This window comes from Bombina bombina, chromosome 2 (assembly GCF_027579735.1).
Source record: "Bombina bombina isolate aBomBom1 chromosome 2, aBomBom1.pri, whole genome shotgun sequence".
NCBI lineage: Eukaryota > Metazoa > Chordata > Amphibia > Anura > Bombinatoridae > Bombina > Bombina bombina.
Genome location: NC_069500.1, coordinates 971,105,771 through 971,177,859, shown reverse-complemented (window position 1 = coordinate 971,177,859; position 72,089 = coordinate 971,105,771). Strand labels below are relative to the sequence as shown.

Here is a 72,089-nt window from a genome sequence, read left to right as displayed (position 1 = left end):
TTTTTTATTTTGTCCCTTTTTCCTCTTATTTCATTCTGAAATTGTGATCCAGTTAGAAATGGAAGTGCAGAACACTGTTATATAGACACGTAGTGGCTGAATTATCATGCACCGTATGATGCTAATTCAGCTTTCAGGCTCGCCGGAATCAGGAGTTAAGAAGCAGCGGGTCATAAGACCGCTGCTCCTTAACTCGTTGACAGCATAAGCCTGATCGGGTATGATCGGGTTGATTGACACTCCCTGCTATGCTTGTGCAGGGGGCAGTATTGCACAAGCATTTCATGAGAAATGCTTGTGCAATGATAAATGTCGACAGCGTATGCTGTCAGCATTTATTGATGTGTGGCAGAAATTATCTGCTACAGCGGATCATGTCCACACGCACAATAATAAATCGGCCCCTAAGGGCTAGATTACAAGTGGAGCGCTAAATTATTGCGCTCATGCAAACAGGCAAATTTGCCCGTTTGCGGAAGTGCAATAAATAACCACCCTTTACAAGTGGCTAGTTATTGGTACTGCAACTTTGCGGTAGCAATTAGAACTCTCTGGTTAATTTTCTAAAAGTTCACCAAATGGCCTCAAGATTTTAAAAAATTTAGTATTTATTTTGAATAAAAAAAAACTGCACTAGGCAGTTTTTGGGGGCTAAAGTTGGTGGGAGTGGGGTGTTAGAAAAAAAATGGCACTGAATAGTTCCTTTTAATTGTGGTCTATAGGAACTATGTGTTCCCATAGACCACAATGTATAATATAAATGTATATGATTATATACATATACAGTATATATGTATGTGTTAATATATGTATATGCACATATTAAGACATAAATATATATGTATATGTTCATATACATATATATTTAAAAATGCTGCCCATCGCTGAGCTGCTTAACTCCTTCGCTGTGCGAGGTTCTGATGCCGGGAGCCCAATGCTTCCTAGCAATGCAAACACATGCATTTGCAATGCGATTAACTTGCAATACCAGCACACATTGGGCTCCATGTATGAAGCAGCGAAAGCTGCTCTGGAGCCTTTGCGGGGCAGGTTCGCATATACGAGCCTGCTTCCCGCAATGTAAGAAGCAGCGGTCATTGGACCGCTGCTTCCTACACCCTACGCCACCTCTTAGGTGGCGAGGCAAAATCACAGAGAGCACGCTCGCTCTCGGTAATTGACATCCCCTTCAGTCGCGTGATTGGTCGCGCGATTGAAGGGGCGGGCATTACACACTCCCACGAGTGTGTAATGATACATACGGGCAAGCGGATCAACAGAACCGCTGCCCGTGTGTAGCGAAGGTGGGCGGACAGCTTCGCGAGTTGAGAAGCTGTCCGCCCGCCATTTAGTACATGGAGCCCATTATCGTGACAGCACACATTATCGGGACAGCTTCTAGTCAATATATTTGATAATAATTGCAAAAAAAATGTATTCAAATATATATTTAATTACTGCTATCGTCACCAGAAACTTTTCTGTTCCCTTTAGCTATTTTTTAGATACTTGAAATGTTCTATTTAAATAATTAAATTGTAGAAATGAGTATACGTGCCCAGAATTTTGTGTTTTTGTTGTTTGTATCTCAAATACTGAACTGTTTGAAGTGATACATTAATGGAATCTTTTAAACTATGCAAGAATACATTATTCTCATAACCATTTATTTATGAAAGTACATTTCCTGGGGTTCAAGACCTTGCTTAGTAGTATTTACTGAATTGTGTAATCTGATAAACAATTAATAAGAAAACGTTATTGTTTGTGACATGTTAGTATAAAAGGGACACAAAGTAATTTTTATATAATACCTCTATAGTATATATGAAGTTATTTTATCACTACATTGCAAAATATCTGCATAAAAATAAATGTTTTAAAAGCAATTAAAACTGTAAATTTGTTAGCAAAAATTTTATTATTTTTCAGCCCAGGAACATACACTTAGAAACGACTCTTGAGTATGCTTACCTTATTTCTGATGCTTTAACCAATACAGATCATATGTAAATGAGCTCTGCATTTGCCTAGCAATCGCTTTGTACAATGTTGCAGTGTCAAATTCTGGATTATGCAGGGTACACTCCAGCCTCTCTGGGGACAGAGGGTAAAAACATTTTCAATACATATAATTAAACATTTTTAAGGAAATTAAATGTTGAGCTTAATGTCCCTTTAATGAACTGTGTACTTCTTTACAGGCTTCTACCACATGAACTACTTTGCAATTGAGTCTAATGTCAGCGATGCTTTGTCAGCGGTGAGAGCCTGCCACTTGGTGACAATGTTGGAAGACTGCCTATACAAAGCAAAACACAGCAAACTTTATTGCTCAAAACTTCTCTTGCCTCCAGAACTAACCAGCAAAGTCGCCCAAGAGGCTTCGAGACTGTCTCTAACAGAACCCTGTGGCCTAAGAGGTTGCATTATACATGTAAAGCTGGAAAATGAAAATACACATATAAAATTAGGTACACTGGTTTTTGACTCTTCTGTTATTCCAACTTTTGAGTTGCAGCTGCTTCTAAAACAGGACAGTCAGAGATGGGACTATTTCAGAAATGTTTTCACAAGAACCTGCTTTCCAGTTATGTTCAGAAGTGTATTAAAACTAAGTCCCAAGTTTCTGCTAAGCAAGAGGAAATTATATTTTTCATTAATTGCAACAGAAAATGAAGACTGTTAAGTTATATTAAAGAGGTTAGCTCTGTATAAAGTTTATAAACCACATGCTGTATACTTAAATGGACATTCATCCCTAAGTTTTTCTTTCATGATTCAGATAGAGCATACATGTTTAAAAAAACTTTCCAATTTACTTCTATTAGCATATTTGCTTCATTCTCAGCTGGGATCTAGCTGAATACATTGGTAAGCCAATGACAAGAGGCATATATGTGCAGCTACTAATCATCAGCTAGCTCCAAGCTCCTAAGCCTACCTTTTCAACAAAGGATATCAAGAAAATGAAGCAAATTAGATAACAAAAGTCAATTGGAAAGTTGTTAAAAATTGTATGTTCTATCTGAATCATGAAAGAAAGATTTTGAGTTTCATAACCTTTTAATATATGACCATTATATCATTCTCTCTGGTGCTACAAACTACTGCTTGATTTCTTAGCAAATTCCATGGTTTGTTGCAGAAGCAATAAAATGTTTTGAAAGTAATTAGCTATTTTGCATCTTTTTATTCTCTTTTACATTAATAAATGCTTTCTTAACTGAATTTCATTGCACACTAATTCATTTGATCTGAGTTTAAGCATTCTGGATACCTGACAAAGCCAACTGGGGAGGGAGCACAACCTCCCCACAGCATTCACAGCAGCTTGATCCAGGGGAATGAGCAGTTTAAGAGCTCAATTCTTAGCTCACTTGCTCCCGAGAGGGGCAAACAATGTAAGCTTAATAAAAGGACAATCTCCTGTTTCCAACTATATATCACACAACCCTATAGATATCATAAAGTCAGTGTGAATACTGTTCTTTCTTAAATGGACATTTTAATGTAAAATTGGTTTCCGTAATCTGTTTCAGCTGACTTGTTATACCAGCTGCAGAGTATAAAGCATATAGTACATTTCTCCTTTAGGTTTTTTTGTATATATGAAATATTTGGGGGGTTTCTTTTTCAAAAAACAACTCATTAAAATGGACTGAGTTTCAAGGAAGAGCAGACTTCCTTATTTTATCATTCACTATATACACATAGGTTTCCTTATCTTATCTCATAGCCCAACACATAGGGTCTGATGATCTAAACGTCACCAGATCACATGTGGTTCTTCACTCCAACCCCCCAACCCTCACAGGGGCTGCCCTCATGGAATTATTTTTTAAAAAGTGTCAGTTCCTGCAAGTGCCGAGATGTCTCCTATAGAAAGTAATGGAGCTTACTGGAAAGGGAAACTTCTCTGGGTAGAGCAAAGTTAGCAGTGAGCAGAGGGCACATTTTAAAAATTAAATCCTGCATCAAAAACAAATCACATTAAGCTGCTTTTTGCATATAGCATCTTAAAATCGCCTCTATTTTCCTATGCATGTGTTTTTCTTCTTAGGGTATTAGGTATTTTGCGGATTTTATGTATTTTGTTACAACCTCGCCACCTTTCAGTTTGCAAGAAAAAACAGTGAGAGGGCAGAAATGTTTGGCTACTTACGCTTGGATTTGAGAGACAATTTCATACACGCCCACTGAATGCCCATGTTCAGTCCATTTTATGATAATACAACAATTACGCTTTGTATTTTGTACTTATAAGTGCGAATTTCGATGCCTTTTTTTTTTACATCCAATGTACTTAAATTACAATTTACGATGTGCCTATTTAATATGATTTTTGGTGAACAATTTTATTAAAATTTTTGATGCACTTTGAAAAGTACAATTTTTATTTTTGTGTGAAAGGTTCAATTATTTTTGTATGATTTTTAAAATTACGATTTTCATTGTGCACCTTTTGTAATGTATGCATCTCCTTCCCATACGAAAATGCAGAATGCGTCCTTTGCCGAGACACCATGGGGCTGATTTATCAAGCTCCGTAAACAGAGGCTCGCCAGAAACAGAAGTTATGAAGCAGCGGTCTAAAGACCACTGCTCCATACCTTTTCCGCCTGCTCTGAAGCGGCAGACAGAAATCCCTGCTAGCAGCCGATTGGAAGGGGGCGTATGCTATTGGCATTTATCGATGTGTGGTGGACATTATACGCTACATTGTATCGTGTCCGCTCACACATAAGTAAATATAACCCCATGTTTTCAGGTTAAAAAGTGGCTTCAGATCATAGCAACAGGGAAATAGTACTGGTGAGTATTGTTAAATAATATTACCAGCCCAGGGACCTTTAGATCATTGGGCCATTAGAAAGAACAACTGAAAACTAATATTTCACTGTCTATCTCTCCCAACCCTACTGGGAGTGTAATTTCTTCTGCTGGTTCTTGTTTACATAGCTTTTCTTTAACCATTACTGTAGTATGGACATTTTCAGTATAGGTGGTGTATTCAACCTGCCAAAGCAGGAAAGGGTAAAGGGGCTATTTGTAAACAATGTAATACACTCCAGTAGGTTAAATGGAAAATTTGGAACACATTAAAAGGGATGCATTTAACAGTACACTGTCCCTTTAACAATATAGTCACCATGTTCTGTACCCATTTCATATTTCTTTTTCTCAATCCAAAAAAAATCCTTCACCTATGGACTCACTGATTTAAAAGTAGGAATATTTAAAAGAGTACAATATTACCGTTTAGATTTCATGTGGTTGTGGTAAAAATGATGAATATCTAAACTACTAGATACCAAGTCTAGAGTTATAAAAATGAGTGGTAATGAAGAAAAGGTCACCCTCTTTCAAAACAAAAAAATTAACCAGTACACAATGAAGGTGTCTTGTTATACAATAGGATTTCTTCAAATTAAGGGTCACATGATCTCCAATATATCATCATGTGCCTTATGAACTTTTGTTTTAGAGCTGGGAGTGGAGTTGGTGTCTGTGTGTATAGTTTTGCCCTTTATTGTAATTCATATTCTTAAGGTCATTGATGGTTATTTACTGTCCTTGTAACATTTAAAAATACATTTATAAAATAAAGAGATGTGAGAGGAAAATCTTAGCTGAATGAACTGGCCCTTTATCTAATAACATTTCTAGAGCTGTTTTACAAATGTAACATCATTGTTCAAAAGTTTTTCTGTGTCTCTTTAATGAAAATGTACATTTTTGTATTTAAAAAAAAATAATCCACAACTTTATTGTCTCCATTCTTATTTCACTTCTGTGACTACACAAAGTCCTTTGCAGTACATTTACAACGTTTTATCTCTTTTCTGCTTAGGTTTCTAAAGGAAAGAGAGGATAATGTCTGGATAAATCATCTTTGAATTTTACAGGTGGAACATTTAATCAAACAGGCAAGATGTTATGTGGGTGTTGTACAGATACCAGTGGATTTGTTAAATTCTTTAGACTCCTGAGAAACTTCTGAACATACTCTATATGGGGTATCAATGGAGACATTACTGACAGATATTTAAGGCTGGATTACAAGTGGAGCAGTATTTAACACTCCCGCTCACGTGCTACCTCCGCTAGATGTAGGCTTTTTGCTTGCGTGCTAACCCAATGGGTGTAAAAAGCCGAACTTGGAATATTGCGTGTGCTTTAACATATTCCACCATAGAAGTCAATGGAGCAAAACAATGGATGCAACCCTGATCGCATATTCTCATGTGCGCTAACCTGACATATTAATAATTCACATTCCAATGTTCTTCACATATATTTACTGTATATATACTAGTTGATAAGCCTGCCCAGAGGGCAGTCTATGTGTTAAAAATGTAAACTCCCAAGCTGCAAAAAATAAAAAAGTAAAAATACAGAAAAAAATAAACAAAGCTATCCAAAATAATAAAATTAAACCTAAACTAATACCCCTATAAAAATAAAAAATCCCCCCCAAAATAAAAACCCTAATCTAATACTAAACTAACAATAGCCCTTAAAAGGGCATTTTGTAGGGCCTTGCCCTAAAGAAATCAGCTCTTTTACATTAAAAATAAACAAAGTCCCCCCTAAGAGTAAAACCCCCCCACCCACCAAACCCTCCAAAATAAAAATAACCTAATAAACATAAACTACCGATTGCCCCTAAAGGGGCATTTGTATGGGCATTGCCCTTAAAAGGGCATTCAGCTCTTTTTGAAATTGCCCAATGAAACCTAATCTAAAAAAAAAAAAAAAGTTTAAAAAAGTATCACTAAAGCCCCAAATAGGTACTCATGGTTTCAGAAGTCCGGCAGAGAAGGTCTTCTTCCAGACGGGTCCATCATCTTCATCCACAGCGAAGGCGTCACTGAGCGGAGGTCCGGAGTGGTCTTCCTAGATATGAAGATCCTCGGCGGTGGTCATCTGTGGCGGCTTTGGCGGTCCTTGTGGCGGCAGTGGTCCTTAGCAGCATGGAGGCTCCTCTTCATCCGATGCCTGACGTATACTGAATATTGAATGCAAGGTACCGCACTCAATTTGGGGTACCTTGCATTCCTATTGGCTGAATTTTTAAAAACAGCCAATAGGATTAGAGCTACTGAAATCCTATTGGCTATTCAAATCATCCAATAAGATTTTAGTAGTTCTCATCCTATTGGCTGATTTTGAAAATTTCAGCCAATAGGAATTCAAGGTACCACAATAAATATGGGGTACCTTAAATTCAATCTTCAGTATGCGGCGGACGATCGCATGAAGAGGAACCTCCACGCCTTCACCGTGGACCGCCGTTGCCAAGGACCACCACATCTGGGAAGACCGCTCCGGACCTCCGTTTCATGCAGCCTTCGCTGTGGATAAGGATGATGGTCCCGCCTGGAAGACCTTCTCTGTCAGACTTCTGAAACCATGAGTACCTATTTGGGGCTTTAGTGCTAGTTTTTTTTTTTTTTAATTTTTTTTTTTTTTTTTTTTAGATTAGGGTTTATTGGGCAATGTAGTATTTTTTTAATGTAATTAAGGGGTTAAGGTTAGGGGGCTTAGTCATTAAATTAGTTTTTTGCGTTGTGGAGCTTGGCGGTTTAGAAATTAATAGGTAAATTAGGTTTAATGCGTTGTGGGAGGTTGGCGGATTAGGGGTTAATAGATGTATTAGGTATTTTGTGATGATGTGGTTGGCGGATGTCGATGGTTAGTTTATTTTTTTCTTAATAGTTCGTACTGTGAATTAATTTGGCTGCACGCGCAGCCAACATTCTGTTGGGTGCCTCACACTGCCAACATTCCTTTGAGGATGCGCGCACAACTGCCGACGGCGACGGACGCATTACAAACGCAATTATATTATAGATATAAAAATATCTATTTATAATTACTTAGAACATATTCTGCTATGTGTAGAACATTGGAATGTGAAATATTTACAGTAAATACACAGTATAAGAATTTATTAAATATTAATAATGTATAAATATGCTTTTACATATTTTCATCTACTTGACTGCAAAGGGCACCAATGCCCTTATATATATGTCTATATATGTAAACATTTGTATTTATAAGTGTATATATGTATGTAAATACACACATATATATATATATATATATATATATATATATATATATATATATATATATATATATATATAAAAAATACATATGTACACACATCTAAACATACAAATCCATCTTTAGACCTGTATATTTATGTACAGTATATCTATGTTAAAGCCATTTGCCTGCCTTTTTTTCTAACACCTGAGAACCCATATCTTTGAGCCCTTATAATTTTTTTGTGCAATTTTTTTTAATAATTTTTGTTAGATAGTTATTATGAGAGTAACTGTACTTTGTAATGTATTTTTGAAGTGTTTTGTGACACTTTTTTGTTTTGCAAAATAGTAAACCAGAGCTCTGAGGATGCCGTAATCATTCTAGAGTAAATCGCGATTTTAACTCAAGCAATCGCGTTTACTTTCAACTTGCAATATGAGAAGTGCAAACACCCACAATAAATCCCTGCATAACTGTTAACGCACAACTAGTAATCTGGCCCTTTATGTCCGGAATTTAAAGAAACGCTCGGGTGCCCTAGAGCACTGTTGGTCCCGGAGTGGAAACTGGCACTGACCCAATCACCAGTGATAGCCACATGACCAAGCTGTAATTTCTGTATGAGAACAGCAGAGCTCTGCAGCTCCAGAATGATACCCTATGTGTTTTACTCTTTTGCAGGACTTAAACACATAGGGCTAAATTACAAGTGGCAGGCTAACGTTAGCGTGCGCACAATATGGAAATATTGCACCTTTGCTAACTTTTGCTCATAATACAAATTGAAAGTAACCATGAGCATTTTACCCTCGTAAGGTTAGAGCGACTGAAGATCTTGAGTAAAGGATAAGGAGTTAAATAACGCTGCACCAAACACAACATAAATACATATGTATGATAAAAATTATTCACATAAATATAAAAAAAGTTATAAGGGTTCAAGTGTATATGGTCAAGATATTTGAACAGAAAGGGCTATTATATATATATATATATATATATATATATATATATACATACATATACATGTCTAAATATGTGTATGCATGTATAAAATATGTGTATACATATGTATTTACATGTGTATATATATATATACATATTAACAAATGTATACACACACACATATATATATATATATATATATATATATGAGTATATATATATATATATATATATATATATATATATATAGTCATGGGCCAAAATATTAACACCCCTGCATTCCTGTCAGATAATGCACCACTTTGCACAGAAAATTGTTGCAATTACAAGTGTTTAGGAATTCTCATGTTTATTTATATTGTTTGTATTGGTATGACACAAAAAAATTGAGAAAAAAAGTAAAACCTGACACATTCCACGCAAAACTCCAAAAATAGTCTGGACAAAATTATTTGCACCCTCAAATTAATATTTGGTAGCACACCCCTTGGAAAAAAAACCTGAAATCAATCGCTTCCTGTAACCATCAATGAGTTTCTTACACCTCTCTACTGGAATTTTGGACTACTCTTCTTTCGCCAACTGCTCCAGGTCTCTCAGATTGGAATGGTTCCTTTTCCCAACTGCTGTTTTGAAATCTCATCACAGATGCTCTATGGGATTGAGATCTGGACTCATTGCTGGCCAGTTCAGTACTCTCCAGCGCTTTGTCTTAAACCATTTCTGTGTGCTTTTTGACGTGTGCTTTGGGTCATTGTCCTGCTGTAAGACCCATGACCTGTGAAGGAGACCCATCTTTCTGACACTGGGCCCTGCATTGCACCACAGAATTCTTTTGTAGTCTTTAGATTTGATAATACCATGCACACAGTCAAGGCATCCAGTGCCTGGAGCAGCAAAGCAACCCCAAAACATCAGTGAACCTCCACCAAGTTTGACTGTAGGGACGCTATTCTTTTCTTTAAAACCCTAATTTTTTTTTCTGAAAACAGTAGAATGATGGGCTTTACCAAAAAGCTGTAATTTTGTTTAGTCTGTTCACAGCACATTCTCCAAAAAGGATTTTAGCTTCCTCAGGTAAGGTTTGGCAAACTCCAATCGGGCTTTTTATGTTTCTGTGTCAGCAGTGGGGTCCTCCTGGGTCTTCTACCATAGCATCCCTTTTCATTCAGATGGCAACGTATAGTGTAAGTTGACACAATTGTACTGTGTGCCTGAAGGTCAGCTTGAATTTATCTGGAAGTTGATCGAGGTTCTTTATCGACCATTCGAACTATCCTTTGTTGCAATCTTTGATACATTTTCTCTTTCGTCCATGTCCAGGGAGATTAGCTACTGTGCCATGGGCTGTAAGCATCTTGACAATGTTGTGCACAGTGGACACAAGAACATTAAGATCTCTGGAGATGGACTTGTAACCTTGAGATTGTCCATGCTTTTCCACAATTTCTTTCTCAAATCCTCAGACAATTCTTTGCTGCTCTTTCTATTCTCCATGAACAGAGACACACAACAGAAAGGTTGAGTTAATGTTTCACCATTTTAACTGGTTGCCAGTGTGATTTCTATATTGTCAACAAATGTTAATTGATACAGGTGAGTTTAATTAAAAATTACAGGAGCATCACAAACTTGGAATGCAATTATTTCTTACAATTTTGAGAAGGTATAGCAAGCTGGTGTAGAATACTGGCACTGTGATAAAGTGTCACTTAGGAAATAAAAAGGATATAATAATCCTTGGTGCTGCCCCTTTAAGATATATTGTACAATACAAGGATAGTATGGGGGAGAGAGAGGGGACAAGAAGGGGTTAAATAGCAGTATTTCCTATTCTAAATAGTAATGATACTGAGAAAAACTCAGCTAAGATGTGTACAAGTTAATTAGATAAAAACTAATTTATTATCAATTATTTAAAATAAAGGATGTAATAAACATTACATAATATAATGAAGGATAAACCTAATCATCTCCTCTAATTCCAAACTATATATATGAAAAAGGGGACACACAGTCCAGCCACCCCCCTGTATTCCTTGCTGATAACAGGATACTTTGTATTCAGGTGACAGGGATGGTTAGAGCTGCGCTCCCCACAAACCAGAGACTAATAGACATGGAAAAAGGTTTTTAAAAACACACAATAACACAAACGCGTTTTGACCATGACAATGCGGCCTTTCTCAATGTGAAACTAAACTGACAAGCCGAGTGCCGCTCTTAGCACCCCTTAAATACCCTATACTGCTGCGCACCAACCAATCCTTCTGTGAGAGAGCTACACGCCCCCTTCGAGATGAATCTCAATGCAGTGATGTCACGGAGGACAACACTCAAAGGATATCCTGATTGGTTGCGAGCTAAACCCCTTTAGACTAATCACCAGGCAGTTATATCATGCCTGCATTTAATACGGCCCAATGTGTTGACTATACATGCTGGGATTCAATTTGGGTAAAATTATAGTAGTATTGTATTGGTACAGGCGTAATATATATTGCGGCATATCACTAATTAAACATGCACTCATATTAAACAAACCACTGCCACTTCCGAAAGCGATTTATATCATGGGTAATTTGCTTGCAGTTATAAACATGACACTGTTTAATAACCATTTCCCAAGTAAGGTGGCCAATATGTGGGTACAACTATTGAACAATGTAGTCATTGTTAAATGTATTAAATTGTGATGGTTCAAAATACTGCCGTCTCCATAGAAATGATGTGACTTTACCCCAAACAGAAATTGTGACAAAGTATCCAAGCCACACTCATTTCCAACACTGTGGCAATCTGGCCACACGAAGCAGACCAGTATGCCCACACACAGTAACGTGTCCGTTAACTAAACGTGTTTATTAGATTTTTTAACATACCAGTAAGTTACTTAGTAGCAATTTTTTTTTTATTTATGAATGTTGTGACATATACTCAACATCATTCAGCACTTTATATAAACTTCCAACATGTGGTGTTGTGTTCCATTATTATCTCTTACAATAGATAACAAACCATATTATTTATTGGAGTACTAAAAATTACTGTATATGATGTGAAAAATTCAATTTAAGGATTTACTGGATCCTGAGTTTATCAGTGATATATATTTATAAACACATAAAATAATAATACATCTAACTGTATCTGGGTTCATATTTAAGTAGGAAAGTGATGAGACTATTTACTAAAAGATTACTTATGCAGGATAACAATTCCGCATCTAACCTTCAGTGATCTTATAGGAACACCCAAACATTGTTATTCTCATTCATGCCATTCGGCATAACAGAGTTCAAATTAAAAATCCAACTTGCTTCTTTTTTTAATAAAGCTTGTTCTATATCACCTCCTCTAATGCCTGTTCGTAGTGTTTCCAAGCCCCAACATTTAAAGGCACTAGTTTTGCCGCTATGGTACTGTAGGAAATGTCGTCCAACGCTTGTAATTTGTTTGCCTTTCTCTACATCCCTAGCAGCATTTCTAATATTACTCAAATGTTCAGTCATTCTTTTACCCATATTTCTGGTCGTCATTCCTACATAAATTAGGTCACAACTACAAGATACACAATATATTACATTAGAGGTTTTACATGTGATGTGATTAGGTATGGTCCATTTATTATGGAATCTGTCCATCATAGTTTTCTTTTTTACCAAATGTGTACACACCTTGCAGTTGCAACAGGCTATTGAGCCTTTATACAATGGTGGCTTCTTAGCACCTCTATCGAAATTACTGATCGTCAAACGATCACTAAGGTTACTAGCTCTCCTATATGTAAATAGTGGTTTTGTAGGGATGATAGACTGAAGATGTTCATCAGTTTGTAAAATGTGCCAATCCTTTTGTAAAATATTGGATACTTGGATACTCTGGTTGGTAAATGTAGAGATAAACCTAAGGGGATAAGAATATTCAACAATTTTGGGTGTCAAAAGCTCCTGTCTATTTCTGTTTAAGGTTTTTTGATAAGCTCTCTTAAGAGACTTTTTAGAATAGCCCTGCAGAAGGAATCTATCTCTCAATTCCCTTGCTGCTCTGTTAAATGACTCTAATGATGAACTGTTTCTACAAATCCTTAGGTACTCGCCTATTGGTAGGCTTTTAATTGTATTAGGATGATGGTGGCTATCTGCACTTAAAATATTGTTGGTAGCTGTAGGTTTCCTATAAGTGTCAATCATTGACTTTTTTGATAGTGAAGTCAAGAAATTCCACCTGTGAATCATCATACGCCATTGTCAAATAAAGGCCAAAAGGATTAGTATTTAGCTGAGAAATAAATTCGTTCCACAGTTTTTTAGGGCCCTCCCACACAAATAAAATATTGTCTATATACCTGGACCAGTGGGCAATATGTTGTGTATACTGTTTGAGGGTTTCATGAAACACTACAGTTTCCTCCCACCAGTCCAGGTATATGTTAGCGCACGTTGGGGCACAAGATGTCTCCATAGCTGTTCCACATGTTTGCAAGTAGAATTTACCGTCAAATACAAGGTAGTTATGTCCAAGCACAAATTCTAGTATGTTAATAATAAATTGTTTGGATTAATTGGACATAGATTCATTTTTCTGGAGAAAATGAGAAACTGCTTTGCACCCCCACTGTCTCTCTATGCTGGTGTATAGTGATTCAACATCACAGGTGACTAAAGTTGAATTTGGGGTTACGGTAAGTGTATCTATCTTGTTAAGAACATGCATAATACCTATTGTGTGTGAGGGTAAAGAGTCTACAATGTAGTGAAGTCTAGCATTTGCTCGCCTTTTCAGTCAGGGACCCAATGCCTGATACAATAGGCCTCCCCGGTGGACATACTTGGTTTTTATGAACTTTTGGTAACAAATACAAAGTTGCCAATTTAGGTTGCTTGACTTCTAGGAATTTGAGTTCCTTCTTATCAATTGTGCCTTCAGAAGCTGCAGAATTAATTAAGGAATTGTACTGCTTAAGAAAATCATCAGTGGGATTACCAAAGAGACTTTTGTAATTCCTCTGATTACTGAGTTGTTTTCTGGCTTCATCCACATACATATGTGTAGGCCACAATACAATGTTTCCCCCTTTGTCACTCTGTTTTATCTGAACATCTGTCCATTGAGTAATGATATTTAATACAAGTTTTTCCTCTCTGGACAGATTTACATGTGTATTGTCATATTCTTCAGATAATGCCAGTATATCTTTGCATACAAGATCTAAAAAGGTCAAAGTGTTGTGAGAAGTACTAGGTGGAGGTATAAAATGTGATTTAGTTTTTAACACATTATGCCAGTTAATATCTAAGGTCAAAGGCCTCTAGTTAGTACTTACCTGCATTCGCCGGCCCCAATACGCCCGCCTAAGTTCGCCTAACCTCGCTGCCGCGGACCTGAATACGCTCGCCAAATTTATCAATAAACCTGTCAAAAAACTGTGTACCTAGTACGGAGCGATGAGCAGCGGACTGTGATATTTATCAGTCATCGATCCCGCTGCTCTTCGGCTTTTTCCCAGCTTTATTGATACCCCTGTCACTAAGCACCCACACTATACTATACTGTTATACCCCCTATACTGCCACCCCTGGAGCCCCCCGTAACTAAATAAAGATTTTACCCCCTATACCACCGCCCCTGGAGCCCCCCGCAACTAAATAAAGATTTTACCCCCTATACCGCCGCTCCCGGACCCCGCCGCAACTATAATAAATATGTTAACCCCTAAACCGCCGCTCCCGGACCTGCCGCAACTATAATAAATATATTAACCCCTAAACCGCCGCCCCCGGACCCCGCCGCAACTATAATAAATATATTAACCCCTAAACCGATGCTCCCGGACCCCGCCGCCACCTACATAATACCTATTAACCCCTAATCTGCCGTCCCCTATACCGCCGCCACCTATATTAAATTTATTAACCCCTATCCTGCCCCCCCTATACCGCCACCACCTATATTAAATGTATTAACCCCTATCCTGCCCCCCTACACCGCCGCCACTATATTAAACTTATTAACCCCTAAACCTAAGTCTAACCCTAACCCTAACACCCCCCTAACTTAAATATTATTTAAATAAATCCTGCCCCCCCATACCTCCGCCACCTATATTAAATTTATTAACCCCTATCCTGCCTCCCCTACACCGCCGCCACTATATTAAACTTATTAACCCCTAAACCTAAGTCTAACCCTAACACCCCCCTAACTTAAATATTATTTAAATAAATCTAAATAAAAATTACTATTATTAACTAAATTATTCCTATTTAAAAATAAATACTTACCTATAAAATAAACCCTAATATAGCTACAATATAACTAATAGTTATATTGTAGCTATTTTAGGATTTAATTTTATTTTACAGGCAACTTTGTATTTATTTTAACCAGGTACCATAGTTATTAAATAGTTATTAACTATTTAATAACTACCTAGCTAAAATACTGACAAAATTAACTGTAAAATAAATCCTAACCTAAGTTACAATTAAACCTAACACTACACTATCATTAAATTAATTAAATAAATTAACTACAATTACCTAAAATCAAATTCAATTAAATAAACTAAACTATAGTACAAAAAAACCACACTAAATTACAGAAAATAAAAAAAGAATTACAAGAAAAAAATGCCCTACCCTATTCTAAATTACAAAGTAATCAGCTCTTTTACCAGCCCTTAAAAGGGCTTTTTGCGGGGCATTGCCCCAAAGTAATCAGCTCTTTTACCTGTAAAAAAAAATACAAACCCCCCCAACATTAAAACCCACCACCCACATGCCCCTACTCTAACCCACCCAAACCCCCCTTAAAAAAACCTAACACTAACCCCCTGAAGATCACCCTACCTTGAGCCGTGTTCACCCAGCCGGGCCGAATTCTTCATCCAAGCGGGGCAAGAAGAGGTCCTCCATCCGGTCGAAGTCTTCATCCAAGCGGGGCTAAGTCCACTTTTTACCCCATACAAGAAAAAAGTGAACATATAAAATTATTTGAACAAAATATCAAAAGAGACCTAGATTCACTAGACCAGAATAAGACAATAAAGAAGAATCTAAGTAGGAAAGAAGTAGAGACACTGAAGGAATTACAGAATAACACAGAGATAATAGTGAAACCGGCTGACAAGGGTGGGGGGATTGTCATCATGGATCAAATTTATTATGTAACTGAAGCTAACAGGATATTACAGGATAAAACAACCTACAGCAAACTTAAACTAAACCCTTTAAGGAAACAACAAAATAAATTAGAGGGGATACTTCTAAAAGCGAAAGAAGTGGGAATTATGAACGAGTCTGAATTTAATTTTCTAAATATATTATATCCTAAAACCCCAACTTTCTATTTCCTCCCAAAAATCCATAAGGATTTAAGAAACCCACCCGGTCGTCCCATTATCTCTGGGATAGGGTCCCTAACATCGGGCCTATCTCAATATATAGATTTTTTTCTTACAGAAATAATTGCTCAACCCCAGAAAGCTATCAGGCCCAATCTAAAGTACTAACAGAGAGATTCATAGAAAAAGGCTATGATAATAAACATTTGACTAATACACAACAAGAAGTGGTTAAAATGGACAGGGAAGCTCTACTATTAAATAAACGTAAGAAAAATACAGATAATATTTCTAACTATAATGAGATCTTTGTGCCCTTTATAACCAAATTTAGCTCACAACATCACGAAGTGAAAAAAATCTTAAGGAGACATTGGCACTTGATTAAACAGGACCATGTATTCGGTAACAAAGTGAGGAATCATCCTGATATCATCTTCAAGAAAGCTAGAAATTTAAAATGCTTATTATCCAAAAGTGAATATAAAGAACCTAAACGCAGTGCAACTGATAGAGATTTAAGAGGGGTGGAGCTTAATGGATTCTTTCCATGCAACACTTGCAAATCCTGTAAATATAGCCATAAGAGTAAGGAAATAACGTCACAAAATACTGGTTTTAAATTTAAGATCAATCAATTGATCAGATGCTCTAGTATGAATACAATTTACTGCATCAAATGTTCTTGTGGGCTGCTCTATTTTGGTCAGACAGGTAGAATTTTGAGGGATAGGATCCGAGAACACATTTTGAAAATTGAACATGGATCCACAGAAACAAAATTATACACCAATTTTAAAGACATACATGGTGGCAACCTCAAAGATTTTAAATATTGGGGTATCAAACAAATTATTTTGGGAATTAGAGGAGGTAACATTAACAATATTTTACTTAAGAAAGAGGCAGAATGTATATTTAATTTTAAGACCCTACATCCCCATGGCCTAAATTCAGAATTGGATTTGAATATATTATTTTAAGATTAGAGCCTTCAACTACATTTTATCAATTTTACTAAGTTGCTAATAAAGTTGAGACTTTTAATCCTAACTTATATTCTAAACACAAAAGCTTTATCACATATGATAACATCAGGAAAGACTTTTTGGAGATAATATTAAAGGAGAATTTTCATGAAATTTTTTATTTCATTTTTTATATATATATATTTTTTTATATATATGTATTTATAAAATAATTTTTTTATATATATATATATATTTTTCTATATATTTTTATATTTTTGCATTTCTATTTACATATATATTAGTATAGAGTTCCTTTTAAACAAAACATTTTTATATTTTTTAGGTAATCTAAGACTTTGGAGATTTAAATTAATTCACAACGTTTTATAAAATATTTTGCATAAACAACTATTATTATAATAATTTGGGTCACCACATATAGGAGAGTTAGTTTATAAACAAATTTAATTGTTCTCTATTTACTTAGAATTAATTTGTTAAAAATTATGCTTGTCATGAACAATAGAATACATTTGTAATAATTAAAATCCAAAGACTATGCTAGACTTGCAATGAATAAATGCAAAAAGTAAATGAATAGAGTATTATTTCAATACACTCTCTAGGATGAAGTATTGAAAGAATCATTTTTATTTACTATGGCTTATTTTTTAGGGATTTGCATTAAGTAACAAATCTACGGTATTTACTAATTTTTTAATAAATAAACCGGTATGTTTACTTATCGAAAAATCTGAATGGCTATATAGCAATAAATTGAGTCCGACTTAAGCGGTTTTTAATGAGATCGAAAAAGGTATTGTTACATATTTCTAGCAATAATATACAAACACTGGTTTTAATTGCATGTTTTAATTGTATGAAATGTATAGACATTATCAATATACAAGCACAGACTTTGAATAGTTAAATTTAAGAAACCACACCCATTACAGCAAAAGATCTGATAGGTCCGACTTTGTCCAATGAGGATACAGCGTGGGATATCTAAAAATGGAATTGAGAGCAAACAGGCATCTTGATAAAGGCCCCTGGCGGCTGAAACGCGTAGATTTGCTGATTGCTCCTGTGTACAAGACCAATATAATTGTCAGCAACAGATTGGATACGTAAGTAGATAGGACAGGTACATCGGGCAGCTATTAAAACTTGGTTTGAGCTGGCTCCATATGTGTAATTCCTGTCCCGGGACCTACTCATACTAATCCATCTGTGTAATTAACATCCTGTTGGAACTTCGGTTCTTTACTACACCCTGTGGGATTATCAAAGAGTTACCTACACCGGAACACCCTTTGCACTACAGCCCGGAACTGTTTGTGTGCATACAGGGATCACAGTATCCTCCACCACTTGCAGAGAACGCTGTACTAATTTCAAACACCGAGGAAAGGAGGACACATATAATCCGGAGTTTCTGGTTAAAAGTTTTCACAGAATAGCTATTCTCTGGACATTGTTGCGATATTAACAGGACGATACAGGTTTTAAGAATTCTTATGTATCCCTTTTCTGTTATTATTTGTTCTAGATGAGATCATATGTTTGCATACATTTTACATTGATATTTCTCATTGCTCATATTGTGTTTGTTTTTAGATGCCGGCATCATTATTTTTATCCAATGTTACATATGTAATAAATATTATTTAATTTAAATTTTTTCTATACGTTTAACTGCTTAATACCCTTTTATACCGGAATAGTTTATTGCTATTGGCCTATATTAATTTTATTTTATATTTACTAGTGTACACACATATATATTTAACATTAGAGCCCTTGTACTAAATACATTATATTTTAATCTCTTAGCTCTCCTTTGTTGAGCGCCATCCCAGAATCACTTTTTCCAGCTGATTAAAATGCACAGAGTTTGTTTTACTCCTATCCGTATGCTGGCCACAAAGTACTACTCGCTTGTAAACCACCACAGATACATGAATTATCCTCACAGTTCACAGTTCACAGTATAAATTACTGGTATAACTCACTTACCACATCTGTCCGGTGCTCGGTCCTGGGGGAGACAATTCCAATCCGCTTTCTGCAGAGATCCGGCCGTGCCGCTCGCTCCCCTCGTCAAGTCACTCGCTGCCTGTGGCTACGTCCGTGAGCGTGTTCCTGTGTAGAGCGCATGACGTCACTATCATGTCACTGCTCCGTAATCCTTCCGTGGTGGTCCAAGGGGTACAGGCTGAGAGTTCACACCAGAGACTCCTTGCTGGTTTAGAACAGTTCAAAGGAGAAAGAGTCAGGAGTCCTGGTGTCTTGTAAATCAAATCCAAAGGATTTTTTGGTTAAAACAAATGGCAACAACACTTGGGTTACAGTCCTCAAAAGCTGCAGCACAGGGTAGTGGTCACTACTGCTGACGCGTTTCGGCTTTTCCCGCCGTAGTCTTAGCATAGTTAGTGACCGCTACTCTGTGTTTTAAAATGGCAAAGATCACCTCCTATTGGATAAAATAAAACACACCCATGTAGCTGCTTATTACATTTAAACTTAACCTTAATGGAATAGATCCTGTTCAATCTCGAACAAAGTTTAACCTAGTATGTGACAGAAATAACCAAAGCTACTTATGCCTTGAAGTGTTATATTGAAATTAAAATTCAAACTTTTGCAAAAATGTGAAAATGTGTCAAACATGGATGATATAAATATATATAGTGTTTCCAATGCCACTGTGAAATTTCAAATATTTGATTGCTATCTATAAGGCTAACACACTTTGCAATATATCAGGAATATTTAAAGAATAATTTGGTTATTATAATGATTAGACATTATTTGAGGGTACATTGTAATTAAACATGCTATTGAGTAGATGGATTGGGATAAGGAAAATAGGTTGAAGGTGTAAGATAGAAAATATGTATATAAATACATATATACACACTCAATTAGTTCCTATTCCTATACCATAAATTTGATATGTGGAAAACCTATAACTAAATTCCACATATCAAATTTATGGTATAGGAATAGGAACTAATTGAGTGTGTATATATGTATTTATATACATATTTTCTATCTTACACCTTCAACCTATTTTCCTTATCCCAATCCATCTACTCAATAGCATGTTTAATTACAATGTACCCTCAAATAATGTCTAATCATTATAATAACCAAATTATTATTTAAATATTCCTGATATATCGCAAAGTGTGTTAGCCTTATAGATAGCAATCAAATATTTGAAATTTCACAGTGGCATTGGAAACACTATATATATTTATATCATCCATGTTTGACACATTTTCACATTTTTGCAAAAGTTTTAATTTTAATTAGAAAAGGAGAGTATATCAGGAGCGCTATAGCTAAAGGTGCTAGGAGGTAAGACTATATAAATGAAATTGGCATAGACATTTAGCGTATCTTAAAAAATAGCATCACTTTAATGCACAGCAAATAATACACAATAGTAAATAAAACCGGACGTCTCCGTGATTAAAAGTCCTTAAGTTGCCGCCATATGATAATTGTAATAGCAGAGAAAGTTCGTAGTACAATAAATGACAGTCTGGTGTACACTTACAGTATCCTTAATGTATGTTGGTTTGCTAGCAAACAGGGGCTTACCCCAAACTTTCCACTCAATATCCTCCGTGAGTTGGTTACAGCCGTCAGCGTGGTGACACCGCTAATGTAGGCGCTGTCTCAGATCGGCTCTTCTGATTGGTCCAAATTGGTCCGAGTTTGGACCAATCAGAAGAGCCGATCTGAGACAGCGCCTACATTAGCGGTGTCACCACGCTAACGGCTGTAACCAACTCACGGAGGATATCGAGTGGAAAGTTTGGGGTAAGCCCCTGTTTGCTAGCAAACCAACATACATTAAGGATACTGTAAGTGTACACCAGACTGTCATTTATTGTACTACGAACTTTCTCTGCTATTACAATTATCATATGGCGGCAACTTAAGGACTTTTAATCACGGAGACGTCCGGTTTTATTTACTATTGTGTATTATTTGCTGTGCATTAAATTGATGCTATTTTTTAAGATACGCTAAATGTCTATGCCAATTTCATTTATATAGTCTTACCTCCTAGCACCTTTAGCTATAGCGCTCCTGATATACTCTCCTTTTCTGATTTTCATATTACCTATTTTTGGGAACACATAGGTATTCTCAGGAGTTTGGTGTTTCTCACCCTGCACTCATTAGTTAATTAATTAATATTTTTTTAATTTTAATTTCAATATAACACTTCAAGGCATAAGTAGCTTTGGTTATTTCTGTCACATACTAGGTTAAACTTTGTTCGAGATTGAACAGGATCTATTCCATTAAGGTTAAGTTTAAATGTAATAAGCAGCTACATGGGTGTGTTTTATTTTATCCAATAGGAGGTGATCTTTGCCTTTTTAAAACACAGAGTAGCGGTCACTAACTATGCTATGACTACGGCGGGAAAAGCCGAAACGCGTCAGCAGTAGTGACCACTACCCTGTGCTGCAGCTTTTGTGGACTGTAACCCAAGTGTTGTTGCCATTTGTTTTAACCAATAAAGCCTTTGGATTTGATTTACAAGACACCAGGACTCCTGACTCTTTCTCCTTTAAAAGAGCTGATTACTTTGGGGCAATGCCCTTCAAAAAGCCCTTTTAAGGGCTGGTAAAAGAGCTGATTAATTTGTAATTTAGAATAGGATAGGGCATTTTTTTATTTTGGGGGCTTTATTATTTTATTAGGGGGCTTAGATTAGGTGTAATTAGTTTAAACTTCTTGTAATTCTTTTTTTATTTTCTGTAATTTAGTGGGGGGGTTTTGTACTATAGTTTAGTTTATTTAATTGAATTTAATTTTAGGTAATTGTAGTTAATTTATTTAATTAATTTAATGATAGTGTAGTGTTAGGTTTAATTGTAACTTAGGTTAGGATTTATTTTACAGGTAATTTTGTAAGTATTTTAGCTAGGTAGTTATTAAATAGTTAATAACTATTTAATAACTATTGTACCTGCTTAAAATAAATACAAAGTTGCCTGTAAAATAAAATTAAATCCTAAAATAGCTACAATATAACTATTAGTTATATTGTAGCTATACTAGGGTTTATTTTATAGGTAAGTATTTATTTTTAAATAGGAATAATTTAGTTAATAATAGTAATTTTTATTTAGATTTATTTAAATAATATTTAAGTTAGGGGGGTGTTAGGGTTAGACTTAGGTTTAGGGGTTAATAAGTTTAATATAGTGGCGGCGGTGTAGGGGAGGCAGGATAGGGGTTAATAAATTTAATATAGGTGGCGGAGGTATGGGGGGGCAGGATAGGGGTTAGTAAATTTAATATAGGTGGCGGCGGTATAGGGAGGCAGGATAGGGGTTAATAAATTTAATATAGGTGGCGGCGGTATAGGGGGCGGCAGATTAGGGGTTAATAGGTATTATGTAGGCGGCGGGGTGTCCGGGAGCGGCGGTTTAGGGGTTAATAAGTATAATGTAGGTGGCGGCGGTGTAGGGGAGACAGATTAGGGGTGTTTAGACTCGGGGTACATGTTAGGGTGTTAGGTGCAGACATTCCCATAGGAATCAATGGGATATCGGGCAGCAGCGAACATGAGCTCTCGCTGCTGTCAGACTCCCATTGAGTCCTATGGGATCCGCCGCCTCCAGGGCGGCGGATTGAAAACCAGGTACGCTGGGCCGGAAAAGTGCCGAGCATACCTGCTAGTTCTTTGATAACTAGCAAAAGTAGTCAGATTGTGCCGAACTTGCGTTCGGCACATCTGGAGTGATGTAAGAATCGATCTGTGTCGGACTGAGACCGGCGGATCGTAGCTTACATCACTAGATTCTACTTTTGCCGGGCTGTAGGGCTTGATAACTACAGCGAATCAGCCTCGCCACAAATACGCTGCGGAATTCTAGCGTATTTACGGTTGACGGCTTGATAACTAGAGGCCAAAGTCTCATTAGTTTCACCAGTTGATTCCTCTAAGAGAGTGATTAAATCACCAATAGCTGCAATATCATTTTTATCTAAACCTTCAGTCTCTATATTTGAGGAAAAATATTTCTTAAGCAGTACTTTGCATGCAAATAAATGTACATCTTTTATAGTCTCAAACTTGTCAAGCATGGTGGTGGGTACAAATGACAAAACCTTTTTAAGAACTGAAATGTGTGTGTTAGTCAAGATTTTGTCAGAGAGATTAATTATATTTAAATCTTGGTGACTTGTTTCTTTTTGGTTAGGGATTTTTGATTGAATTTGACCGGTTTTCTGGTTCTGGGTCTGTTTTCCCCTACCCCTCCGGGTTCTCCGCCTAAAGGGACATTCCCATTACCACCGTGAGGTGTTATCCTATTGCATAGGATGGGTTTAAGTCTCAAATCTTCATCAGAATTGTCAGCATCTGTGGTGTCACAGTCTTTGTCTGAAAAGTCAGAATCAGTGTTTATAGTTTTGTTAACATTCCAGTATATACTGATTTATTAGCATAGTCAGTTAAATCTCTTTCTATTTTTTTTCTCTTTTTTATCCGAAATAAACTTGGCAAATCTTTCTACCTCTTCCTTATTTTTTACATAGAATTTTTGGAATTCTTCCTTTAGCTCATATTGTTTTAATTCCCCGCTGATTTTAGTAATTTCATCAGTTATCTCATTAAGCTTATCCATCTCGTGCTCTATAAGATAACCTATAAGTTTAAATAAGCACCCTGAGAGGGCCTCTTCCCACTTAATCTTCAATTCAGATTTTAAGTCTTGAAATGAAGGGAATAATTTGAGTCGTAAGCCTCTGTGTATTACCTTATTGTCAGTATAGAAATTAAACATGCCTATATTCCATTGTCTCTTAATTTGTCTTTTCCAGATTTGTTTGAGATTTTTAAGAGATTTAAGCTATTCCCCAAACTGTGCATTATCTTTGGTATTTTTATTTTTTAAGTCAACTGTTAAATTCTTTATATCCTCTGACCATTGAAGCATTTCAGCCACCAAATTGAAGGTCGCCTTTATAGAAATTGTTAATGTGGTACAATCACGTGCTCAAATATTAGAATGTGGTTTACCCACCGAGTTACTATAGCAAGCTGGTGTAGAATACTGGCACTGTGATAAAGTAGGAAATAAAAAGGATATAATAACCCTTGGTGCTGCCCCTTTAAGATATATTATACAATACAAGAATAGTATGGGGGGAGAGAGAGGGGACAAGAAGAGGTTAAATAGCAGTGTTTCCAATTCTAAATAGTAATGATGCTGAGAAAAACTCAGCTAAGATGTGTACAAGTTAATTAGATAAAAACTAATTTATTAACAATTATTTAAAATAAAGGATGTAATAAACATTACATAATATAATAAAGGATAATCCAAATCATCTCCTCTAATTCCAAACTATAGATATGGAAAAAAGGGGACACACAATCCAGCCAATAATCCTGGCCGATAACAGGATACTTCGGCTTCAGGTGCCAGGGATGGTTAGAGCTGCGCTCCCCACAAACCAGAGACTAATAGAAATGGAAAATTTTAAAAACACACAATAACACAAACGTGTTTCGGCTGTGACAATGCGGCCTTTCTCAATGTGAAACAAAACTGACAAGCCGAGTGCTGCTCTTAGCACGCCTTAAATACCCTATACTGCTGCGCACCAACCAATCATTCTGTGAGAGAGCTACACGCCCCCTTCAAGACGAATCTCAATGCAGTAATGTCACGGAGGACAACACTCAAAGGATATCCTGATTGGTTGCGAGCTAAACCCCTTTAGACTAATCACCAGGCAGTTATATCATGCCCAATGTGTTCACTATACATGCTGGGATTCGATTTGGGTAAAATTATAGTAGTATTGTATTGGTACAGGCGTAAAGTATATTGCGGCATATCACTACTTAAACATGCACTCATATTAAACAAAACATTGCCACCACCGAAGCGATTTATATCATGGGTAATTTGCTTGCAGTTATAAACATGACACTGTTTAATAACCACTTCCCAAGTAAGGTGGACAATATGTGGGTACAACTATTGAACAATATAGTCATCGTTAAATGTATTAAATTGTGATGGTTCAAAATACTGCCGTCTCCATAGAAATGATGTGACTTTACCCCCAACAGAAATCGTGACAAAGTATCCAAGCCACACTCATTTCTAACACTGTGGCAATCTGGCCACACGAAGCAGACCAGTATGCCCACATATAGTAACATGTCCATTAACTAAACGTGTTTATTAGACTTTCTAAGATACCAGTAAGTTACTTAATAACAAAAAAAAAAAAAAAAATTTAATTATGAATAATATGTTGTGATATATACTCAACATCATTCATTCAGCACTTTATATACTGTAGACCTCAAACATGTGGTGTTGTGTTCCATTATTATCTCTTACAATAGATAACCAAACCATATTGTTTATTGGAGTACTAAAAATTACTGTATATGATGTGAAAAATTCAATTTAAGGATTTACTGGATCCTGAGTTTATCAGTGATATATATTTATAAACACATAAAATAATAAATACATCTAACTGTATCTGGGTGCATATTTAAGTAGGAAAGTGATGAGACTATTTACTAAAAGATTACTTATGGAGGATAACAATTCCACATCTAACCTTCAGTGATCTTATAGGAACACCCAAAAATTGTTATTCTCATTCATGCCATTCGGCATGACAGAGTTCAAATTAAAAATCCACCTTGCTTCTTTTTTTAATAAAGCTTGTTCTATATCACCTCCTCTAATGCCTGTTCGTAGTGTTTCCAAGCCCCAACATTTAAAGGCACTAGTTTTGACACTATGGTACTGTAGGAAATGTAGTGCAACGCTTGTAATTTGTTTGCCTTTCTTTACATCCCTAGCGGCATTTCTAATATTACTCAAATGTTCAGTCATTCTTTTACCCATATTTCTGCTCGTCATTCCTTCTAAAAAGTCTCTTAAGAGAGCTTATCAAAAGCCTTAAACAGAAATAGACAGGAGCTTTTGACACCCAAAATTGTTGAATATTCTAATCCCCTTAGGTTTATCTCTACATTTACCAACCTGAGTAACTAAGTATCAAATATTTTGCAAAAACATTGGCACATTTTACAAACTGATAAACAACTTCAGTCTATCATCCCTACAAAACCACTATTTACATATAGGAGAGCTAGTAACCTTAGTGATCGTTTGACGATCAGTCATTTCGATAGAAATGCTAGGAAGCCACCATTGTATAAAGGCTCAATAGCCTGTGGCAACTGCAAGGTTTGTACACATATGGTAAAAAAGAAAACTATGATGGACAGATTCCATAATAAATGGACCATACCTAATCACATCACATGTAAAACCTCTAATGTAATATATTGTGTATCTTGTAGTTGTGACCTAATTTATGTAGAAATGACGACCAGAAATATGAGTAAAAGAATGACTGAACATTTGAGTAATATTAGAAATGCCGCTAGGGATGTAGAGAAAGGCAAACAAATTACAAGCGTTGCACAACATCTCCTACAGTACCATAGTGGCAAAACTAGTGCCTTTAAATATTGGGGCTTGGAAACACTACGAACAGGCATTAGAGGAGGTGATATAGAACAAGCTTTATTAAAAAAAGAAGCAAGATGGATTTTTAATTTGAACTCTGTCATGCCGAATGGCATGAATGAGAATAACAATTTTTGGGTGTTCCTATAAGATCACTGAAGGTTAGATGTGGAATTGTTATCCTGCAAAAGTATTTTTTTAGTAAATAGTCTCATCACTTTCCTACTTAAATATGCACCCAGATACAGTTAGATGTATTAATTATTTCATGTGTTTATAAATATATATCACTGATAAACTCAGGATCCAGTAAATCCTTAAATTGAATTTTTCACATCATATACAGTAATTTTTAGTACTCCAATAAACAATATGGTTTGGTTATCTATTGTAAGAGATAATAATGGAACACAACACCACATGTTGGAAGTCTATATAAAGTGCTGAATGAATGATGTTGAGTATATATCACAGCATATTATTCATAAATAAAAAAAAATAATTATTAAGTAACTTACTGGTATGTTAGAAAATCTAATAAACACGTTTAGTTAATGGACATGTTACTGTGTGTGGGCATACTGGTCTGCTTCGTGTGGTCAGATTGCCACAGTGTTGGAAATGAGTGTGGCTTGGATACTTTGTCATGATTTCTGTTGGGGGTAAAGTCACATCATTTCTATGGAGACGGCAGTATTTTTAACCATCCCAATTTAATACATTTAACGATGACTATATTGTTCAATAGTTGTACCCACATATTGTCCACCTTACTTGGGAAGTGGTTATTAAACAGTGTCATGTTTATAACTGCAAGCAAATTACCCATGAAATAAATCGCTTCGGTGGTGGCAGTGGTTTGTTTAATTTGAGTGCATGTTTAAGTAGTGATATGCCGCAATATACATTACGCCTGTACCAATACAATACTACTATAATTTTCCCCAAATCGAATCCCAGCATGTATAGTCAACACATTGGACCGTATTAAATGCAGGCACGATATGCCTGGTGATTAGTCTAAATGGGTTTAGCTCGCAACCAATCAGGATATCCTTTGAGTGTTGTCCTCCGTGACATTACTGCATTGAGATTCGTCTTGAAGGGGGCGTGTAGCTCTCTCACAGAAGGATTGGTTGGTGCGCAGCAGTATAGGGTATTTAAGGCGTGCTAAGAGCAGCACTCGGCTTGTCAGTTTTGTTTCACATTGAGAAAGGCTGCATTGTCACAGCTGAAACACGTTTGTGTTATTGTGTGTTTTTAAAATTTTCCATTTCTATTAGTCTCTGGTTTGTGGGGAGCGCAGCTCTAACCATCCCTGTCACCTGAATCCAAAGTATCCTGTTATCCGCAAGGAATACAGGGGGGTGGCTGGACTGTGTGTCCCCTTTTTCATATATATAGTTTGGAATTAGAGGAGATGATTAGGTTTATCCTTCATTATATTATGTAATGTTTATTACATCCTTTATTTTAAATAATTGATAATAAATTAGTTTTTATCTAATTAACTTTTACACATCTTAGCTGAGTTTTTCTCAGCATCATTACTATTTAGAATAGGAAAGACTGCTATTTAACCTCTTCTTGTCCCCTCTCTCTCTCCCCCCCCATACTATCCTTGTATTGTACAATTTTGAGAAGGTGGCAATAATTTTGTCAATATTTGAAGTTTTGTGTGGAATACACATTGTAGCCTTTTCCACTCAAATACTTGACAACATGAAATATCTTTTTTATTCAGTATTAATATTTAATAAAGTGTTTTAGTGTTTAATTATTTAAATATTTTACATTCCAATGTTTTTCACATAGAGGAAAACGTTCTTTATATTTTAAATATATATTCCTATATATATATGTATATATCTATACCTGTATATATATATATATAGATATAAATAGGTATTGGCATATATTTTACAAAACAATTATATATATATATATATATATATATATATATATATATATATATATATATATATTTAAAAATAAAAAGAATATTTTCTTAAATGTGAAGAACATTGGAATGTAAATTATTCATAACTCGCATCGGCTATAGTGCACTTGGTTAAACGTGGTGTGGAATTCCAAAATCCAAACTTATACTGAAATCCAAACTTTAAATATTGCCTAAATGACATAAAATATTGTTGTTTACACTTGGTTGCATCCCCTTTCGAAACTGTCCCATTTTACAGATGCAAATATTCCAAAATCCAAACTATTCCGAAATCCAAACCTTTTCTGCTCCGAAATTTTTTGGATAAAGGGTTTTTTACTTGTACTTTCAACTTTAATAGGCATTAAAAATGTACTTCTGGGGGTGTTTGCCTGCGAGCGAAAGTGCTAAATAGCACTCCATTTGTAATCTAGCCCATAGAGTTGGGGTGTATAAAAATGACATGCCCTAATAAATTATAGCATGTGATTTTTTTTCATTATTATGGCTCTTTAATACTTTAATATAAATGTCAGTGTCACTAAAAAACTAGATTGGATTATGGTAGATATATATAAAAAATATGCACTAAACACAAAGAGGGACCAGTAATTCAGCTCTAACTTCATTTGCTGCTGCCCGCTAACTCTGCTACATTTTTTACAAAGGGTGTGAGTCAATGTTAAGAGATATTAAAAATGAAAAATAATTGTTTGTAAATTACAATTTACATACTTATATGTTCCCAGATGCATTTTTTTATGTTTCCTCAAAAACGTGCTTTTGTTTGATCCCCATATGTGATTAATAAAGGGATATTTTACATCATTGGAGACTACTACTTTTTTTTTTCATCTTTTAATGTAGTCTGGATGCAGTTATTGTTTTTCAAATTTAGGAACATTTTAAGAAATGTCTCTTCAAGTTTACCCTCATCAGCAATAGAAATTGACTACTTAATTTTATTTAAAAATACATCAAATAAAATAGTGTAATAAGGTTTTCTTATCAAATCATTATTCTAAGACAAACCTGATTGCTGATTGGTTAATAAAAGATTTGTGATGATTACACTGGGCTTAATTAACAGGATTTAACAGTCAATAAAATATTATGTGGTCAATCACAATCCTTTAGAAAATGTTATCTAATGATATTCTACAAAATGTACTCATGTGCAAAATACACCTATTTTGTAGATAATCCATTTAATAAAGTTTTCTAAAGGATTGTAATTAATGCCTAATTATCTTAACAGCAAATGTTCTCATAATTGAATGCACACTTGTAAGGAATGCTAATTGTACATAACTAGAGCCAATCAAGGGCTAGCACAGAAGTAATTTATCGGTGCAACATTGGCTTTCATTAAATATTGAGCGGAATCTGTCCACCTGTGATCAAGCAGCCAATCACGTGAGAGCAGGCCTGTCAAGCACCCAACTGCTTCTTAAAGGGATACTAAACCCAATTTTTTTCTTTCATGATTCTGAGCATGCAATTTTTAGTAACTTTCTAATTTACTCCTATTATCAATTTTTCTTTGTTTTCTTGCTATCTTTATTTGAAAAGCAAGAATGTAAGCTTAGGAGCCGGTCCGTTTTTAGTTCAGCCCCTGGGTTGCGCTTGCTGATTAGTAGCTAAATGTAGCCACCAGTCAGCAAGCGCTATCCAGAGTGCTGATCCCTTTAAGAGCTTCAAAGCTTGGTAAATGGTGATTACAATTATGCTTTAAAAATATTTGCTGCCACATGTTTTTATTAATATTTAGACAATTGAAACAGTTGTAGAGGTTGCAGTTTTAAATACATAACTGGCTAGTGACCTCATAAAATTATAGAACTCAAACTATTCTACCACATGTAGAGGACTTTAAAACACATTTAGATACAGTATGTGTGCGGGGTTGTCAAGCAATTCAAATTCTAGATATAGATATATTCTCAATTTATACTGCCTTTTTAATCTAATGACTTTGGCCCTTTACCAAATGAGTTCATCATAAATAATAAAATGTAATAATAATTGGATACTTGTATAGCGCACAACCTCAAACTTAATCGACTAGCGGCACTGATAACAGGTATTATTATTACCCAACTTAATGGTACTCATTTTACCAACCTCGGAAGGATGAAATGCTGAGTGGATCTTGCCGGGATCTAACCTGCAACCCTTGGGTTGCTACAGATCTCTGTAAGAGTGCAATAGCACAATTAGCTATCTGCCCGGCTTTTTGTCTAAGTCAAAATTAAAGAGAATTTCTAATACATTTAAGGGTATAGTAAACACCTTGTAATTATAAGACATTACAAGACATTTCTGTAATAGAAAACATATAAACCTAGTCTAACATATTGTGTGCCACAATTGTTTTTCAGCAGCCAAACTCCACCCACCACTTGACTCATTTGGAGCAGCCAATCTGGGCTTTAGTCTGCAGCTAACAAGGCTAGCCATATTCATTAGGGAAAGGTTAGTAGCAAGGTTAGCCGCAACTTGATGCCTGGTTAATAACATCTGGTTAATAAGTCAAAATATGTGTGCTGTATGTCATACCATAAAAAAACAAAGTTTATGAAACATCTTACATTAGATTAGGAGTTAAAAATTAAACTGGAATCCGGAGTTCACATTACACTGCAACCACAAAAGTACTTCACACTACATTTATTTTAATGGCATTAGAAAATAGTTTCTCTGTATTTGAAGTTCACATTTATTTTAATGGTATTAGAAAATTATTTCTGTATATTTGAAGTTCACTGAGCTAAATACATTAAGACAGTGTTTTTCAACCAGTGTGCCGTGGCACACTAGTGTGTCGTGAGAGATCCTCAGGTGTGCCGCGGCAGACTGACAACAGTGTGGGGGTGTCCCTCTTTCAAATTTTGAAATATTGGGAGGTATGTGACAGGGTCATCAGGCATCATTTACAACCATGACATTGACATTCATTTACAGACAATCATTATGATTGTTTGTGAATGAATGTCAATATGTCATGTATAGTTTGTAGGAGGCATTGCATGACAGCACAGTACAGTGTGTGTATGTATATATATATATATATATATATATATATATATATATATATCCTGTATTAGGCTACAATGTGTGATTTTGTAAAATTTTGGGATGGTGGTGTGCCACAAGATTTCTTAATGTAAAAAAGTGTGCCACTGCAAAATAAAAGGATGCAAATCACTGCATTAAGATACAGCATTTAGGGGCATATTTATCAAGCTCCGTATGGAGCTTGAAGTCCCTTGCTTCTGGCGAGCCTTCAGGCTCACCAGAAACACAAGTTATGAAGCAGCGGTCTAAAGACCACTGCTCCATAACCTGTCCGCCTGCTCTGAAGTGGCGGACAGACATAGCTGAAAATTAACCCGATTCAAAAAGATCGGGTTAATTGACACCCCCTGCTAGCAGCCGTGAATCTGCAGGGGGCGGCTTTGCACCAGCAGTTCACCAGTCTAAAGACCACCAGTCTAAAGACCACTGCTCCATAACCTGTCTGCCTGCTCTGAAGTGGCGGACAGACATAGCTGAAAATTAACCCGATTCAAAAAGATCGGGTTGATTGACACCCCCTGCTAGCAGCCGCGAATCTGCAGGGGGCGGCTTTGCACCAGCAGTTCACCAGAACTGATGGTGCAATGATAAATGCTGAGAGCGTATGCTGTCAACATTTATCGATGTGCAGCGGACACGATCCGCAATATCGGATCATGTCCGCTCGCACAATAATAAATAGGCCTCTTAGAATCAGTGACAAATAAGGGTTCTGATACTATGTAGCTCTAAATTCAGTACTTTAACAAGTCCCATCAAACAATGTGGCCAATTGTTTACTTATTATGAAAACATGAAATTAATTAGTACCAAAATTATGCCCCACAGTCCACTTCTGGCTCTCCAAAGATTTGTTTTTTGAGCAGAACACTATCAGTAATTTTTCACTGAAAAAGCAATTCTGCACTTCTCATTAGAGGCCAAACTTACTGAATTCTCTAAGAAAAAGGGTGGTACCTGGAAGTCCCAGAAAGATGAGAGCTGACTCCCATAGAAAGAAATTAAGCTCTCTGGAATAGACAATTTCACAAGGGAGAGTGAAGGTGACAGGGAGCACCTGACTCTGATAGAAAGTCTTACACCTAGATTACGAGTTTTGTGGTAAGAGGGGTGCGTTGCTAACTTGCAGTTTATTCTCACCACTCACTTACCTGCAGCACTGGTATTACAGGTTTTTACAAACCCGGCGTTAACAGGCAAGAAGTGAGCGTAGAGCAAAATTGAGCTCCACACTGCACTCCAATAACAGCGCTGCTTACGTCAGCGGTGAGCTGTTTGTAGTGCTCGTGCACAATTTCCCCATAGACATCAATGACGCTGAGTAGGCGTTGTTCTAGAAGCCTTAAAAGAAGAAGGCTCTTCTGGAGTGACAGGCCAAGTTGAAGGGCGGAGCCCGAAATGCGCTTCGCCTGTTGTGACGTCAGACGCCAGACCGAAAGGGTGCAAGCGTGTTTGCTTGAATTTACTTGCGGGAGTTTCCTGTTTCAAGTGCTTTACCCAGGATCAGCGAGACACACTTTCAAACAACTGTGGATTTCATCAGCAGGATTGCTGTCAAGTAACTCTCGAATCCGGACGGAGTGGGTGAGATCGCTCATAGAGCGCAACTTTAAAGGCATTCCCTGTGTGTTACCGGTGGACTTCGGTCCTGGAGTGCTGGTGCTGTTTAAGTTTCTTCACATACACAGGGGTTAGCTTAACCCTTTCACCACCGGTTTACCTGGGTTTACAAGTTGATTCATAACAGGAACTGTTTATTCATAAGCTTATGTTTCTCCTGCTTATTCCTGCTGTTCAGCATGTTGCCATGGGCAAGAATCATATTGCATTAACTGCTTCATTACTTTCAAGTTGCCATTAATTGCGACATTTGCATGAACTGCTTTGCATTACTGCTTGCATCCTACTTTCTAAATCTTTTGCTTTGCTTACAAGCATATACACTGATTACAGTCTGGACTGGCTCTGAATCTTTTCTCTCTAACTGGGGACACCCAGTATGTGTTATGTTGTATGTTTGTTCTGCATGCATTTGTTCTGATTATGTCCTTTAATTTAGGGTTTTGTGATTTTTGGTATTACATGTGTATATCATGTTTGCATTAAATGTTATATTCACTTTGAAGCTACATCTTTTTGTCATTAGCTTATTTTGACCTATTATTATTCATTTGAGTGCGGAGACATCAATTTATATTTATAATAATTTTCTGACGTTCTGTGGTAGTAGTGTACCTCCGTCTCGGGCACTCCCTTGTTTTACTTTATTGTTTTCATTCCATTACATTGGTGTTTATCTCTTCGAAGTTTTTTTACACACACACACATATATATATATATATATATATATATATACAGTATATATATATATATATATATATATATATATATATATATACCTAGGTTCTTTGCTGCTCTTGAGCTTACCTAGATAAACCTCTTAGCAAAGGGTAACAAGAGAAGGAAGCAAATTTAATAATAGAAGTAAATTGGAAAGTTTAAAATCATATGCTCTGTCATGAATGTCTAATTATTAATTTACTGTCCCTTTAAAGGACAAAAGATGAAATCTAAAGTGATATGAAATACAGTGCTATATTGAGTTGTGCTTGTCTCTCCATCACATCCAGAAATGAAGGGAACACCCTTTAGAGAAGTATAGCAAAATGTACATTTCATGGGATCTTGCAGTGCTGGAGAATTATAGAGCTTTAGATTATCATGCCCTAGGTAATTAGGCATGTGAATTTGTTCCAAATTTTGTCAATTTGAGTAATAAATACACTTATGAATTTAATTCATAGTAACTTATTTTTTATGTAATTATTAACTGAAACATAAAATTATTCCTATTTTATTCTGCGGTGTTATATTTTTTTCAACAAAGTGGAAAACAGCACACTTACAATATTGGGGTACGGAATCACAGACTGTGTAAGGTTCCTGGTAGAATGTGCTAAAATCAGGATTCCCTTATATAAGTAAACTCTTTGCAGGATTTTATCACCATTAACAACAACTTCCAAGTTTGGTGTTGTCACACAAGGGGGACCGAGGTATGATTAGAGGTCACCCTTGTGAGTTTATTATGTGCCTTAGTGAGTTAACAGATATAACTCAAGTTTGATATAAGTAACTCACTAGTGGCAGGTTAAATAGGCAATTGGCAAAACAAATAGGAGCCTTGAGAAATGTGCACTGTTCAGTACAGTGGTTAGTAAATATTCAGAGTAGAATTAAGTACACGGCATTGGCACAAGTTAGTCTGTATAATGGAAAGCTCTCACCTAGACAATAAGACCTGGGGTCTGGCTGCAGAGTGATCCGTGCTGCGGCGTCTGAGAGCAGAAACGCTGTGAGTCACAGAGAGAGCGTGGAGCAGGCGGCGGTAGCTGATGACGTTTCAGCTGCAGAGATCTGTCTGATGTGCTCCGGATGTTATGAGGTAGGAATGCTTCAGATAGCTTCTTACTTAGGTGTCAGCGGATCAGGGCAAAATGGGTGGAAGCCCAAGGAGGAGCAAAAGAGGTTGCGGTAAGTCACTACAGTGACAGTTTGTAGAGCTGTTTCCTGAGACTTGGTAGTTTCTCAATAAACCAGCAATGAAAGCTTGGAGGAGACTACCTATAAAAACAAGCCAATTAAGGAGGCAGGAGGGTTATCCTATCACAGGCAGTTAACCCTTACAGACTGCCAAGTATTAACAAAGAACCATACTAAGACAGATTCCAGTCTCCAACATTTAAAAGGACCTTTATTCTCTTGTTGCAGGGTCCATAGGAAAAGTTAGTGTAGGGCCCAGCTGGGTCTAGAGCAGGCTAAGGGTTAAGGCTGTAGGAAAGTGGGATAGGAGATAGAGAGTTGGCTCTAGTGCAACAATGTTGCAGGTTAGGGAAGGCCCCTCCTTACCAGGTAAAAAGCTGATACTTCCCTTCCAACTTCCTCTTCTCCATCTGATCCAGGCTGAGTCGTGTTTTTTTCCCTCCCTCCCTCCCAACCCCTTTTGTCCATGGCGGCTCACAAGCGAATGGCAGGGCTATGGCTAATCAACCTAGGCCTGGATAAGTCCATAGCATTAAGGTTTAGTATCTCCCATCTCCGACTACTTGGTTCAAGCGGCTTGGTAGCGGAGAATCCTTATATCAGGTGGAGATCAAATTACACCCTGGCGGTGGGAGGTCTCTGCCCTGTTGCGCAGGAAAAGGTTGCTAGGGGTGAGTGATGACCAGAAAGGGGAGGGTAAGCCTCATGTGCACGTGAGGTAACCCCCCTCTCTCCCCTTTGGGGGATGGTCACATGATCTCTGCAACATCTCAGCGTCATTTTCTTTTTTGAGCAGAGACCCCTCTGCTGCTGTTTCCGTTGGGCTGTTGATCTCCTTGCTGTTCTGGGCCTTATTTATCTCTATGCCGCCATTTCGTTTCTGTTGGCTAAAAATAGTAGTTAATAAAGTTAAAAGTTTAATAAAATTTGACATGTGACGGTCAAAATTTTACCCACTACAAAGTTGTCTGTCTTTATTTATTATTGCATGGGTTTAATTTATGGTTAAGTAAGTTAAGTTAAATATGGGTCCCCTTCTCTCCTGGAAACGCCCCGATAAACATTTAATCCCTTAAAAGCTACAACATTTTGGGCCTGCTATAGGCCCTTAGTCATGTGTTATCTTTAGCATGAGTGGGACTACAATGCAATGTGGTGCCTGGCCAACCCCACAATTAGTGACCAGCCCTTCATACAAAAAAGATTGAGCTCTTCTGTCCTAAAATGACATACTGCAACATATCCAGGATGATGCATTTCATGTTGGAGGAAAAAGAGAACAAAACATTGAGCTCCATTTAATTAGCAGCTGAGATGCCTTGGAGCCCTTAAGAAGCAAGCTGCAGGTCAAGAAGCAGTGGTCATACGACTGCTGCTTCTTAACTACTCAGAGATGGTGGAGATGAATCACTCTGAGCTGCCTGCTCACTACAAAGACAGGAAAACAGGTTCCCTAGCTGGGAATCTTGTCCATTTGTCTAATTTCAAATGGGACACACTGTATCAACCATAGATCCTATTACTGTGTGTCTGCTGTAAAGAAAAAAATAGACACTAAAGCATAATTATCCAAGACCTTTTGAAAATGTCCTACAAGGACTAGAGATGCTTATTATGTTAATTCTAGGTTCATAAAATTTATTATTTAAACCCCTTTTAAAATGTATTGATTTCCTAATCTTCAGAGTAAATGTCTGGAATGATGTCATGAGCACAGCAGTCTTAAAGGGACATAAAACACACATTTTTTTTGTTTCATGATTTAGATAGAATATACAATTTTAAACAATTTTCCACTTGACTTCTATTATAAAATTTGTTTAATTCCCTTGGTATTCTTGTTCATGGAGCAGCAGTACACTATTGGCAGCTAGCTGAATACATCTGGTGAGCCAATGACAAGAGGCAAATACTGTATGTGCAGCCACTAGAGATGTGTATTTGTTTCATTACGAATGCAAATATGTAACGAAAAACAAATATTTCTTTCAATTCACAAAATAAAATGAAAAATTACTGATGAAATTCATCACAAATTTTCAGAAGCTAGCTCACAGAAGTGCATTGCTGCTCTCGAGCCTACCTAGGTATGCTATTTAACAAAGTATACCAAGTAAGTTTAATTTTGACTATACAAGTAGTGTAAATTAACAATGTTGTCAAAAGAGAAATAAAAAACAAAAGCACAAACACAGATTTGTCACCTTACATTAGACAAAACTTATTAACTTTTGACTGCTACCCCTCCTGGGGTATAGGCCATCAACCAGAACTCTCCAGCCATCTCTGTCTTGGGCTTTTTTTTTTTTATCTGACTCCAGTTGTAGTCACTCTCCTTGCAGTCAGCCTTGAGATCTCTGTGCCAGGTATTTCTTGGCCTTCCTCTCTTTCTTTTCCCTTGAGGTTTCCATGTCAGGGCTTGCCTGGTGATGTTTGACGTGGGTTTGCGGAGGGTGTAACCTATCAAGACGCAGAGCCAGCGAATATGAAGGATTTTTCTCAGACAGGTATTGATAAATGCCTGGACTATATTGGTGATGGTCGCTATTGTCCTCCATGTTTCTGATCCATACAGAAGTTCCAACTTTACATTGGTGATAAAACCTTATCTTGCAGTGTTAGGTCTTTGGAGCTCCAGATCTCCTTTATCTGGCGATTCTTGCCTTGATGTTGGCTTCTGTGCCACCCTGCTTGTCTATGACACTGCCCAGGTAGGAGAAGGCCTCCACCTCTTCCAGTGCTTCTCCTGCAAGAGTGACCGCAAATGTGCTGGCCATGTTAACCTTTAGGATCTTGGATGTTGAGGCTACGTTGTGCTGATGTGGCTGCAACTTTGTTGGTCATCTCTTTCATCTGTTTATGGGTATGGGAAGTAGGGCCAGGCCATTTGCATAGTCCAGGTCATTGAGCTATGGCCAAGGTATCCACTGGATCACATTTCTTCTACCTGCTGTATGTGTAGTCATAATTCACTCTATGGCCAGCAGGAAAAAAAACAGCAAGAGCAAGCAACCCTGTCCTCACTTGGAAAGCATCAGTGAGTTGCCGTTAATAGACTACCATGCATATGATTCCCTCATAAGAGTTTCTAATGGTTCTTACAAGTTTATCTGGCACACCGTAGTGGCAGGGGAACTTCCAAAAGGTCTTTCTGTCCACGCTATCAAATTCCTTTTCATAGTCGATGAAGTTGATATAGAGGGGGAAGTTTCATTATTTTGACTGCTCGATGATAACGAGCAGTGTTGTGATCTGGTCTTTCCAGGAGCTATCTTTGCAGAAGCCAGCTTGCTGATTTCGCAACTGAACGTTAACTTGTTCTTTACATTCTGTTCAAGATGACTCTGTTGAATATTTTTGCTGGGTTTGAAAGAAGAGTAATCCCTCTGTAGTTTGCGCAGTTACTCATATCAACTTTTTTGGGGATCTTGATGAGGTATCCCTCTCTCCAGTCTGATGGCACCTTTTCCTCTTCCCAGATATTTCTAAACATGGAGTAGAGCATGTCTACTAATGTATCAATGTCTGCCTTTAGTGCCCTTGTAAAAATGTTACCAGGTTCTGCTGCCTGCCCCTTTAATGGCTTGCCTTATTTCTTTCTTAGTTGGTCTGCTGCAGTCAATTGGCAAGTTCCTGTTGGCCAGCTGTATGTCTGGTAGGGATTGCGGCATGTGTGAGTTCAGCAGCTCTTCAAAGTGCTCCACCATCTTCTTTGTTTGCCTCTGTTACCCATGGCTGTCTTACCAGCTTTGTCTTTAACAGGTCTTTCTGGCTTGCTGTAGCTTGTTAAGTTAAGTTCTTTCAAGTTCCCATGACTTGCTGCTTTCTGGGCATCTGCGGCAAGACCATCAATGAATCTTTGCTTTTCTGCTCTTAAAGTGATGGTAAATTCACCTAAGTCACTTTTAATATTTTGAAAGCACATAAAATTTTAAGCATATTGATGTGTTTATTTCTGTCCAAATAAAATTAATCTTTTATAAAACCCTCCTTTACCTGCTTCAATGCAAACTCTGTCACACAATTTCTTATTCTCAATTTGACAGGCAGCTCTTTCAGCCAATAGGAGCTGCACCATATGCCCTATGTAAATTACTGACAGCACTCTTCCGTGCTGGTAACTTGAAGCAGATTCAGCCTTGCTGTTTTAGACAGTGAATCACTATGGTAAAGCCAATTCACTGTTTAAGCTGTGCAAATTACGTAGCGAACTGCACTTGCGTAGTTGTACTTCACGGCTGAGTCGGCTTCAAGTTACCAGCACTGGATTGTGCTGTCACAACTTACATAGGGCGTATGGTGCAGCTCCTATTGGCAGAAAGAGCTGCCTGTCAGATTGAAGAATAAGAAATTGTGTGGCAGAGGCTGCATTGAAGCAGGTAACGGAGCTTCACAAAAAGGTTATTTATAAAGATTAATTTTGTTTGGACATAAATAAGAACATTAATATGCTTATAATTATATGCGCTTTCAAAATATTAAAAGTTACTTAGGGGAATTTGACATCACTTTGATTGAGTATTCATCTTTGATAAGGGTGGTGCTATATTGCTGGCGTCCGGTGTTTCAGTTCCATCCTTGCTTTTTTCAGCTTTAGCTTCAGCCCAGCCACAATAAGGTGATGGTCTGATGCCATATCCACTCCTCTCATAACTTTGACATCCTTAAGGGACCTCCAGACTTTCTTGGCAATGCAGACATTGTCGATCTTGTTCTCAGTTGAATGGTCTGCTGACACCCACGTTACCTTTTGAATTTTTTTGTGTGTGAATACACTGCCACCTATCACCAGACTATTGAGGGAGTAGAGAAGCCTTTCACAATTCTTGCTCATGTTGCAAAGGCCATGGTTGCACATGACTTCTTCGTACCCAGTATTGTAGCTTCCAATCTTGGCATTAAGGTTCCCCCATCAGTAAATTGATGTATCTTTCAGGGCATTTCTCTAGGATGGACTGGAGTCTGTTGTAAAACTGTTCTATTTCCTCTTCTACACTGTCATTTGTAGGTGCATAGCACTATACATAGCTTTCTTGCCTGTCTCATACATGGTCCTCACATTTAATGTCCCGGTGATGATGGTCTTCATCGAAAACAAGTGAAGAAACAAGTGAAGAAATTCCTCTCTCCACAAGGCCCAGGATATCTTTTGATTGACGTTTCTGTAGTTAGGTTTGCTTTTACATGGTAGAGTTATTAGTTATAAGACCGAACAGGACAGAAAAAAGTGTTCTGATATTGAAAAAAACTTTAATAGAATAAACTAAACATATAACTCTGAAATCTGAACAAGTTTTATTTTTAGAATCATATGTTATATTTTTAATGTGTGAAGTGACTAATACACTCTATATGTTGTAATAAATATGTGTATGCTTATATGGAGATATAACATGCAATTTAGCGTTAAAGTCTCATTTCCCTATTTTTCCGCTCGTTCCTCACATGTGTGTTGGCTGTGCACATGTGAGGAGGCCTCAATAACATCGCCACTAGTTTTAAAGCTGTATCAAACTTAAGCTGGTTGTGTTAGAACAGCATTTAAACTGCATCTGAGAACAATTTGTGTTCAATTCAATTTTTTTTTTAATAAAGTTTATTGGGAATAGCAGGTAAATGCAAAAAATCAACATTCGTCAGGAAAGGATAGATACAATTAGTTACATATGGGATAATCTATACACCTAAAAAACAGGACCGCCTGCTAAGTGAATCAGAAATGAATCATGTAAACATATAGTAACAAACAAAAAATAAATTGGGAATGTGGACTAAACATTTGCTATCAAACTTAGCCAAAACTTATAAAGGACAGCAGACAAAAGACCCTCAAAAATGCGTAGAAGAGGGGAAAGAAAGAAATGCACTGAAATATAGAAAAGAAAAAGGAAAAAAAAGAAAGGGAGAGGAAGAGGCAGGAGGCACGGTAATGCTGTGCCAGGAGTATAATGGAGTCTCCCTACACCATATCCAGAGTATGAGAATGTGTAATTAATTCCCTGATGGGATTTTACTTCCACTATCTTCTATATACAGTTGTAAAGATTCCCAATAACATTTAATATCATAAAACATTTTTATTTTGTTCCTCTTAAAGAAACTATATTCCACTAAAGAGAGTAATTTGTTGACTCTGGTTAGACATGATCTTAACAACCAGGTATTTAATGGAGGTGCATTATAGCTTATATGGGCACACTTTTTCAAGCGCTTGAAACTTAATATTAGGCATGTTAACATTTAATACTTCAGATTTTTGGTTGTCAATCAGGAAGTGCAACAAACTACCAAAACTTTAAAACTCTTGAATCAATGCTGTCAAAGAAGTGTTGAGTGATGTAAGAGTCAACAACACATTGTCTGCCTAGAGACTCATTTTGTATGGATTTGGCCCAACTGTTATGCCATAAATAGTAGGGTTGTCTTGTATATGGCAAGCCAGTGTCTCTATCACCAACACAAATAGGATAAGGTAGAGTGGGCAACCTTGCCTGGTGCCATTATGGATATAAAAATTTGGTGATAAAACACCAATTAAGCCAGTCGAAGGCCTCAATTTATTATTTTATTACTTTCCTTGTCAAAAACAAACACCCAGTGGCTCTTTGCCCTGCAATGCTGCAAAAAAATAGCATTTAGTCCAAGTACCTGATGTACTTTACCCTTATATGACGCTCAAATGTATATTTGTCAGAATATACATCCCATAAACTGGGTCAGATGACCTTTGCTGTGTGTGTGTGTGTGTGTTAGTACAGGAGCGGGAGGACATCACCACAAGCAGCTAATCTGTGTTGGAGCATTACAATCTTGACTGTATATGTTTAGGGTCCACAATCTTCAGTAGCAGTGTTTGTGGGGTGGCATTGTAATATTTTAGTTGCTTAGTTGTGGGGCAGGTCTGCTCTTCCCACTTTCTCATCTTATTTCGATAGACGTCCCTGCCTCAGCTCATCAACAATACTAAATGAGTAGCTTCTAGGTACATGTTTTTCAAAGTTTTAGATTACTTTGTTTAATCAATATATGTGCATCTATTTATTTATAGTAGAGTGTATTTGATCTTGTTTTGTTAAAATCTGTGTACACTGTCCATTTCATACAAACACAGAGATTACGAATTTTACGGTAACAGGGGTGCTGTGCTAACGAGCAGTTTTCCCTCACCGCTCACTTAAGACAGCGCTAGTATTACAGGCAAAAAAAGTGAGCGGAGAGCAAAATTTAGCTTCACATCTCACCTCAATACCAGCGTTGCTTACGGTAGCAGTGAGCTGGCAAAACGTGCTCGTGCACGATTTCCCCATAGGAATCAATGGGGCAGAATCGGCTGAAAAAAAACCTAACACCTGCAAAAAAGCAGCGTTCAGCTCCTAACGCAGCCCCATTGATTCCTATGGGGAAAGTAAATTTATGTCTACACCTAACATGAACCCCGAGTCTAAACACCCCTAATCTTACACTTATTAACCCCTAATCTGCTGCCCCCAACATCGCTGAACCCTAAATTATATTTATTAACCCCTAATCTGCCGCCCACAATGTCGCCGACACTATAATAAATATATTAACCCCTAAAGCTAAGCCTAACCCTAACACCCCCCTAACTTAAATATAATTTTAAATAAATCGAAATAAAATTACTTCAATTAAATAAATTATTCCTATTTAAAACTAAATACTTACCTATAAAATAAACCCTAAGATAGCTACAATATAACTAATAGTTTATTTTTATTTTACAGGCAAGTTTGTATTTATTTTAACTAGGAACAATAGTTATTAAATAGTTATTAACTATTTAATAACTACCTAGCTAAAATGAAGAAAATTTACCTGTAAAATAAACCCTAACCTAAGTTACAATTACACCTAACACTACTATAATTAAATTAATTACCTAAACTAACTACAATTAAATACAATTAAATAAACTAAAGTACGGAAAAAGGGCCTTTTGTGGGGCATTGCCCCAAAGAAATCAGCTCTTTTACCTGTAAAAAAAAATACAATACCCCCCAACATTACAACCCACCACCCATACACCCAACCCTACTCTAAAACCCACCCAATCCCCCCTTAAAAAAACTAACACTAACCCCTTGAAGATCACCCTACCTTGAGACGTCTTCACCCAACCGGGCAGAAGTGGTCCTCCAGAGGGGCAGAAGTCTTCATCCGATCTGGGCAGAAGAGGACCTCCAGATGGGCAGAAGTCTTCATACAGACGGCATCTTCTGTCTTCATCCATTCGGAGCGGAGCGGGTCCATCTTCAAGCCAGTCGACGCGGAGCATCCTCTTCCAACGACATCCAACTGAAGAATGAAGGTTCCTTTAAATGACGCCATCTAAGATGGCGTCCCTTGAATTCCGATTCAGCCAATCGGAATTAAGGTAGGAAAAATCCTATTGGCTGATGCAATCAGCCAATAGGATTGAGCTTGCATTCTATTGGCTGATTGGAACAGCCAATAGAATGCGAGCTCAATCCTATTGGCTGATTGGATCAGCCAATAGGATTGAACTTCAATCCTTCAATCAATCGGCTGGCTTGAAGATGGATGAATATAGAAGATGCCGTCTGGATGAAGACTTCTGCCCGTCTGGAGGTTCTCTTCTGCCCGGATCGGATGAAGACTTCTGCCCCTCTGGAGGACCACTTCTGCCCGGTTGGGTGAAGACGTCTCAAGGTAGGGTGATTAGTTTAAAATTCTTGTAATTATTTTATTGTTTTTTGTAATTTAGTGGGGGGGGGGTTTGTACTTTAGTTTATTTAATTTAATTGTATTTAATTGTAGTTAGTTTAGGTAATTCATTTAATTATAGTGTAGTGTTAGGTGTAATTGTAACTTAGGTTAGGGTTTATTTTACAGGTAAATTTGTACTTATTTTAACTAGGAAGTTATTAAATAGTTAATAACTATTTAATAACTATTGTACCTAGTTAAAATAAATACAAACTTGCCTGTAAAATAAAAATAAACCCTGAGATAGCTACAATGTAATTATTAGTTATATTGTAGCTAGCTTAGGGTTTATTTTATTAGTAAGTATTTAGTTTTAAATAGGAATAATTTATTTAATTGTAGTAATTTTATTTCGATTTATTTAAAATTATATTTAAGTTAGAGAAGGGTTAGACTTAGGGTTAGACTTAGGTTTAGGGGTTAATACATTTAATATAGTGGCAGCGACGTTGTGGGTGGCAGATTAGGGGTTAACAAATGTAGGTAGGTGTTGGCGATGTTAGGGACGGCAGATTAGGGGTTAATACAATTTAACTAGTGTTTGCGAGGCGGGAGTGCGGTGGTTTAGGGGTTAATATATTTATTACAGTAGCGGTGATGTCCAGTCGGCAGATTAGGGGTTAAAAAATGTATTTAAGTGTTTGCGATGCGTGGGGGGGCCTCAGTTTAGGGGTTAATAGGTAGTTTATGGGTGTTAGTGTACTTTTTAACACTTTAGTTAAGTTTTATACTTCGGCGTTAGCCCATAAAACTCTTAACTACTGACTTTTAAATGCGGTACCAGGCTTGACAGGAGAAGGTCACTTTTTCCACTACTCGTAATACCAGCGTTATGCAAGTCCCATTGAAAAGATAGAATACGCAATTGACGTAAGTGGATTTTCGGTATGCTCGAGTCGCGGGAAAAAAGTGAGCGGTAGAACTGTACCTGCCAGACTCGTAATACCAGCGGTCGTTAAAAAGCAGCATTGGGACCTTTCAACGCTGCTTTTTAAGGCTAACGCAAGACTCGTAATCTAGCAGAAAATTTCCTATACAAGGTTAATGAATAGTTTACAATGTGCACAGTTGTATCAAACAGATGAACACATGATTGGCTTACCCAGCAACCATCTTGAGGGAAATGACCTACCTCAAACTGTATTGTGTACATATAATGGTCACAAGCTATTTGCATATAATAGAGTGAAAAAAATTACAATTTTTATAACACACCTTATTCTACTAATATGGAATGATATCCTGGACATACTTCCCTGTGAGAAAAAAAAAACACTTGACGATGCCTTCCACTGACAGGTCTCTCTGGACAAAAAAAGAAAATATGCCAAGGTCCTTACCAATTCAGGTTTATACTTCTTAGCTGAAGATATTGGTTCCAAATCATCCTAAACCCTTTCGGATTTCCGGATGTAATATTATGTCACGAAAATACCTGGTCTTAAGGACCCTAGTGATGTAATAGTATGTCTTCCCTTTTGCAACTCATTGTGACAATGTGAGGGGATAACCGACTTCTCCTTCCCACCCTCAGCCCCGGAACATGCCTCGCAACTGAAGCATGTGTCCAGGGTCAATGACAGCCGAGGCAGTCATGTGATTGCTGTGATAGCAAATCCCAGAGATCACAATGTTACTGTATACAAAACAGTAACATTAGAAGTGCAGCATTGCCTCTCTATCTCGTAATGTTCCAAAGAGAGTTGCGAAAGGCAGAGCTGTTGCTACAGTGTTTGGAAAAAGTGTCTCACACACAAAAAGAAAATTAAAAAAATGAATGAACAACTGCCAATGTGGGGCGCGATCCGATATACGCCATAGTTTTCGGCGCAAGCGAGGGAACCCGCGCTGCCCGTAATTTCACCTCACAACTCGACCTATCCAATACACTGCGGCGTCAGATGCTAAACTGGCGTAAGTATGAAAAACCGGCGATCAGCTAAAATGTGCGCAAATACACATTTTAGTCGTCGCAAGTACTTACACCAGTATTTTGTTCACGTAAAGTCTCAATAAAGTGTAGTTTTATGCAAATTAGGCAACGAATCGTAGAAACTAACCACCAGTTCTTAAAGATGCGCCACGTAATTGCATATATTTAGTTAGGTCGGATTTGGTGGATTTGTTAAGCTTGTACATTACTGTCACTTTTTTACATATTGCACACATTTTTTATACACACATATACAAAATACACAACATTTTTTTTATAACACCTTACACATTTTATTTATCTTTTACAGTGTGAAAGGCTGAGTGTTTGGTTGTGATTGTGTGTGATTGAAGTGGGAGTGAGTGTGAGTGTGTGTAGTGTGAGGATGTCAGGGAGAGCTAGGACGGGGGGGAGGAGGGAAGGGGAGTTGCAGGGAGAGGATTATGGTCAGGAAGAGCAGCAGGGTCCCCGTCAGGGAGTCAGTGGGGTGGGGAGAGGGAGACTTAGAAGGGAGGATGGGAGTGGGGTTGCCCAAGGCCAGGCACACTCAGTAGAAGAGGGATAGAGGGTGCACATGGGGATAGAAGGGGGGAGGAGGGAGAGGATAGGGAGGAACCGACACCAGGGACATCCCAGTGAGGGAATCAGGCGGCCGAAGGCCGAGGAGCGTATGAGGTGCCCCAACTTCTCTTTTGCTGAAAACCTTGCTCTAGTCCAGGCCGTCCTGGAGAACCATACTGCCCTCTTTGGCCAAGAGAAGGGCAAGGCGTAAAGATGCCTGGCTGAAGGTGGAGGAGGCAGTTAATGGTGTGTCCCAGCAGAGGAGGACTGTGGATGGCCTAAAGGAAAGGTGGAACGATTGCAAGAGGAGAGTCAAGGAGAAGATGGGCCAAGAAGCAATGTCCCAGAGGGCAACAGGAGGTGGGCCTCACCAGGAGGCAGAATATAACGAGTGGCAGGAGCTGATTCGTAGGTCCCTGAGCATCACAGCAGTCCGTGGACTTCCAGGGGCTCGTGACTCAGGGATTGCAACATCAGCGCAGCATGCTGGTGAGTAACATCCCACACACCAGTATTATATGTATTTGAGATATAACATCCTATATTGTCACACATTGAAGATCACCCTACCTTGAGACGTCTTCACCCAGCCGGGCACAAGTGGACCTCCAGAGGGGCAGAAGTCTTCATCCGATCCGGGCAGAAGAGGACCTCCAGACGGGCAGAAGGCTTCATCCAGAAGGCATCTTCTATCTTCATCCATCCGGAGCGGAGCGGGTCCATCTTCAATCCAGCCGACGTGGTGCATCCTTTTCAAACGAAGTCCAAGCGAAGAATGAAGGTTCCGTTAAATGACGTCACCAAGATGGCGTCCCTTGAATTCGGATTGGCTGATAGGATTCTATCAGCCAATCGGAATTAAGGTAGGAAAAATCCTATTGGCTGATGCAATCAGCCAATAGGATTGAGGTCGCATTCTATTGGCTGATTGGAACAGCCAATAGAATGCGAGCTCAATCCTATTGGCTGATTGGATCAGCCAATAGGATTTAACTTCAATCCTATTGGCTGATAGGATCAGCCAATAGGATTTTTCCTACCTTAATTCCAATTGGCAGATAGAATCCTATCAGCCAATCGAAATTCAAGGGACGCCATCTTGGATGACGTCATTTAAAGGAACCTTCATTCTTCGCTTGGACTTCGTTTGAAGAGGATGCTCCGCGTCGGCTGTATTGAAGATGGACTCGCTTCGCTCCGGATGGATGAAGATAGAAGATGCCGCCTGGATGAAGCCTTCTGCCCGTCTGGAGGTCCTCTTCTGCCCGGATCAGATGAAGACTTCTGCCCCTCTGGAGGTCCACTTATGCCCTCCTGGGTGAAGACGTCTCAAGGTAGGGTGATCTTCAAGGTGGTTAGTGTTAGGTTTTATTAAGGGGGGATTGGGTGGGTTTTAGAGTAGGGTTGGGTGTGTGGGTGGTGGGTTTTAATGTTGGGGGGTATTGTATTTTTTCTTACAGGTAATAGAGCTAATTACTTTGGGGCAATGCCCCGCAAAAAACCCTTTTAAGGGCTATTTGTAATTTAGTATAGGGTAGGTATTTTTATTATTTTGGGGGGCTTTTTTATTTTATTAGGGGGATTAGAGTAGGTGTAATTAGTTTAAAAAAAAATTATTATTTTTTTATTTTCTGTAATTTAGTGTTTGTTGTTTTTCGTACTTTAGTTTATTTAATTTAATTGTAATTAATTGTAGGTAGTTTAGGTAATTAATTTAATTATAGTGTAGTGTTAGGTGTAATTGTAACTTAGGTTAGGATTTATTTTACAGGTATTTAATAACTATTGTACCTAGTTAAAATAAATACAAACTTGCCTGTAAAATAGAAATAAATCCTAAAATAGCTACAATGTAACTATTAGTTATATTGTAGCTAATCTTAGGGTTTATTTTATAGGTAAGTATTTAGTTTTAAATAGGAATAATTTATTTAATTGTAGTTATTTATTTAAATTATATTTAAATTAGGGGGGTGTTAGGGTTAGACTTAGGTTTAGGGGTTAATAACTTTATTATAGAGGCGGCGACGTTGGCGGCGGCAGATTAGGGGTTAATACATTCAATATAGTTGCGGCTATGTTGGGGGCGGCAGATTAGGGGTTAATACATATAATGTAGGTGGAGGCAGTGTCCGGAGCGGCAGAGTAGGGGTTAATAATTATAATGTAGGTGGCGACGATGTCGGGGACGGCAGATTGGGGGTTAATAAGTGTAAGATTAGGGGTGTTTAGACTCGGGGTTCATGTTAGGGTGTTAGGTGTAGACATAAAATTCCTTTCCCCATAGGAATCAATGGGGCTGCGTTAGGAGCTGAACGCTGCTTTTTTTTTTTTCAGTCGGCTCAGCACCATTGTTTCCTATGGGGAAATCGTGCACGAGCACGTTTAGCCAGCTCACCGCTACCGTAAGCAGCGCTGGTATTACAGTGAGATGTGGAGCTAAATTTTGCTCTCCGCTCCCTTTTTTGAGGCTAATGCCGGGTTTAAAAAAACCTGTAATACCAGCGTTGTCTTAAGGGAGCGTTGAAAAAAAAATGCTCGTTAGCAACGCACCCGTTACCGCAAAACTCGTAATCTAGGTGTATGTGAGTTAAATCAAGATATGATCAAATGCATTTGTTTTGAGATATTTTTCCAAATCTGCACTAGTTGTCTATAAATTATTTTAGTTGAAATAGTTGTTTTATTGTGTTCCATTACATCATATTTTACAGTAACAAACAGTATAAGATCAAAAATACATTTGTGCATTCAAAAATAGTTGCTGTTACCACATAATGTCAGGATAGGGATAGGTGAGCAGTAAAAAAAAGTTTCTTTCTGCTGAGGAATAAACAAACAGAAATTCTCTGTAAACATCTCCTTGAAAAATCATTCCCCAAGGTATAACCCTTCAGTTCAACTAAAAAGTCCTCTGCGCAGTAAATAATTTCCTTGTATTTGTCAAAAGGAGAGCAAAGATACTGCAATAGCAGCTACTGTAAACCAAAGTTGGAGATTATTTCCTTGACAGAATGGTATAATTAAACATGGAACTTTTTCTTAATAACAAATAAAATACATACAAACAAACTGATTGTGGTCATTTTCTGTGTTCATTGATTCTGGTCGTCGTTAGGATGGAGACTAACTGATGTAAGCAGCGTGTATAAATTATTTAAGGCCAAACTCTGGAAAATTGTGTTGTTTTTTTGGGGGGGGTTGCCTTTACAGTTTATTCATAGTACATGTTGACATATATATATATATATATATATATATATATATATCCAAGCAGAAGATTCAACCCACCAAGTGCCAACTACCTGGGTGCAGTTATGAAATAGATATCCAATACCAATAAAGTGCACTCACAGGCTTATAGATGAAAGCCTGTACGTGCACTTTATTGGTATTGGAGATATATATATATATATATATATATATGTGTGTGTGTGTTTTATAGGATTACCCGGATAAAACGGACATTACCCAAGCGGCTTTGGATAAAGCCAGATGTATTGTAATTCCCCCAGCTACACTATTTATTTTGCCTCCACCTGGGGGGGGGTTCAAGGAAGGCGCCCCTTCCTTGGGGCATGCACCCCAAGTGAACCTTGAAGAATGAGGTTTAAAAGGGGAGGGGGGTTTTGCTCAAAGAGGAGGCAAAAAAGATAGTGAAGATGGGGAAATTACAGTGCATGCTAAATAAAATGTTTGATGCAGTGCACTCTGTGGGGATTTATGATCACACATCGGGCTTTACCCACAGCCACTTGGGTAATGTCCGTTTTCCCCAGGTAATCATAGGATTAACCAATATCTGACTTTACCCGCAACATATATATATATATATATATATATATATATATAAAATTGGTGTAAATGCACTCTCACCAACGCTTGCAACTTGTCAGGGTGGTATAAGAGTAATTGTAGAAATGTAGAAAAAGAAGCACTCACTGAACTTACTCCAACAGTGACAAAAGTTTAATAGAATATAGTGACGTTTCGGGACAGCAGCAGTCCGAGGAAGGGACTGTTGCTGTCCCGAAACGTCACTATATTATATTAAACTCTTGTCACTGTTGGAGTAAGTTCAGTGAGTGCTTCTTTTTCTACATTTATATATATATATATATATATATATATATATATATATATATATACTGTATATATATATATATATATATATATATATATACTGTATATATATAACAACTATTAAAAGAAAGCCCTATCTGTCCTTAAAAAAAAACAATATATAATATATATGTGCACTAAATATAAAAACAGAGATTCACAGTTGACTATAAGCATGTCAAAAATAGCAAAGGAGACTTGGGTGGGCCAACCTATATATTTCCATTTTTCCACAGTTTCCAGTCTCTCAAGTAGAATCCTTTGATGCAGTTTTAGTGGGGCTCTGGCCTTTACCAGCCATTCATTCTTGGTAGTGTTTTACATCACAATAGATCGCCATTCTGCAGGCATCTACCTTCCTCACACCTCTATCCACTGGATCTGCCACTTTCACAAGCCTGCCTTCTTTAACTCTAATTTGTCTCACAAATTCATTCTCTATCACTGACTGGTATTGACCACTCTCGCTGTCAAAGCCCCAGTGTGAAGCTTCACCACTGTCACTCCTATGATTCTTTAAACTGTAGCTTCTATCACAAAAGTTAATACCCAGCTAGCTTTAGTGAACCTGCTATAAAGACAGTGAACCTGCTATAAAAGTTTCCACTGCTATTACAAACCATCGCCTAGATTACGAGTTTTGCGCTAAACTTAAAAAGCAGCGTTAGCCGGTCCTAACGCTGCTTTTTAATGCCCCCTGGTATTACGAGTCTTGCAGGTACAGGTGTACCGCTCACGCTCACTTTTTTGGCCAGACTTGGAAATACCGCAAATCCACTTACATAAATTGCGTATCCTCTTTTTTCAATGGGACTTGCATAGCGCCGGTATTACGAGTCTGCCAAAAAGTGAGCGGTAGACCCTCTCCTATCAAGACTGGTACCGCATTTTAAAGTCAGTAGTTAAAGGGCCACTAAACCCAAAATCTTTCTTTCATGATTCAGATAGAACATACAAATTTAAACAACATTACAATTTACTTCTATTATTTATTTTGCTTCATTTTTTAGATATCCTTATTTGAAGAAAAAGCAATGCACATGGGTGAGCCAGTCACATGAGGCTTTTATGTGCAGCAACCAATCAGCAGCTACTGAGCATATCTAGATATGCTTTTCAGCAAAGAATATCAAGAGAATAAAACAAATTAGATAATAGAAGTAAATTAGAAAGATGTTTAAAAATGCATTCTCTTTCTAAATCATGAAAGAAAAAATGTGGGTGTCATGGCCCTTTAAGAGTTTTACACTACAAAGCCGTAGCATAAAACTCTTAACTAAAGTTCTAAAAAAGTACACTAACACCCATAAACTACATATTAAACCCTAAACCGAGGCCCTCCCGCATCACAAACACTAAAAGAATAATTTTAACCCCTAATCTGCCGAACCGGACATCGCCGCCACTATAATAAATATATTAACCCCTAAACCGCCGCACTCCCGCCTCGCAAACACTAGTTAAATATTATTAACCCCTAATCTGCCGTCCCTAACATCGCCGCCACCTACCTACATTTATTAACCCCTAATCTGCTGCCCCCAACGTCGCTGCCACTATATTAAAGTTATTAACCCCTAAATCTAAGTCTAATCCTAACCCTAACACCCCCTAACTTAAATATAATTAAATAAAATCTAAATAAAAATTTCTATCCTTAACAAAATTATTCCTATTTAAAACTAAATACTTACCTGTAAAATAAACCCTAAGATAGCTACAATATAACTAATAGTTACATTGTAGCTAGCTTAGGGTTTATTTTTATTTTACAGGCAAGTTTCTATTTATTTTAACTAGGTAATAACTATTTAATAACTACCTAGCTAAAATAAATACAAAAGTAACTGTAAAATAAAACCTAACCTAAGTTACAATTATACCTAACACTACACTACAATTAAATAAATTACCTACATTAAATACATTTAAATGAATTAACTAAATTATATACAATTACCTAAATTAAATTAAATTAGCTAAAGTACAAAAAAAACAAACACTAAATTACAGAAAATAAAAAACAAATTACAGAAATTTAAACTAATTACACCTACTCTAATAGCCCTATTAAAATAAAAAAGCCCCCACAAAATAAAAAAAAAACCCTAGCCTAAACTAAACTACTAATAGCCCTTAAAGGACCAGTAAACACAGTAGATTTGCAGAATCAACAAATGCAAGATAACAAGACAATACAATAGCATTTACTCTGAATTTCAAATGAGTAGTAGATTCTTTTCTAACACATTTCAAAGTTATGTATATTTCCACTCCCCCTGTACCATGTGATAGCAATCAGCCAATCACAAATGCATATACGTATAGTCTGAGTTCTTGCACATGCTCAGTAGGAGCTGGTGACTCAAACGAGTGTAAATATAAAAGACTGTGCACATTTTTTTTAATGGAAGTAAATTGGAAAGTTGTTTAAAATTACATGCTGTATCTGAATCATCACAATTTAATAAAACCTGAGTGTCCCTTTAAAAGGGCCTTTTGCGGGGCATTGACCCAAAGTAATCAGCACTTTTATCTGTAAAAAAAAATACAAACAACCCCCCCAACAGTAAAACCCACCACCCACACAACCAACCCCCCAAATCTAAAAAAATCTAAGCTCCCCATTGCCCTGAAAAGGGCATTTGGATGGGCGTTGCCCTTAAAAGGGCAGTTTGCTCTTTTGTCGCCCAAAGTCCCTAACCTAAAAATAAAACCCACCCAATACACCCTTAAAAAAACCTAACACTAACCCCCTGAAGATCGACTTACCAGGAGAAGTCTTCATCCAAGTCGGGCCGAAGTCCTCAATGAAGCCGGGAGAAGTCTTCATCCAAGCCGGGCGAAGTGGTCCTCCAGACGGGCAGAAGTCTTCATCCAAGCCGGGTAGAAGTGATCCTCCAGATAGGCAGAAGTCTTCATCCAGACGGCATCTTCTATCTTCATCCATCCGGCGCGGGTCCATCTTCAAGACATCCGACGCGGAGCATCCTCTTCATCCGACGACTAACACAGAATGAAGGCACCTTTAAGTGATGTCATCCAAGATGGCATCCCTTAGATTCCGATTGGCTGATAGAATCAGCCAATCGGAATTAAGGTAGAAAAAATCCTATTGGCTGATCAGCCAATCGGAATCTAAGGGACGCCATCTTGGATAACGTCACTTAAAGGTACCTTCATTCTGTGTTAGTCGTCGGATGAAGAGGATGCTCCGCGTCGGATGTCTTGAAGATGCACCCGCTCCGCGGCAGATGGATGAAGATAGAAGATGCCGTCTGGATGAAGACTTCTACCCGTCTGGAGGACCACTTCTGCCCGGCATGGATGAAGACTTCGGCCCGTCTGGAGGACCACTTCTGCCTGGCTTGGATGAAGACTTCTGCCCATCTGGAGGACCACTTCGCCGGGTTGGATGAAGACGTCTCCCGGTAAGTCGATCTTCAGGGGGTTAGTGTTAGGTTTTTTTAAGGGTGTATTGGGTGGGTTTAATTTTTAGGTTAGGGACTTTGGGTGGCAAAAGAGCTAACTGCCCTTTTAAGGGCAATGCCCATCCAAATGCCCTTTTCAGGGCAATGGAGAGCTTAGGTTTTTTTAGATAGTATTTTATTTGGGGGGTTGGTTGTGTAGCTCGTGGGTTTTACTGTTGGGGGGGTTGTTTGTATTTTTTTTTTCAGGTAAAAGAGCTGATTACTTTGGGTCAATGCCCCGCAAAAGGCCCTTTTAAGGGCTATTGGTAGTTTAGTTTAGGCTAGGGTTTTTTTTTATTTTGGGGGGGGCTTTTTTTTATTTAAATAGGGCTATTAGATTAGGTGTAATTAGTTTAAATTTGTGTAATTTGTTTTTTATTTTCTGTAATTTAGTGTTTGTTTGTTTTTGTACTTAATTTAATTTAGGTAATTGTATTTAATTTAGTTAATTTATTTAATTGTATTTAATGTAGGTAATTTATTTAATTGTAGTGTAGTGTTAGGTGTTATTGTAACATAGGTTAGGTTTTATTTTACAGGTACTTTTGTATTTATTTTAGCTAGGTAGTTATTAAATAGTTAATAATTATTTAATAATATTCTACCTAGTTAAAATAAATACAAACTTGCCTGTAAAATCAAAATAAACCCTAAGATAGCTACAATGTAGCTATTAATTATATTGTAGCTAGCTTAGGGTTTATTTTATAGGTAAGTATTTAGTTTTAAATAGGAATAATGTAGTTAATTATAGTCATTTTATTTAGATTTATTGTAATTCTATTTAAGTTAGGGGGTGTTAGGTTTAGGGTTAGACTTAGGTTTAGGGGTTAATAAATTTAGTATTGTGGCGGCAACGTTGGGAGTGGCAGATTAGGGGTTAATAAGTGTAGGTAGGTGGCGGCGACATGGGGCAGCAGATTAGGGGTTAATAAATATAATATAAGTGTCTGCGATGTTGGGGGCAGCAGACTAGGGGTTCATAACTATAATGTAGGTGGCGGCGGTGTCCAGAGCTGCAGATTAGGGGTTAATAATATAATGTAGGTGGCAGCGATGTCGCGGGCGACAGAATAGGGGTTAATAAGTGTAAGATTAGGGGTGTTTAGACTCGGGGTTCATGTTAGGGTGTTAGGTGTAGACATAAATTTTATTTCCCCATAGGAATCAATGGGGCTGTGTTAGGGAGTTTTACGCTGATTTTTGGCAGGTGTTAGACTTTTTTTCAGCCGGCTCTCCCCGTTGATTCCTATTAGGAAATCGTGCACAAGCACTTTACACCAGCTCGCCGCTGACTTAAGCAGCGCTGGTATTGGAGTGAGATTTTGAGCAAAATTTTGCTCAGCGCTCACTTCTGTTCTGAAAACTCGTAATACCAGCGCTGCAGGTAAGTGAGCGGTGAGGGACAACTGCTCGTTAGCACCGCACAGCCTCTAACGCTAAACTCGCAATCTAGGTGCATGTAAACTGGTGATAAACTAGGCCAAATTAACAAAATATCACTACTTATCCATACTTGGTAATTATATTTATTTATAGGGACAGTCTTAAACTTTCATGACACAGATAGGGCATGCAATTTTAAATCACTTTCCAATTTATTTTTATCATCAAATTTGCTTTGTTCTTTTGGTATTCTTTGTTCAAAGCTAAACCTAGGTAGGCTTGTGAGCTAATTTCTAAACCGCCTCAGCCCTTCATCCTTCCGAGGTTGATAAAATGAGTACTATTAAATTGGGAATTAATAACTATAACTATTCAGCTGCCAATTTGGTTAAATATGAGAGCGAGCGATGAAAAATCGTTTTGAGTCCCACTGGGAGAAAGACGTTTATAAATACTAGTTATTATTATTATCTCAGTGCATTTTGACAGTTTTTTACAGCTATACAGTGCTAGTTCATGTGTGTCATATATATATATATATATATATATATATATATCCTATTGTGCTCACTCCCGTGCAGTTATTTATGAGTCAGCACTGATTGGCTAAAATGCAAGTCCGTCAAAAGAACTGAAATAAGGGGGCAGTCTGCAGAGGCTTAGCTAGAAGGTAATCAAAGTGTTGGTTATGCAAAACCGGGTAATGGGTAATAAAGGGATTATCTATCTTTTTAAACAATAAACATTGTCAAGTAGACTGTCCCTTTAAGTATGTTGTAAAACCATGATTATATTATAGAGAAAAAATTAATCAAAAATATAGCATAATACTTTGCTGTAGAGAGAAAGCAGCTCTATATGCATTAATCTGTACGTTTTTCTTTGTTCTAAATGTATTACTGTGTTAATGTATGAGATGGTTCAACTGAATGTTAAAGAAATGAAATGCGTCATAAATGAACATTTTCTGTTTTTCTTTATTCTGAAGTTGGTAATGATTTTTTGTAGCAATTAGCAGGAAATCTTAAAACCTTATGAGGAAAAGCATAAAGCACAAAAAATATCTGCTTTAAAGTAATGAACATGAAAGCATTATTTAGCATTATAATAGTATAAAACAGAACAAACTAATATTTTTGTATTCTGTTATTGCATCTATCACTGGACTATAAAGGTCTTGTTGACTATAAATTGCTTCCTGCTCTAGTGCTTGCTTTTTATTAATTGCATATTTGAATTACAATGGTGTTTTTTTTGTTGATTAGTTAAACAGAAATAAGTCATGAAAAGCAGATGAGGAGATAATATTTATGTGTTTATTCATTATTAAATAAAACAGAGCTCTTCAAGTACACGTAAATGTAGCAAAATTATTTTTGCTTACTGCAGTGTAAATCCAGATTGTGCTGCATATATTTCTAAATTGGATGTGAGTCAAACAGAAACAAAACTGGCATAGAAATGACTTGGAATATACCGTCAGACCATAATACAGAGGGACTATAGTAAACAATTCTATTAATCATATAAAAAGCATAACAGCTGAGAAAAATCATTTTTAAATATTCTCATAAAAAAAAAATGTTCAGCATTTTTTTAAACATCATTTTATTTATGATGATTCTTTGTTGCACCTTAAAGGGACAGTCAACACCAGAATTGTTGTTGTTTAAAAAGAAAGATAATTCCTTTATTACCCATTCCCCAGTTTTGCATAACCAACACAGTTCTAATAATACACATTTTACCTCTGTAATTATCTTGTATCTAAGCTTGTGCTGACTGCCCCCTTATTTCAGTTCTTTTGACAGACTTGCATTTTAGCCAATCAGTGCTCACTCCTAGGTTACTTCATGTGCATGAGCTCAAAGTTATCTATATAAAACACATGAACTAATGCCCTCTAGTGGTCAAAATGCATTCAGATTAGAGGCAGTCTTCAAGGTCTAAGAAATTGGCATATGAACCTCCTAAATTTAGCTTTCAACTAAGAAAACCAAGAGAACAAAGCAAAATTGGTGATAAAAGTAAATTGGGAAGTTGTTTAAAATTACATGCCCTATTTAAATCATGAAAGTTTTTTTTGGACTTGACTGTCCCTTTAAAGAGGACATTCTAAATGTTTTGCAAATGTTTTTGTTTTATGTTAATATTTTTTGGTGTCTGTGGGGTGTGTCATCCACCAAGAAAGCAATGGGAGATTTGCTTAAAAGCTACTAAGCAAACCGTCCTTAAAGGGACGGTACAGTTCAAATTAAACTTTCGTGATTCAGAGTATTCATTCAATTTTTCACAACTTTCTAGTTTATTTCTATTAATGAAATTACTTCATGCTCGTGGTATCTCCTTGTCGAAAAATATACTGAGCTAGGCTCAGGAGCAGCAATGCACTACTGGATGCTAGCTGCTGATTGGTTGCTGCACACATTTATTTAGATTCTTGGTGTGTATTGATGCTACTTCAACAAAGAATACCAAGAGAATGAAGCAAATGTGATAATAAAAGTACATTGGGAAGTTGTTTAGTGGTACCCAAACTTTTTCCATCCAAAGGCCCCTTGGTTCTATAAATGTATTGTCATCCCCCTACCTTACCAGATAACAATATTATTCAGAATAGCCGTGCTTGCCTAAGTATATAGCACACTACAAAACCTTTTTTACCATTGTCTTGAACTAAGAGATTGTGTGCTGTTCTTTGTGTGAGGTCACACTAAGGATAATGCAACTTGCGCTATCAGTTGCATTCCACTTGTAATCTAGCCCAAAAGCGCCAATATTTTTGTGCTCCGCTTGTAATCTCGGTCTTGCCATCATCTTATTGTTCAAAACAGTGTTGATGCAATGGGTATGCTTGATGATGTTTACCAATATCTTATTTCATGTAATTTAGCAGGAGTCTTAAATTGTCATGTTCAGAGATGTTGGGTCAATTTTTTTTAACAGACCACTTTACAAAGCTACTCAGACAATTACTTTAGGCCTTAGCTGTGTTTCTTGCAATGCGGTATTTCTTAAGTGTGCCGTAAATATTAACAATACATTCTAGTCAGAGAGAATGTAAATTGAAGATTAACCTGAACTATCATAAAAAACAAAAGTCATGAAATCAGAAAGTAGTAAAATGTAAAATACAAAGGGGTAGATTTACCAAGCAGCGGATGCTGCAATCTACCCCGTAGTTTCCGGCTCGCTGGAAACTTAAGTTGAGAAGCAACGGTCAAAAACCGCTGCTCCTTAACTTGTCCGCCACCTCAGATACAATCTGGATGACTGACATCCCCCTGCTAGCGGCCGATTGGCCACAAATGTGCAGGGGGCGGCATTGCACAAGCATTTCACTAGAAATGCTTGTGCAATGTTAAATGCCAACAGTGTATGCTGTCAGCATTTAGCGAGGTCGGGCGGACATGATTCGCTACAGCGAATCATGTCTGCCCGCCCGCCATATAATAAATTGGCCCTAAAGTGATGACTTTGATTCACTTTACCCATCTAGCATCCTCTTGCTCACGTTTTCTACTAGAGCCCCCTATGATAACACCAGTGCCCCCCTTCCACTGCTTGTACCTATTAGTGCTACCTTCTGTAATCACACACACTTTGGGAATTACTGCTCTATCTGAATCTATCTGGTTTCATGTTCCTTTATAGGGACAATAAAGTCATATTTATGCACTAGAAAGTATTCACTGCATTTCAAAATCACAATCCTTAAATGCATCTGCTGTTTATTTTCAGAAATGTGCAATGTTTATCTTTTAAAAACAACACCAAATTGGTATCTTCATTGTTAATCTCTTTGATCAGCCATACAGGACTGGCACAAGTTAAAGGGACACTGTACCCAAATTTTTTCTTTAGTAATTCAGAAAGAGCATGCAATTTTAAGCAACTTTCTAATTTACTCCTATTATCAATTTTTCTTCGTTCTCTTGCTATCATTATTTGAAAAAGAAGACATCTAAGCTTTTTTTGGTTTTAGTACTCTGGACAGCACATTTTTATTGGTGGATGAATTTATCCACCAATCAGCAAGGACAACCCAGGTTGTTCACCAAAAATGGGCCGGCATCTAAACTTACATTCTTGCATTTCAAATAAAGATACCAAGAGAGTGAAGAAAATTTGATAATAGGAGTAAATTAGAAAGTTGCTTAAAATGTCACGCTCTATCTGAATCACGAAAGAAATTTTTTGGATACAGTGTCCCTTTAAGTATATTAAAATGTTTCTCCAAACTATTAAAAGGGCTTATCTGCAGCCATTAATATTCTGATAATGATCAAACAACGGATGGTGACTGATAAACCCCAAATGTTTTAAAAGCATTAAAACCTGTGATTTCGATAGAATAGTATTCATTGTCATTTAGTCCCTGGCCAAACCCCATGAAAAGCCTCTTGAATGTTGTTTAGTTTACAGACTCCATAAAAGGTACTTGTTACAAAATCCAAAGTTCTATTATAAAATAGGTACAAAAACTATACCCAAGGAGATATATAAAAAAGAATCTGACATAGTTTCTGTGCTTCAAGTGCATTTCCTCAGAGATATAAAAGAGGTCATACACATATCAACCAAGCAATCTGTAGAATGTAGGAATCTCAGGATTCTACACTCCACAGAATGTACACCCCCCTCTCTGGAAGAGTGGAAACACTACAATTTTCAAAATTTAAATTATGCATCAACATTTCCTAGGGAATGCTTTCATTGAAGTTCCAATTAAATTGAAGTTGTTCTTCTTAAAAACAAAATAAACAGCTTTAACAAAATATTTTTCATACAAAACAACATGTGTGTTTAAATATTGCCCTTTTATATGCATTTTTTAGACTTTACTGTCCATTTAACACAAAACATACTTATTTATTTTAACCCAATATTTTTATTTTCCATCAATCAAACCACAACATATTACAATATGTAACATATGGCCAATTTAGGTATAAAATAATCTAGAAAAACACAATTTGTAACTGCTTAAAATGCAATAGATGAACAGAAATCAATTCTAGAAGACACAAACAATGTGATACAACAATAAACTAAAAAAACATATTTTCAAGTTCTTTTCTCAGTAAATCAGACACGTCACAATACTACATATAAAATTAGGCTCTTGGGAATAGAGGCTATTCTCTTCCAAAAGAGAAAAAAGGCTAAAGGGACAGTCTACCATAGAATTGTTATTGTTTTAAAAGATAGATAATCCCTTTATTACCAGTTTTGCATAACCAACACAGTTATAGTAATATACTTTTTACCTCTGTGATTACCTTGTATCTAGGAACCTTTTTCCAGCCCCCTGATCACATGACTGTGACTGTTTATTATCTATTGTCTTAAATTTAGCATTGTTTTGTGCTAAATCTTAACCCCCTGTGCCTGAACACAGTGTTATCTATATGGCTCACGTGTACTTTCTTTCTCTTTGTGTTTAAAATAGATTTAAAAAGCATGTGATAAGAGGCAGCCCTCAAAGGCTTAGAAATTAGCATATGAGCCTACCTATGTTTAGTTTAAACTAAGAATACCAAGAGAAAAAAGCAAATTTGATGATAAAAGTAAATTGGAAAGTTGATTAAAATTAAAAGTCCTATCTGAATAATGAAAGTTTAATTTATACTAGACTGTCCCTTTAGGTTCATATTATGCCCTGCTTGGAACTTATCAGTGAGGTGTAGCTTATCTCTCTTGGAACAATGAGCCAAAAATCTATGAGATTGATTTATCAAAGTGAGAATGTAGCTTTTTAAATGATTTTACATCATGATTAGTGATGTGCATGGGGAAAAAATGTTGTTTCGTCTGAAATTTTCAGTAAATTTAAATTTTTCATATTCATTTAAAACAAATTTCATTTGAAATTTTTGTTTCCAACTATTTTTTTTTAATCTACAGTACAGATTCTTGCATTTTTTCTTTATCTGAAGCAGTAATCAGCTATATTATCTTTAATTATGTAATTCTTAAAGGGTCAGGAAACCCCAACAATTTCCTTTATAATTTTGATAGAATATACAACTTTAACCCCTTAACGAACAAGTCCTACAAAAAATGTCACTTAATAACCAAGGACATACCCTGTACGTCCTCAGGGTTTTAAAGCACTGGAAGCGATCATGATCATCATCACTCTGTGGCCCTCTCTGCATCGGCCAGCATGGTGCCGATCATTGGTGGGTGGGAGTCTTTGCAGGGAGGCAAGTGGGCGGCCCATCGCTGGTGCTTGTTCCGGATCCGAGTTACCATTGGTCCATGAGCATGCAAGGAGGCGGGGCGGGGCTCGGACATAACTGTTGAGAGAAGGATAGGGAAACTGTTGAGAGAAGGATAGGGAAAGGGATCCGGGAGGGGGAAAAATGGTTTGGAAAGGGAATGGGAGGGGGAGGGGGGAGGGTTTTGAGGGGGGGAGCTACACTACAGAAAATGGTCTGTTTATATTTATTTTATTAAAAAAGGCAAATTTGTTAGTAAACTGTGTACTGGCAGACTGCTGCCAGTACCTAAGATGGCAGCCAATAGGTCGAGGGGGAGGCTTAGAGAGCTGTTTAGGGGGAATCAGGGCGGTTGGGGGATAATGGGGGATCCTACACTTTATATAAAATATGTTTTTAAAAAAATCTTTAAAAAAAACACAAACCCACCTTTATTCTAATATTGGCAGACTTTTTGCCAGTACTTAAGATGGCGGTGACAATTGTGAGGTGGGGAAGGGAAGAGAGCTGTTTGAGGGGGGTCAGGGAGGGATCAGAGGGTGGGATGTGTCAGGTGGGAGACTGATCTCTACAATAAAGCTAAAATTAACCCTACAAGCTACCTTATTAACCCCTTAACTGCTGGGCATAAATACAAGTGTGGTGCGCAGCAGCATTTAGTGGCCTTCTACTTACCAAACAGCAACACCAAAGTCAAATATGTCTCCTATTTCTGAACAAAGGGGATCCCAGAGAAGCATTTACAACCATTTGTGCCATAATTGCACAACCTGTTTGTAAATAATTTCAGTGAGAAACCTAAAATTAGTGAAAAAGTTAACAGTTTTTTTTATTTGATCATTTAGCTGTGAAATGGTGGCATGAAATGGGCCTAGATCAATGTGTTAGGTTGTCTACTACACTACTCTAAAGCTAAAATGTACCTTACAAGCTCCCTACAAGCAACCTAATTAACCCCCTTCACTGATGGGCATAATAAAAGTGTGGTGCACAGCGGCATTTAGCGGCCTTCTAATTACCAAACAGCAACACCAAAGTCAAATATGTCTCCTATTTCTGAACAAAGGGGATCCCAGAGAAGCATTTACAACCATTTGTGTCATAATTGCACAAGCGGTTTGTAAATAATTTCAGTGAGAAACCTAAAATTTGTGAAAAAGTTAGTGAAAAGTTAACAATTGTTTTTATTTGATCCCATTTGGCGGTGAAATGGTGGCATGAAATATACTAAAATGGGCCTAGATCAATACTTTGGGTTGTTTACTAAAAAAAAACTATGTACATGTAAAAGGTTATTCAGGGATTCCCGACAGATATCAGAGTTCCAATGCAACTATCGCTAATTTTGAAAATTGGTTTGGAAGGGATTAAAGGGATATGAAGGGATTACAGGGATATGAAACCCAAATTCTTTTCTTTTCATGATTCAGATAGAGCATGCAATTTTAAGCAACTTTCTAATTTACTCCTATTATCAAATTTTCTTTGTCCTCTTGGTATCTTTATTTGAAAAAGCTGGAATGTAAGCTTAGGAGGTGGCCCATTTTTTGTTCAGCACCCTGGGTAAGCGCTTGTTGATTGGTGGCTACATTTAGACACCAATCATCAAGCGCTACCCAGGTGGTGAACCAAAATGGTCTGGCTCCTAAGCTTACATTCTTGCTATTTCAAATAAAGATACCAAGAGAACAAAGAAAAATCGATAAAAGGAGTAAATTGGAAAGTTGCATGATCTATCTGAATTATGAAAGTTTCATTTTGACTAGACTCTGGGGCATATGTATCAAGCTCCGAATGGAGCTTGATGCCCCGTGTTTCTGGCGAGCCTGCAGGCTCGCCAGAAACAGCAGTTATGAAGCAGCGGTCACAAAGACCGCTGCTCCATAACCTGTCCGCCTGATCTCAGCAGGCGGACAGACATCTCCGGAATGATTAACACCCCCTGCTGGCGGCCCATTGGCTGCGAGTCTGCAGGGGGCGGCGTTGCACCAGCAGCTCTTGTAAGCTCCTGATGAATGCTGAAAACGGTGAGCGTATTGCTTGCCGTATTCAGCGAGGTCTGTCGGACCTGATCCGCACTGTCTGATCAGGTCCGACAGACCTTGATACATATGCCCTATCCCTTTAAGGTTACAAATGATTAAAACAAAGAACAAATAAAACACAGTACACAATCACATACATACATAATTACACACCTATTTTCCATACCACACATACTTGTCATCAGTTGAATTAGCACAATGTGGTTTTACTCAGTATTAATAACAGCACGGTATTGCATCAACCATTTTTAATCACCGCACTCACACTCTCATTGTCACATGTCCACTTTAAATTTTACAATTAATTAACCCTTTTGTTGCATAGCTAAGCAGCTGCTAGCTTTGCACTATAAGTTTTACAAAACACACTGATTAAACAGCGCTAACTTCCAGGGATGATTCAATATTTCTATGATGTAAAGCAATAAACACAGATTCAGAGAAGTAGATAATAATAGTAAAAAATTGATAAAAGATTAATAAAAAGAATTTAGGTGTATTATTTGAGAGTCACTTGTAATCAATGTCTCTTGTAATCAATGTCTACTTGTCTTTGTTAGCAAGCATAGATGAACATATACATACAGCACATATAAAAAATAAGCTAAACAAATTAACAAATAAAAATTCAAATACAAAAAAGTAAAAGCAATAAAAAACACATAAACTCCTGAAGACAAACAAATGTCCTAAACAAAAAACAAAAAACACAAAAAGTGCAAACAAGTGCAACTATATACTAATGTTTATACGAGACCTGCTGCTGCAAAATGACCGAAGGTGTCCTGCGTGCCTCCCGGAGTAAAGTAGAATCCCAAATCTCTGAAACACATAACCGCAAACAGACTCAAGTGTAGGTAAGTACAACAAACACACCACACTTTCTGAATTGCACTTACAAGATTGCAATTTATTCAGGCGGTTGTTAACAAAATATGAGATGACCAAGAAAGATCGCTCATACAGGGTGAATTAAAACATAAGTCTCTCCAAATGGGAATACCGGAACCAGTGTGTCCGTCCTTAACAAATGTCCGTAGTAGTCACTCAGATAGAAAAACGCTGTGTTTGAAAGCGTCAATGTCAAAGCCGGTATCGTCACTGGAACAAAGTACGGATCCTCAAACAGTCCAAAAAGCCTCAACGCGTTTCAACCGCCAACGTGCGGTCTTTCTCAAGAGGTGAAGTCGATGCCTCTTCTCACAGTACAAGCTGATATATAGCCAACCGGCTTATTTCATTGGAGGGGAAGAAACATCTTGTTAAGTAACTAGCCTGTCTGCTATGTCCGCTATGTAAAGCGAACTCAGATCCGTGTACATGATAAATTAAGAAGCTAAAAACACATATTTTTTATTTTATACTAATAAAAACATAATTATATACTATTAAAAACATAATTAAAAACATAATTAATAAACTATTCTAAGAGGTATGAATTAATAGACCGCAAAAAATGTCACTAATAAATTGAAATATACTAATATATTTTCACAGACTTTTTTGCCCATTATTTATGAAATGTTGAAAGACAGTATTAGACAAACGACAAAAGGAGAACAACATTAGTGCAAGAAATCTTTTTAAAATATAAAAGAAAAATAACTCATTACCAATGTTTAATCAAATGTTATTTGATGAACATAAGCATATAATATCATATCATCTACAATAAACTAAATTCGAAAATATATATACACCATATGAGTAAGGTATATATTATTTTATGCATAAATCAATACCTGAAATAATATAATAATTAATTGAAACTCCAATGTATATAATCTATATACACTCATGTTATATGCATATATGAGCAAAAATAAAAATAAAACAAAGTATAACTAAAACTAAGGGAGAAAAAGAGTAATACAATGGGAATATAAAATAGAAGATATACAAAGGGAACAGCCATTGTGTCCTACCTACCTCATAACGGTTAGCACATATAAACTCTACCAATAGAATATATACTAAAACTTATTAAAAATATTGAAATATTCAAGACATTAAAATATTCAAAATATTCAAAATATTTAAAATATTTAAAATATTTAAAACAAGGACATGACATACATAAATTAATTTGATCACATACATATATATGTGTATATATACATATACACACACACATATATATACACCTATCCAAAAAATAATCTCTTAAGGACAGTACAGTACACTAAAAAACCCTATCCTTTACTCCTAGCTAGAGAATGGAAAACTTACATGAAGGCTGCTAAATCTAAGTCAACATTGAGACCACCCGAACACAGACAGTTCAACTTCTGTATCCAGAATGTCTCACGTTTGCGTAATGTAAGAAGTCTGTTAGGGATGGAAGGGGGAATCCAATCAATAACCTGAACCTTAAGTGATCTGGGGTCTCCACCATGAATATCTCTAAAATGAAGGGGAACACTGTGCTTATCCATCTCATTTCTAATATTGTTAAGGTGTTCTGACACTCTACGCCTGATCTTTCTTTTTGTGCGACCCACATACATAAGGCCACACCCACAAGTTAATAGATATACAACATGAGTAAAATCACACGTGCAGCGGCATTGAATCTTAAAATTGCGAGATTTATCACTATTTGCGAAGTTAAGATCTTTGTTCACATGTTTGCACATTCCACAGTTGTGTTTACCACATTTATATGTGCCTTCTTTCAGACTTAACCAGTTACTCTTACTCGCTGTTGTTTTATCTCCTTTCACTGCTTTCAATTTGCTAGGGGCTAACAGATTTCTCAAGTTTCTACCCTTCCTAAAGGTGATTTGGGGATGTTCAGGTATTGATGATGCTAACATGCTATCTGATTTTAATATACCCCAGTGTTTCCTAAAGGCCTCCTTAATGATCGTGTGGCCTTCATTGTAGGTAGTTATAAATCTGATAGAATCCTTATCCTGTCTATTGTGTTTATGATGCCTACCTGTCGAGCTCATATCATCTGTTCTTAACAGAGAATCCGTGGTACGCCCCACAGCCTTAATCCTAGAGTCCTCAATTTTGACCGGATCATATCCTTTGACTGTAAATTTATTCGCCATAATGTCTGCTTCTTTATTGAAATCGCTAATAGAACTACAATTTCTTCTCAGTCTGAGAAACTGGCTATATGGAATGTTATCTTTTGCCCCATCATATGCTAACCTGTATATGCACACCTTCGAAGGCGAATTCATTTGGAAGACACATCAGTTCAGTAAGAATATAGTTAAATATCACAGATATATTGATGACGTGATCATCCTATGGGAGGGGGACCTTAATGTAGAAGATGAATTTGTTAGATATATTAATAATAATAATTACAATCTTAAATTCACTGAAAATCACTCTCGTTCTGAAATTGAATTTCTTGACTTGCGATTATTCGTAAATAGTGATAATAAAATAGCAGTCACCAACTATAGGAAACCCACTGAAAGAAACAGCTTTATTGACTATAAGAGTGCCCATCAACGCCATTGGAAAGATAACATTCCATATAGCCAGTTTCTCAGACTGAGAAGAAATTGTAGTTCTATTAGCGATTTCAATAAAGAAGCAGACATTATGGCGAATAAATTTACAGTCAAAGGATATGATCCGGTCAAAATTGAGGACTCTAGGATTAAGGCTGTGGGGCGTACCAGGGATTCTCTGTTAAGAACAGATGATATGAGCTTGACAGGTAGGCATCATAAACACAATAGACAGGATAAGGATTCTATCAGATTTATAACTACCTACAATGAAGGCCACACGATCATTAAGGAGGCCTTTAGGAAACACTGGGGTATATTAAAATCAGATAGCATGTTAGCATCATCAATACCTGAACATCCCCAAATCACCTTTAGGAAGGGTAGAAACTTGAGAAATCTGTTAGCCCCTAGCAAATTGAAAGCAGTGAAAGGAGATAAAACAACAGTGAGTAAGAGTAACTGGTTAAGTCTGAAAGAAGGCAAATATAAATGTGGTAAACACAACTGTGGAATGTGCAAACATGTGAACAAAGATCTTAACTTCACAAATAGTGATAAATCTCGCAATTTTAAGATTCAATGCCGCTGCACGTGTGATTTTACTCATGTTGTATATCTATTAACTTGTGGGTGTGGCCTTATGTATGTGGGTCGCACGAAAAGAAAGATCAGGTGTAGAGTGTCAGAACACCTTAACAATATTAGAAATTAGATGGATAAGCACAGTGTTACCCTTCATTTTAGAGATATTCATGGTGGAGACCCCAGATCACTTAAGGTGCAGGTTATTGATTGGATTCCCCCTTCCATCCCTAACAGATTTCTTACATTACACAAACGTGAGACATTCTGGATACAGAAGTTGAACTGTCTGTGTCCGGGTGGTCTCAATGTTGACTTAGATTTAGCAGCCTTCATGTAAGTTTTCCATTCTCTAGCTAGGAGTAAAGGATAGGGTTTTTTAGTGTACTGTCCTTAAGAGATTATTTTTTGGATAGGTGTATATATATGTGTGTGTGTATATGTATATATACACGTATATATGTATGTGATCAAATTAATTTATTTATGTATGTCATGTCCTTGTTTTAAATATTTTAAATATTTTAAATATTTTGAATATTTTAATGTCTTGAATATTTCAATATTTTTAATAAGTTTTAGTATATATTCTATTGGTAGAGTTTATATGTGCTAACCGTTATGAGGTAGGTAGGACACAATGGTTGTTCCCTGTGTATATCTTCTATTTTATATTCCCATGGTATTACTCTTTTTCTCCCTTAGTTTTAGTTATACTTTGTTTTATTTTTATTTTTGCTCATATATGCATATAACATGAGTGTATATAGATTATATACATTGGAGTTTCAATTAATTATTATATTATTTCAGGTATTGATTTATGCATAAAATAATATATACCTTACTCATATGGTGTATATATATTTTCGAATTTAGTTTATTGTAGATGATATGATATTATATGCTTATGTTCATCAAATAACATTTGATTAAACATTGGTAATGAGTTATTTTTCTTTTATATTTTAAAAAGATTTCTTGCACTAATGTTGTTCTCCTTTTGTCGTTTGTCTAATACTGTCTTTCAACATTTCATAAATAATGGGCAAAAAACGTCTGTGAAAATATATTAGTATATTTCAATTTATTAGTGACATTTTTTGCGGTCTATTAATTCATACCTCTTAGAATAGTTTATTAATTATGTTTTTGTTTTTAATAGTATATAATTATGTTTTTATTAGTATAAAATAAAAAATATGTGTTTTTAGCTTCTTAATTTATCATGTACACGGATCTGAGTTCGCTTTACATAGCGGACATAGCAGACAGGCTAGTTACTTAACAAGATGTTTCTTCCCCTCCAATGAAATAAGCCGGTTGGCTATATATCAGCTTGTACTGTGAGAAGAGGCATCGACTTCACCTCTTGAGAAAGACCGCACGTTGGCGGTTGAAACGCGTTGAGGCTTTTTGGACTGTTTGAGGATCCGTACTTTGTTCCAGTGACGATACCGGCTTTGACATTGACGCTTTCAAACACAGCGTTTTTCTATCTGAGTGACTACTACGGACATTTGTTAAGGACGGACACACTGGTTCCGGTATTCAAATTTGGAGAGACTTATGTTTTAATTCACCCTGTATGAACGATCTTTCTTGGTCATCTCATATTTTGTTAACAACCGCCTGAATAAATTGCAATCTTGTAAGTACAATGCAGAAAGTGTGGTGTGTTTGTTGTACTTACCTACACTTGAGTCTGTTTGTGCTTATGTGTTTCAGAGATTTGGGGCACTATAAGTTTTATTGTACTTTGCCAGTTGTTTACTTAGTCTGTTTGTTCTGAAGCTGCACTCTTTTTTTTTTTAAATTAAACTATTTTGAAAAAGTTTCTGCCGGCAGCAGTTATTTCTTTTTAAAGGAGCATTAAACTTGAAATTTCAACAATGCATAACATGTTTCATTATTGCAATATACATTCATTATTTATTTTGCAGCCTTTTTCTGTAAAATACATCTTAATATTGTGCTTGATTTCCTTTCTCCCAAGGAGGCATGGGTTAATACTTTTAAGCCATTTATTTGAGCTTTTGTTTACTTTTCCCTCCCTACCTAAGCCTCTATGGTGTTACATGCTTTTTAAAAGGTGGATCATCAGTTTTGCATAAACAGTCATGATAGGAATCATTCTTTGCAATTAAAGGAATTACAAGAGGGCAGGCTACACCAATCTGCACATGGGTAAACAACGTTTGTTCTATATCTGAATATTAGTTTGTGATTGGTTAGCAAGGATTATTTTGTTCTAGGGGACAGGGAAATCAGTGAAATAAAAAATAAAATAAAACAATAAACTAATTTGACAAAATAAATCTGCAGTTTTCATGGCAAAATGATTATTATATATGAAGGTTCATAATCATGTAGTTTACCATTTGTTTTTAATGTCCCTTTAATTTAAACAAAATGCAAAGAAATAACCTCTGAGTTTGTAATTGGTTAGTCATGTTGTTGAGGGCCTGTGATCAGCAGTACGCTACAGTACGCAGCTTGAATACATGTCCCCAAAGATAATTTCTCTACTGCTCATTCTAGATTTACATTTATCTTTTTTGATTTCATTAAAAAGTTCTAAGTCTGCCAAATATGACTTTGTCTGGGGAAAAAAACTCAGCCACACACCCTTTCCTTCCCCAGCTACCACAGGAGCCACAAGAACATCAGTGGTTGTCAGTCTGTCTTACACAAACATTTTGTGTGACTGACACACTTAAGGAAAGTGGAATACCTAATTAGGTATGGAACAGTTTAAGGGGTAATTTTTTGGAAGGAAGGAAAGCAGTTATAGGGTTAAAAGAGGGGAGTGTTCCCTGCAGAGCAGGGAGGGGGGAACTTGAGAGGGTGGAGATTCAGAGCTAATAATTAGAGCTGCAGAACTGAAAGTAAACCACTAACCTGTTTTTTGTCTTGCAGGTGACACCATGGAGAGGTCCAAGCGGTCTGCGAAGGTCCCACGAAGATTGGTGGAAGAAGAGGATGTCCCTGCAAAGAAGAAGAGGAGTGTGGTTACTGATAGTGGTGAAATGTCTCTGCCTGTGTCTGTAATCCCTGTTGTTTCTGCACTTGCTGGTTCTGGGCCTGTGTCTGTGGGCTCTTCTTTTCCTACCCCCTTTAGCCCTGTATATTCTATCTCTCTACCTGTTTCTTCCTCTGCTGTTTTTACAGCTCCTACCCTTTTCCCTAATGTTTCTGTGTCCTCTGCTTCCCCTCTTGCTTCCTCTCATGCTCCGGTTTCTTCTCTCTCCTCTGTTATTTTCTCTGTCCCTAGTGTGGCCACGCTTTCCCTAGCTAGCACTTCTCTGGCCGGGGGGTTGGTGGGGCAGCCGGTTCCTCACCGGAACCCGGCTGTAGCTCCCCAATCTGTGGCTGATGTGTTGTTGTACTCCCCGGAGATGCGTTTTTCCCCGGGGAGCAGGAGCGCATCGCCATCCCCCCCCTTTGTCTCTGGGCAGAGGGGGATGGTGGGTAGGCCTCAGGCGCCATGCGGTGCAGAGCCTCGTGGGGAGTCTGTAGTGCTGGAGCCTCAGTTGCGCGCGCCCGCTCTGGCTCCGCCCACCGCACGTCCGGTCGCCATCTTGGGACCCCCTGCGCAGTCAATTCAGATTGCAGCGATGGAGGGAGCTGGAGCGGTCGCGGGTGGTTCTGTGCCCTTGGGACATCAGGTCCCTGCGGGCAGCTTGGTACAGGTAGGTGGAGCCGCAGGGGGGAACGGGAGGGCCGGGGGGCCAGTCACTCGCGGGGCAAAGGGAAACAAGAAGGGGATGAATGGTGACAACAATAAAGGCAGAAATAAGCCTAATAGGAAATCTGATAGGATTCAGGCGGCAAATAAAGGGCCATTAGGGCCAGTTTGTACTCCGGTACATGTGAGATCTGTTAGAAAAGCGGGGCATATGGATTTAATGGCAAGTTTACGAAAAAGGCTCATATCAAGGCATCTGTCAGGGGGGCAGTCTGCAGGATCAGGGGGGTTAGGAGGTGCGACTGGGGGGCTCCCTGGGCAGCTTGTTTCTCCCTGTGTTGCTCCCACTTTTCATTTTGTACCACAGGTTGCTGTTCGTGAAGCGCAGGAGATTGGAGTTGCTGGTGGCAGTGCG

At 37.2% G+C, this 72,089-nt stretch overlaps 1 protein-coding gene and 1 pseudogene across 1 annotated transcript; one reads left to right on the top strand and one right to left on the bottom strand.

Annotated features, from left to right (window-relative positions):
• The first annotated feature begins 2,215 nt into the window (after positions 1-2,215).
• DDIT4L (DNA damage inducible transcript 4 like) lies at positions 2,216-2,689 on the top strand. The gene has a single exon (XM_053700179.1). The coding sequence runs from the start codon at positions 2,216-2,218 to the stop codon at positions 2,687-2,689; it is 474 nt and encodes a 157-aa protein (XP_053556154.1).
• An 11,079-nt stretch (positions 2,690-13,768) lies between these two features.
• Positions 13,769-66,984, bottom strand: LOC128647392 (uncharacterized; annotated as a pseudogene).
• Between the last annotated feature and the right edge of the window lie 5,105 nt (positions 66,985-72,089).

Excerpts from the sequence above, each read along its gene's own strand:
- DDIT4L (XM_053700179.1), top strand. The coding sequence starts at position 2,216 with ATGAACTACTTTGCAATTGAGTCTAATGTCAGCGATGCTTTGTCAGCG.